We start from the raw sequence: 70,828 nt of genomic DNA on the forward strand, positions 1-70,828 counted from the left end.
GTTAGGAAAAAGCCTTAACATAGGAATGGACTTCACAGGGACAACAGAGGTCTGCTAAGGATTCTGTAGCCACTGTTGTCATTACCTAATGTGATGTCTATGTCAGTTGTCTCCAAAGCAGGGTGCACACACCCCAAGGAGTGTGCAAGACAATGCACTGGGGTGCAGGAAGAAAATATTTTTGTACCATTAATAAATAAAATAAAAATATATCATTTTAAAATAGTGTTTATTTAATCTTTACCTCATTCTTTTTAATTTCTATTTTTTGTAGGTTTTATAATGTACATAGTATATTAATACAGTAGTACATGTATATAACTTATTTATAAAGAAACACACATCTATTGAGGGAGGAGGTGCTCAAAAATTTTTCAGTGTTAGGGGTGCATGATCAAAGAAGTTTGGAGACCACTGCTCTGTGTCATATTGGAGCCACCTTGCACTGGACATCTGTGTGACCAGCTGCAGAGTATGAGTCTCAGTACAGTTTAGGACATCTTCATGTGGCTAATCTCAAATAAGTAGCACTATTGAAACAGGTTACCTATTTTTCCCACTATGGAAAATTAATCTTATGGGTGAATGACAGAGACAGATCAGGCTGGTAATATGGAGACAAACATATTGCTTCCCTCATACTTGTGTTCATCTTCTACTTGGATCACACTTAATATTTTAAGAAATTCTTTGCAGCTTTCCTTGCTTTAAAGAGAAGGTGGATATACATTGGAATGTCAGCATTGCAAAACTATGCGTCCATTCTGGAAAAATACCTCTGGTGGTGACTCCAGCATTTGTGATGCAAGGTGAGTGAAACAGCCATACAGTGCTCCATGAGTAATGGGTGCATCTTCCAAAAATAGATTTTTGAATTAGGGAAAAAATATGTATCCTTTTAGCAAATATTCTAAAATAGCTTTGTCAGTGATTAAAAGAAATTAAAAGAGGAAGTAGGTGTTACAGTATAACACGTGTTTTTATGGCATCCCACAGCTGAAATGCATTCAGTGAGAAAAGACTGAAGAAATTAAATGTGTGTTAAAAAATCAGGTAAGAAAATAATTTCTGTATTAAGAATTTATAAGACATTAGGAGCAGAGGTAACTCTTTTCACAGTTTGTTTGACTGACAGGCATGTTTGATTTGTGGTAGTATTTGTTCAGTCTGTAGTTTGAAGAGATTCAGTTTGTCTAGCCTGGAGAAGAAGAGTGTTCAGAGGGCTTATGTAGGAAGGAGCTCATTCTCTGTGTTCGGGGTGGGTACGACAGGAGTCCCAGGCTCCAGACTGAGTAAAGAAGAGTCACATCTGGAAGATTTTTTCTTTTTTCTAATTTAAGGGTGGCACTTGAACAAATTGCCTGAGGAAATTATACTCCTCATCATTCTTTCTGAGAATGTTAGATAAACATTTTATGTCAGAAATTGAAGTGATTCTGCCATAGGGAAATGATATGAACAAATAAGACCCCGAACAGCCCTATTTATTTGTTTTGTGAAACTGTGATTGCTTTTTCTTATATCGTATTTTGAGTTATACAAGGCTAAATCCAGGTTTTGGTCTACCTTTACTTTGTCTGTCAGTGACACAAATTCCAGAAGACTAAAAACCCCCAGACAAATATTTGATTTATAAATTCCCCAAAGTCCCATGGATTATAAGTGATGTGCTTTTATTTTGCTATATTAATTTTATAATTGTGTTAAACTGTGTTGAGCTGAGTACTACAACAAGCTACATTTTATTGAAAATGTCTGTATGGAGTTCAGGCCTGACCAAGGTTAAATAAAGGTAGGAAAAACTTCCCTGTTTAAGGCAACAGCTCTTTTCTGAAAAGAGGGGTTCAGTGTTATAGCTACTGATCTAGTTAATTTATTTAGCTAACTATGTATTTAGCTCTTGCTCAGTTGTATATTTCCACTCGTGTTTTATGATGCCACATACTTTACAAACATATATACATCTCAGGAAAAGGCGGAAGTTTTCAGAACTGCTTATGTAATTTAAGAGCCCAAGTCAGATTTTGCCTTCTGAAGTCACTTAGGCTTCATAAAGAAACATATTACTCAGCATCCCTTTCCAAAGACCTGCTGGTATGAAACGTGGGCAAGGTGCCCACGACAGCAGAAGTGAGTAGGACGGGGACTGTGTAACAACGAAAATCAAAAGTCAGATAGCTGCTCAGTTTATTTTACTTGTGCTTCACGGGTTTACTGCAGGGAGAGGGACTGTTCTTGTCTATCTGCATGCACGTGCATTCAAGGAGCTGCCTAAGAGGGGAAGTGAAAATGGTGTGGTGAGAGTGAGGGAAGGTGGGTGAGCTGTGGACACTGGAGGGCCAGTGTAGTGGAGCAAGGTGACCTGGTGTCGACGCACTGCAGCCAGCTGGTAAATGTGGGGAGAAAATGGACTTTTCTGCAGAAAGCTTTCACTGTCCTGGACAGACGTCTGTGACTTTAGACACTGTGAAGAGGCATCTGCACATTTGTGCAAAGCTGGTGAAGGTGTTATTGATGTTAGTGCATTCAGAGCTTATGAATACTCAGGTTGACAATATACAGAGCTTTTCAAGTACTTCAGGTAAAGCCAATCAATTATCATTAGGCAAAAGGTTCTTTCCACAGAGAAAAGCTATTACAGAAGTGGGTTTTTTGGTGGTTTTTTTTTCCTGTGGAACAGTTACTGTGAAAAAGTCTGGTTTCTGTCTTCCCTCCACTGTTCTCCTCACAGGGCAATTACTTGACAGCTTAGGATAAACCCCAGGGAGCCACTGGAAAATTACAATGGTTTTCACCAGTTTCTATATGACTTTTTTTCAGAAGGATGGCGTGTTATGTAAGGGAATTGGTATCTTCTGTAGAAAGTCCCATTAAAGGATTAAAGCAGAGCCTGAAGTCTTACGGCTTTTCCTCTCTACTTCTGTTTGATATGACGCCATAGCCAGGGAGTTCAACATCATAGCCTGATACCTGTACTTCTCTACTGAAAGGATAACTCCTAATGAGAAATGTCTAAAATACTTCCTTTTCCGTTCAGTTGTGCTCTTTTGATCTAGTGCTTGCATCTTCACACACACACACACAGTAGCTGTATTCTGATTTTTTTCTCAGTTTTGTGCCCTGACTTTTATTTAGGAAATAACTGGAGCCTGTAAAACCAAGTATGTACGCTAATTCGAGTCACTGAGAAGTGAGCAGAAGAGCACCCTTTTTGCTTTCACTCTCCTTTAAGGATGTCACAGGAGCTATGAGGGCGGACTGCCCCACGGGAGGCAGCTGGGAGCCAAGTGTGGCCATGAGGCCAGCAGGGCCATGCCCTCCCCGACCAGCGTCCATCCAGCAGCACCCAGCGAGGGAGCAGGGATGGGATGGGGATGGTGACCAGGGCCAGCCCCGAGCCCTGCAACTGCCCAGCCTGGCCCCAGCGATTTGTCTGTGCAGCAGGCAATGAGCATACTCAGTAAGTCAGTAAAATCCTTGAGGGTTTGCTGCACCAAATAAACATGAAACTTTCAGAAGCATCAACCTCCTGGAACAGGGGCAGCACCCAAGGTGTGTTTCATCTGAGGAAACACCATAATTTCTTGGAATCTTTTGTTTGTGAGAAATTTGGAAAAAGAAAAAAAAAAGTCTGTGTGTGTATAGTTTTGTTCTGACTCAGACCAAACCCAAATCTCGAAAGCGCCTGAACTTCCCAGAAACCTCAGAACTCTTTCTGATCATCTCTGGAAGGAAGCTCATTCTGTCACTCACCATTTTGTTCCTTAGAACAAAAAAAGTTGATTTCTTCACAAGTCTTTTTCAGGAAGAACATTGTTCTCTTGTGGCTATGGCTGAACTTTTCAGAACAGAACATTTAAAAAAGACTTTCAAAGTAGATGAGAGAGGAGTCTGCAGCTGTAATGAGGTAGGATAGATTGGAGCAGGTAGAAGCCTTGAATGTTGATAACATCAGCCTTATTTGCATTTACTTCATACAGCCACAAAGATAATGACTTTCTGTAGTGTGGTATGGACTTACTGCTCTCAGGAGAGGACAAAGGCAGGTAATTTTGAAATCTCTCTCTCTACAGGCAGTGGTTAGACCATAACAGAAATGTTAGTTGATAACAATGGGGCTTATTTGTATTTCAATAGGAAGTTTCAATGCACTACTTGATACTTCTGCACACTAAAAATATTGCTAAGGATATTACTGACATGAGCATGCAAATGAGCTTCATATCACTTGTTTTAGATATTAAAGTGTCTTTCCAGGCAGTGATGTAGCTCAAGTTACACACAGGTAAAAGGTCTAATCTGAACAATGTAGAACTTTTCCACTTCTCACCAGAGGAGATTTTTTCTTCTTTATTTATTTATTTATTACTACCTCACCATTCACAGACAAGTGTAGGGATGTGATCTGGACTAAATCTTCTGTGCAGTAACAGCTGCTTTGCCAAAACCATCTCAGTATAAGTCTTATGGAGCCAAGGAACTGGTCTGTATAGTCTCGCTGACTCCCTTTAAATGGCTTTTACTTTTGGCAGCTCTGCATAGGGAAATGGGTTTAGATTCAGCTGGGCACAACAAAGTAGAAATTAACAGTGTCTGGTTTCTGGTGAGATCCTATGGGGAGAAAACAGAGCTTTGTTGACAGCGTAAGTGCAGTTTCATTTATGGATTGAGAATGTGACCCAGCCATGCCATAAAATGAAAGCAAATAGACTTGGCTTTCTATTGCCTTGTGTATGTACGTGTGGTGGAAACTACCTTTTCTATGTACGCGGTAGGAAATAAGTCCTTCCTTAAATTGATTGAACATTCAGCTTGTCAAATTGTCATGTGTCCTTGCTTGAAACAGCTTGAAACTTGTTCTGTGTCAGTGAAGCTGCTCAGAGATAAGGATGGCTTGAAGTTTTTGACTATTGGATATTGAACCAACTTGGTAGTAAATCAAGGTCTGGGCTGTAATTTACAGACAAGTTTTGAGCTAGCTGTAGAAGTCAAGGACCCCATTGCTAAAACACCGGGAAGCGAAAAGGAAAGCGATGAATAATTTGCAATTCAATGCTTCTTTTTTTTCCTGCCTTCTCATGCAGGTGATGCAAAGTCAATTTTTCAAAATCTCTTTGTGAAACAGCTGAAAAACTGCTCATGGTCCTTACTAGTGAGGAACAGCTAGCAAAAGGAAATACAAAAGCTATTTTTTGCCTTATGTCGTATTTATGAGGTTAGTGTTCAACATAAAACCAGCATGAAGCTATGGCATTAAGATGAAAAGACTTATGGCACCTGGTCTGAGTCAGAGCAAAGAAAGTCCCTTTCTTCAGAGGTGTTTCAGGTGCTTTATTACTGTCATAAGAACAGTAATATGGGAATGAGCTTTCAGTTACAACCCTCCATTTGGGGGTCAGAAACTTATCATTTCAGTCATACATCAAAGCCATGGCATTAAACATGTTCTTCCTGCCCTGTTTCAGCAGCAATTCCCTGGAAATGAACAATGGGGGTTTTCAGCAGGTGCCGCTGCCCCAGCCTCGGGAATCCAAAACTGACTCAACAGCGTCTCTCTTGCTATAACCCCGCTCAACCCGAGGCAGCTCTCCATCTAGCTGAGAGGACGGCACTTGCCCCTCTGTCCTCAAGTCTCAGGCACCTTCATCCAAGGATCTCCTCTGACGTGAAGCCAAGCCATCTGCGCTGAGCCCCAGGTCTGGCAGCGAGTCCCAGGAGCTCTGAGGCAGGTGCAGGTGTTTTGCTTCCAACATCTGGAAACCCTGTCACCCCTAAGCTGGGCATTTTAGGATCCTACTTTGAAATGGCTATATTAATGTTATCCCAATGCCTTGCATGAGGACTGACTCCTTGTAGCATTTGCAGACAGGACTGGCTCACTTTGAAGTTGTTCATTGGACAGTACTGAACTTGGATAACTGTATTGTGGGCCATTGCTTCTTGGGCTTTAAGATTTTTCATATAATTTTTAAAAGCTTTTTGAATTATACTTCAGGGCTATTTGGGCAAAGCTATCAGGACTCAGCAATTTTTTCCAACTCTTCCTCTCACTTGCATCAAAGCACCAAACAGACCAAAGAGCCTCCCAAAAGTGGGATGTATAGAGAATCCCTTCTCACTTTCTGCCTATACCGCATTATTCATCTCCTGCCTCCAAAAGTGCCAGATTTTCCTGCTACTTGCAGCTGCTCAGCCCTGTGGATGAGCTCTGTCCAGAAGGGGAAGTCAGACACAGCAGATTCCTTGGCAGGAATGAGTCAAATGGAAAAGGGACAAAAGGAAGTCAAATGCTCAATATAGATGAGTAAACTGTCCTTAGGGAGTTCAGGAAGGAGATGGAAGGCCAAGGGAATAAGATAACCTTCTTTTCAGTTTCTTACTGTCTAAAAAATTTTGTTAAGATATGTGTGTGGGAAAGGGCATGCTAGTAAAAGTAACTGAGGACAACTGGAAGAAAGAGAGAGTATTACTGGATGTCAGAGCTCACCTCCCACCCTAGGACAGCACATATACGTATTTCTATCCCAGGCTGTGTGCTGTCAGTCTTGATATCTGCTGACCAAAATCCAAGACTTTTTCATTGTTATAACACTGGTTTTCCTGCTCATTGCTGATAAGCACAATCTTTTCAGCACTGAAACATCAACTGAAACTTTTATCTCAGGACTGAATACATGCTCTTCAACACTGAGGGACAGAAAAGTCAATGGAGATAGTGTCAAAAAATGTATGAATTGTATCAATAATTTCTTTCTTGTTCTTTCCTTCATGTTTCATTGTTTCTTGAAAAATAGAATACAACTCCAAAGAACAGGGTAGCAACACGGTTGCAAGAATTATCTCCTAGGGTTGATTGCTACTACAACAAAACCAGAGTGCTCATGTGGAGTAACTTAGATTTGTACAGAGTTTGGAGGAGTGCAAGGTCGTTGCTGGAAGTACCACTGTAAACCAGTGACGGTAACTCTTATGCTTGCAATGGCACCACCTGGTGGGTAGCTACACATTACTACAGCTTCCAAATCGTATGGATGATGGCAATTTCTGGACAAGTTTTTCCATTTTGTCTACGGTTGGACTTGCGTTTGAGCCCAGATGCACCCACACCCCACCCAGCCCATCGTCAGGCACAGCCACAGCCAAGTCCCCAAACCTTTATCCTAGTGTCCGTCCCTTCTCTGGGTTTCAGAAGGATGGGGCACAGGTGAGGTCAAGTGTACTCCAGGCTCACCCCCTTGCAAATGTTTAGGTCTGGTTATCCATAAATACTGAGCCAGAACTGTGGCTAGGCTAACACACATACAAAAGAAACAGGGTTGTGGGACTGGGAGTGCACAAACCCAGCTCCTGCTTCGATGAGCAGTAGCAACAAAACCTGGTTTTATAGCATGCATGGTTGACATTAGTAGTCCTTTACATCCATACAGCCAAGTAAAGCTGAGGTAGCCTAGCAATAGCCACCCTCCGACTGAGACAGATGCACAAGGGAAAAGGGGGAGTTTGGTTATGTAGTTAAAGACCAAACTTTCTCACAATGTTTGTGCAGAGGGAGAGTGATTTTCATGCTATTATCTCCTAGTTTCCACAAGTGTGACATTGTAAACTACTTTTTAAAATGTCATTTTACATTTAATAAATGCCCACCTTCCTTTTGGCTTTTCCTGTCAATCTGGAAACATTTAGCTATCAGCCTGTATCTCCATGCTGCAGCTACAACAATATCTTTCAGAGAAGGATTCACCTACGTCTTGCACCAGCAGCAGCATGACTCCTTCTGTGTCAGTGCAGCTGCCTGGGATTCTTCCACCTGGTCATATTTGAAATAGCTGATGATGCTGGATTTCTCTCTTTTCCCTGGAGGGATTTTTTTGGTGGATAAAAGGAACTGGTTTAGGTTCAACTCCAGATCACCTCAGATCCTTTTTAAATTGCATTAATTGGTTCCTTTTAATTATAGTTTGAACTTTCTTCTTCCCCTTTTTTTGCTCTCAAGAGAAAATTTTTCATCCCCGTAGTTGCAGAAAAAGGTTTGAAGTTATGAATCTCAGTGAGTGACAACCCATAAAGCAAGTATTTAAGAAATAATCTGATTTTTAAAACAATGTCTCAGTATTTCTCACATTTAGGATTTCTAGATGCATGAGGCCAGCAGTAGGACCTCCAGGTAAAAGTGTTAAGGAGTAAAAATTCAGTGTTACTTTCTGGTCCCATGCTCTAATTCTGCCACATTTAATTTGAAAGATCTGTAGGCATAGCTAGCAATACCCTAGACTTAATCTACTAGAGCATCAGTTGCACCAACTGCTACTAACTCGGACTCATGTTTTCAGTTGTTCTAACCTGTACACCCACAGAAACGAAATAGTTCTATCTCTTTATGAGAAATGGGGTGGAGAGGGGGGGAATCACTTTTATACTTATCTGTTATCAAGTTTCATCTAAGCTTCATTCTAAAATAATTTAGTTTCATATACTGAGTATACCAAGGCCAGTTTTTGGAAGCTACATGCTGAATATATGCTCAGCAATGACAGTAATGAGTTTAACTCATTAAAATATCCATGAGTTAAGACTTGCCTTTCTGGAGTAAGCCGCAAAGGATGGGATTCAGCTCATGTAAATTAAAAAGTCTAAAATGTAACTGTCTGGGTTAATCTTGTCAACTGGGGAGAGATGGGCACTTCTAGAAAGAGATTTCATTTTATTCCAGGACATGCGTTTCAGAGAGATGGGACAGACCGCCCTCCAGGCAATGCCTCTCTCTTCAAGGACAGAAATCTAGCCAACAAGGGTTGGCAGCTTTTACACAGCTAATGTGATTCTTATCCACAAAACTGTTGCACTATCAGTTGACTAACGCTTGAGCTTTAAGTTCACACTTATCTGGCCCAACAGGGTAGAGGAAGATGAAAAGGAAATGGTATTGTAGCTAACAAGACAAGAGTGAAGGTAGCTACAAGCTGTAGCTGAGCCTAAGAGAAATTGTTCATCACTCATCTGACCATTTTGTACAACTGGCCAAGTCCAAGTCAAGTAAAGTAACGGTGGCAGTGAAGAGGGGGCTGAGGGAAGCGTTTGGGTTGCCATTGCTTCTGCGCGTCCGCAGCTCAGTGCCAGCCTGTGGCTGGGCTTTGGCCAAGAGGTGGCAGGTCCCTGCTGGTGGTCAAACTCCCTAGTTTCTGTTGCATCGGACAGTCAAAGCAGAGGCCGGACAGGTCCTCGAAGACCTCTCAGGCCCCCCGGATCACAGTCTTGGCTGCCCTGGGAGCGGCACGCTTCAGTTTTGCACTGGGGCAGTGGGGCAGTGTGCGCCCTGCAGCAGTTCGAAAATGTATTTTGGGAGACAGAGCCCCGCACTGCATGCAGCCAGAGCCTGCTGAAGGGAAGGAGGCTGGGGAGGGGGGACAAGGAGCAAAGACTTTGAAATCAGCAAATTTGATTTTCCTGAAGCTGACCTGGCATAAGTTACAACAGAGGAGCGTTGCAGGCACTTGGAATAGGGGCCGGGTTGGCCGTCCCTCCTGCTGCTTCTCTTCCCTTCCCTGGGACAGCAATTGTTTGCTCCTGCCTTGTTCTGGCAGGAGCAGGAGGATGTTTGTGGTGCCAGCTGTTGCTGTTAGGGAAGGGACAGCACAGCTCGCCTCAAAAGGGGGGAGCCGGGGACTTTTGCAGTGAAGGAGGATCTTGCTGCATGTGGGAGCAAGGTTTCGGAGTTTCATGCTCATGAAGGTGCACGCCTTCATATGGGGAAGGAAGGTGGTGTCAGTCGAGGCTTCTACATGTGTGATGAAGACAATCGGCCTACCGAGCAATTAAATTTAAATGCATTCAATGTAGCTCAATGAGCTGCAGTTACTGACGTAGTAGCCTTAATTTTTATCCTGTTTGCTCAGATTCTTTCTCCCTTATAAGTTTTGGTGTTCCCTAGTGCTTCCTCATTAGCGAATGCAAACTAACTGTGTCATAAAATTGCTGATTTAGAAAACACATTTCATTTTTCCCCATTGTTACAAAAAACAATAGATGGAGTTGAAACCTGCAGGAAGTATCCCTTATCATCCCCAGCCACGGGCTCGTTAAACACTCAGCCTCTCACATTTGCAGCTACGTTTCTAGAATCAGAAATTAGAAACAGGTCACTACCGATCAATAAAAGCTGAGGCTGCCTCTCATCTCTGTGTGTGGGAGTCAACAAGGAAGGTGAATAATATCCCCCGTGTCTGAGGTGGAGCAGGAGGAATCTGTGGGATAGGAAATCCAGTACAAATTAGTTCATGCTGTGGGAACCAGGGAAACACAAAATATTTTGATCTTCTGGAGGCTTACATGTGCTCAGAGACTTGAAAATCTACCTGCTGCCTAGCCGCCACTGTAAATTTAAAATCAAAACCCTAAAATTTCCCACCAAGGCCTTAAAGTTCAGGTTAAAGATACTTCAACATTAGATGGGGAAAAAGAAATCAAACCCAGAGAAAAGTTTGCTTCAGGACCTGGCAGGGGCCTTTTCTTTCCACAAAGCCATAGTGCCAGACTACATAGGAAACAAAGAATTCCTGGAAATTAACTACTTTTTTTTTTTTTTTTAATTTTCCCTTTTCTCATTTGGCTTCTAGCTGCTTCTTAGGAGTTTGTTCAGTGTTGAATTGGTCAGTGAGGACCAAGGAAAATGCTGCTGCAGATGCATTTGGACTGAATTTTTACTCTCACTCAGCCAAACAGGCTTGTTTCTCTGCCACTGGATCCAGCTTTCCCAAAGGAGTCCAGGTCATGTTGGAGAAGAAGTGGCTCATCGCGGTCCAGCAGGTTGGCCACCTCAACTGGGACAGCTGCTGCTGCTTTCAGTGTCTCCATTAGAGCTACAAAAATATGCTGGGGCCTTCCTCCAAACGTCTTCAGATTCATTTGCTCACTCATGGGTGTATTTTACTGCAGCTAGAGTAAATGCTCCCACACTTGCCGCCGGCCAAGGAGCTGCAGGACCTGCTCGGTGGCATGCTCCCTTGCCTTCAGTGAAGGGGGAAGGGGGTTCAAGCTGCCATTTGGCTGCTGCCGTCAGGCCTGTAATATTTGCATCTTACAGCATACAACCTGCGGGAGGATTTCAGTGCCCGTCAAATAATTGAGGACACCTGTGGTCCTTGCTTCAGCACCTTGGCATCATGGCAGAAGTCACCAGCAGGCACTGTTACCTGTCTCTTCTCATGCTGGCCCGAGACTCGCTTCACACCTTACTAACTTTGGACCAGTAGGAGCCGTGGCAGGTGCAAAATTAGATTTTCTGAGGTGGCAAGTGGGAGGATGGACAAAAAAGTGAAGCCCCACATAACACACAGGGAGGAAACTCAGGGAGGGAGGGCAGGACCTTCCCTGTGTTGCGTTTCAGCCTCCAAATTCCTCCCACCCCTCTCCTCCGGTTGGTGTTGTGGCAGGCTGTGGGGTGGGGAGCAGCAAGCAGTGACCCCCCCACCTTCACGGGGGTGACGGGAATCAGTGAGGCTGAGCCACTCGCTGAAAACGAGCGGCTGGGTGGGCTAAAAGCGGAGGTTGTCTTTAGGCTGGTTGCCTACCTCTAGCATAAAGCAAGGTAGGTGCTGCAAAGGTATTCCTAGCAGCGGTGTTAGCAAGTGCTTCCCCACCAGCACATTAACTGGCAAGACCCCAGAATAGGCTGGTGTTGGGGCTGCGTGTTTTCCCCTGCCATCACTCCATTTTGCGAGCTGCAAAGCCGCAAATGGTGTGGCCACAGGTGGGAGAGAGGGGAAAAGGCACCTTGCAGTGCTGCCTGCAGCACTGGTGTCCGGTAATGCAAACCAGGACCGATGAAGCGCATCCCTTCCAGTGTAAACAACCAGGGGTTTACCCCCATTTGGGACAATATGCCTTATCCAAAAAAAAAAAAGGATGGGTTTAAATCCCGCTAAATTTAAGAAATCTGAACAGGTAGAGCACCTTCGAACCAGAATCCTGTTAGCAAGAACTGGACTGAATCTGGGGTGACAAGAGAAGATGGGACTGGGAGAACAGCAAGGAACAATAATTGAGTGGGCGTAAAAACATATGTTAATGGAAACATTTACTTGGAGGAACAGCTATTCAGAGTACCTAAGAGAACATCCTTCCTGATGCATTATGTACAAATGCCTAAATTGCTATTAAAACTGCAAGACATACTGAACACTGCAGAAAATAACTTAAAAAAATTATGGATGAAAATGCATAGTATTTACTGAGATGAAAATAAAGAAGTTAAAAGGTTTCTGACATGTAAGAGAACTTGCTGCTTAAATATATATAATATATAAACAAAAAAATAAATAAAATGGGTTTATTCTTTACCCATTTGGCCTTCTTTCATAAAAAAAAAAGGTCTATTCTTATCTAGAAGAGATAATTTCAGAAGAGATCACCAAATCCATCCTACCGCTGTGGCAGCATTAGCTAACAAAACAGGGGAGATGCCCGAGAGCAAATGCTGCACGCTGCCCTGCCAGCCCTCTGCTTGCTCGCTTCCCTGTCAGCCCAGGCTCCCGGCAGGTCCCCTGGAGCTGCCAGATGCCTCGGGCTCCTTCTGTCGCATTCCCCCTTCACCTGACCAGCAGCACTTCTCTGTAGACCACGAGAGCCTACGTTGGCTGCCATCTCCAGGAACAGCCGTCCCTTGGCCCAGTTTGCCGTCACGCTGCGGCTGTTGCCTTCTGCAGAAAGAGGCGATGCTCCGGGTCAGGCCACGCGCAGCGGCCTCGGGCGCTGCCCAGGAGCTGGTCGCTCCATCTTGCAAAAGTTTGAGATGTTCAGGACTGCTCCTCTGGCGTGTGTCTCCTTCAAATCTTTACTTCCACTTAGGAAGATACGCCACACTCTTCAGCACAGGAATGGCAGGCAGCAGCTCACTTTGATGTGTTTGTTGCCCTGAACTATCTTTTCCTTGAGAAACACTGCTTACGTTAGAGATGCTGCTTTGGCTCACAGGTCTTTTTGTGCTTTCTCTCCCCTCACTAGCGATGGCATCGCAATTATTCAAAAACTTCTTACTGAAAACTTCTTACTTCCCCTTGTACCCGATTTGGGGAAACCAAAAAGCACACTAGTGCTTTCAAGTTTGTTTTGTGTAAGATTTTTATGATGTGCTGTATGCTTGATACAGTGATAACAGTAATCCAGTTAGCCTATGTTGCCAAATTGAAGAGTTTGTTCGGGGTTATATAAGCTTTTGCTGGCATTAAACAGTCTCCACTTTGATCCCGTTGTTTATTATTGTGCTGCAAAGAGTTTCAACAAAAGGCACAAATGAAGATCTGCAGATGCATTCCTGAGACATGCAATGGAAATGAAGATATGTCAAGAACTTCCTGAGAGAACAACTGCAGAACTGAAAATATATTTAATCTGGAATAGATACACATCACAGTTTTATTTGGGACCTGAAAAGACTGCTATTTTAGAGCTCAGATTGCAAAAACCACAGAAGAGTGTACACTGCTCTTTGCCAGAACGTGATTGCAACTTCTTTGGGAGACAAGTATTGGCACTAAATACAGCCCAGTGTGAACAGCAAGAAAGGAACTGATCTTCCTTGGCATCAGAATACTTCAGCATATGAATATCTCTGAATTAGAAATGGAAGGTATACATTAGTGCAGGGGCCCTGCACCCCGCTGGACTACATTTCTTGGGCTTAAAAAAATTCTTCTAAACCTTCTTTCCTGTTCGCATAGTTAAAGGAAATGACTGAAGACAATACAATAAACATTCAGTCATGCAGCAAAGAAATATCTGGACTGAGAGCAAAATTCATTGTTGCCTGGGTCAAGGGTAAGTAGAGATGAGTTGACGGAGCCTGCAGTTAAAAATTGAATGGCAAAAAGACGCACAGCTCAGCTTTAATCTCTCTACGTAAATATGGTTTCCTCTTTGCAGTCAGTACTGGCATTGTTGATACATTCAGTGTTATCACATTGTATGTATGTCTTCTAACGGTGTCAGTGATTTTATCAGCCGTTTATGGGCTTGGCCCATCATGTTATGTAGCCGCTAGTATCTGAAGTATATGGCAAAGCACAGCGCAGCAGAAGATCAGCCTGGTGCTTTGCATCTCTCCTCCCTCCTGGTACTGGCCTTACAGCCTCACCGGCTGCCCGAAGTTTGGCCCTGGGTCCGTGTCCACTACCAAGGAGCATCAGCCGCGAAAGCAGCTCCGTGGGCCGCGGGAGCCCGAGTCACGCCGCAGCTGGAGCGCGGCAGGTCTGCATGGGAAGCTGCAGCTGAGGGGCCGCCTGCCGCAGCAAGCGCCCCGGACGGCTCTGCTCCTCAGCTGCCCGGGCACTCCTGGAAAGGCTTCCCGAGCCGTCCCGCTTCCTTCCTTGCTTCTTTCCCCTGCCCGCTGCCCTCGGTGCTCGCTGCACGGCCAGAGGTGCTGCACCCCTTGCACTCCCTCGGAGCTGGCTGCCTGCGCCCCGTGAGCATCCCAGGAGCCATGCGTGAGCGGGGTTCTTCCCTGAGTCACCCCGAAGTCCCGTCCCTGCCCCGAGTGGGAGCGTTTTGCAGGCACAGCTTTGCGAGCAAAAGCAACGAGGACGTAAGGAGCAGTGGCAGGACGCGTGGGATCGTTCCAGGAGCTGCAGTGGTTTTACTCCCACCTCAGCAGACCTGGGAACACAATTTGACCGTCACCTTTTTTTATTCGATGGTCTGCAGGGATAATTACAAGATTGAAAGCACTGACTGATGCTCGTATCATAGGAGTAGGATCCAGGTTTCTGACTTGAGCTGTAATGCAGAGCCCTTTGGAAATATGCACCACCTAACTTCTCTCTCTCTCTCTCTCTCTCACCCTATTTGCTTTCTGCAAGAAATAACACTAAATCTTTTTGTATCTTGCTGAAAGGATTTCTTAGCAAATGTGTGGCTGCAAAAATGCAAAAGCTTTTCTGGGTGTAACTGCTATACAATTAATAATTAATGAGCAGTAAGATCATCTGCTTTTTCCCCCCCTTCTCTTTTTCTTAAAAAGAAGGGGAAAAAACAAGATTTCTGTTGAGACATGGGTGACACCTTTCAGCAACGGTGCATGATAAATTAAGAAACTGGGTGGAGTGCTTCCTTCCTGTAATCCGTTTGTAATCAGTGAGAAGTTGAGACAAATACGATGTCTTACATAATGTCTGAAAAACAACATTTTTAGGGTAAAAAAAAAAAAGAAAGAGGGTCTCCCACCTTGCAGGTGGGCCTAATCCTGAGTCCTCTTAAAGGCCTGGATGACAGTCCTCCTGCCTCAGCAGGTGGAATTGCTGGTGCTGGCCAGCTGATAACTCTTTCACCTTTTGTTTTCCCTCCTTGTTCAGTAGGCAGGCTTGTTTCTTGCACACCTAGTGTTACAGGTAGAAGTAAATGTGTCTTCAAGGGGGTTTTGGTGGCAGTCAAGACTTGACAGTATCTGCTTACCCAAATATGGGTGAATATACTTTCCCAACAGCTGTGTGATGCAAGAAGGGGACAGAGGGAAAAAAAAACCAACAAAAAACTACAGGGATCCCACCGTCCTGTATGAGACAGCCACAGCCTCGTTTTTCAGTACCTGCTGCTTTAGAGCTAATGGCTGCTCCGAAACATCTACTCGGCGTATTCCAATTTGTCACATCCTACATGTGGGCAACAAAACCAAAAAACCCCACTTTCCAAATAGTGCAAAAGAAAACTGAAACACTTTAATTATTAAAAACAAAAAGCAAAAACAAACCTAAAGCATTAAAAAGCTATTATTTTTAACCACAGAAAAATACTTTGCTTCTGTAAGACAGGTGTATTGACTTTTGCAGGAGCTGGCCATTTTCCTGCCTGCTTTGTCCAAGAGTTAGACAGCACAGTTACAAGGAGCTAGGAAGCTGGGTGGCCTGAAGAAAGACTTTCTCACTTGCACATCCTTCGTTTGGGGTTGGACTAGATGACCTTTAAAGGTCCCTTCCAACCCAAACCATTCTGTGATATGTCCATGAGCTTGATTAATCAGGGAAGAGGCAGACAGGAAGCATTGGTTTCCTGCCAGTCTGCCCACCAGTCACTCAAGTGTCTGGGTTGGCTGAGATCTGGCAGGAAACAAGCCTTGCTTGTGGTTAAGGTAACAAAACAACCTTGATGACCACAAGGAAAAGTTTTGCTGGAACCTATATGACCTTAGTAACACAGTTTTTGACCAAAGCCTTGCCCCTTACTGACTTCAGTTAGTCACTCCCCAGGTGTTTCAAGGCATGCTCCCTGAAATTGAGACCCAAGAATATGTCCACTTTGGGAAAACTTTGGTTGAAGTGGTCTTACTAGCATCTCCTAGGAACTATGGGGCAGAGGACCAAGACAGTTCAGTTCTACGGCAACACTCAATTGCTTCAACCATAAGAGTGCAGAGGGACAACCAGACCACCACCTTCTGCAGAACCATAGAGATCTGTCTCTTAAGCTGACCCACTCTTTGGGAGGGCTTCAGAGAAATGGGTATGTGGGCATGTCAGCAGAGAGCACTGTGTCTGTATAATCTTGGGGACCCAGCTCAAGCAGGTGCCTGGAGAATGGCAACAAGTGAGTGCCTGTCCCTCCAACCCGAGTTACATGAGCTTCTGACCACTCTGCTTGTCTCTGTCTGGGACAAAGTTCCCTCTGCAAAGTGCAGTAACCCAATGGACTGAGGTCTGGATTCTGCCTCCTCCCAAGCCTTCTCCCACAGAAATCACACTTGAGGTGCTCAGTCCTAAGTCCAGTCCTTAGGCTGAAATTTAAATATATCTTTAACAAAGACAAATGACAAACAGAATTGGACTTTATATGACTAGTGGAAAAATACCTCCAATAACTAAATACAAAGGAAGAAATTCTAATCCCTGCTTTATTTCTTTTTTTGCCTATTTAATTGCCCCTTTACACTGTCTGGGAAAATTAAGGGAGACCCACTTGTGTGGGGATCATACCCTGAAACAGAAATAATAGCAAGGGGAAGCAACTTTTAAAGTCTGAGTGTTGGGATTATCAAACTGAAATCTGCCTAGCAGGGTTTAGTCAGACCAGCAATCAGTCAGCAAACACACAGTTTTCTAAATGATTTCAAAAGCAGTTACTAGTTTTCTTGAAGCTGAGTCAATTCAAACTAAGGGTCTAGCCACTTTGTGCTGTGCAGTTGGTTTTTTTCAGAGTGAGCTTGTGTACTGCTGCACTTCACTGCAATCTGCAATGGAGGCAGGGATCGAAACTGCAATGACAGAGTGGTCAAACCTTAAAACTCCTGACATACTGAGGATCAGGGATAAAAATGTCAAGAATTTTCAGTGAATCAAGAAATGTGTATTTTATTTTGTGCTGATGAAAATTTTATTTTCAGCCTAAATACTTCTTTTCGTTTGGGTTTTTTTTTTTTCTAAAAATGTCAGTGCTAGTGTGGTGACAGCCACAAACCTGGAAGCAGAGCTCTGGTGCTTCGCAAAGTGGGCTTTAGTTTCAGCTTCAGGAAACTGAGGCACCTCTTGGTTCTCAATCCAAGCATCACCTCCCTCCCAGGAACAGTCACCAGTCATCAGGCTGCAGATTCATTCTGCACAGAGTAGTTCATTATTTTATACAACATAGAACAGGAAATACAAATTCTGCATCCGAACTTGCACTTCGATGCATGCCACAGTGCATCTGATGAGCCTGGTTATTCCTGACTTGCAGGCTGTATTCACTCCCCTCTGCCATCTGTCATCACTCTCCCTCTCTCTTTTCCCAAACTTTTTCACATCCCTTGCTTGCAATAAGGTCTCACTCACCTGTTCCCACTTTGCCTCCACACAGCACAGGAACGCTTGCTCAGACTGCAAGAAAAACACATGCCAGTGGTCTCATTTGGAGAATGCCTCCAGTTTTGCCTAGAAACCAAGGGGCATGTGTGAGTGTGTTTGGAGAGGGAGGAGATGTTAAGAGTCTCAAAGACTTGAGACAGTTCAGTTCTGGGGTGTAATAAGGACATTCATCTCTATGTAAAAAGTAGGAAGTTTCCCTGGATGTGATAGAACAGATCTAGCTGGAGAGATCCTGACCCAAAACTGTGCTGCAGTCCAGTGACTGAAATGGTCCCCCATGAAATGGAAGGCCCATCTCAAGCAAAGCAAAGACCCATAATCATGTACTACTACCGTTGCCACCGATTTAGGCAGCACTCATTTCCTATGACAGAAATTTCCTATCGTGAAATGAAAATACGTCAGTTTGAAAACACCGAAATGAATCTTTTTGACTTTGAGGTTTTTTCCCTTCATTTTCTCTTGGGCAAAACTACATGAACCTGCAGTTTTGGGGATGAATAACTATCATTTGAAATGTTTTGACCCTAAGAAGGCCGTGCCGTTGGACAAGGAAGAAGGTCAAATGTCCTAGTGCAAGGAAAAACTGTTAGGTAGGTTTTCTTTCTCACCATACCACCCCTTCATGGGCCTAGGACATCTGGATACTGAATCTAACTTTAGAAGTAATTAGCCAAGATTGTCCATTTATCCCCTGGAGAGTTAAGAGGAATGCATTCTTTCTGGAGGACTCCACAGGTGGTTGCATGTTAGCATTGAAATGGATAATTAGTCATAACCAAGGTATGGAGTTTCATCAGATGTGTAACAGCATCATAGCACAACCAGCTCAACAGCATGGGCAAAAATGAGTTTTGCCACCTGGATGACAAGTGCCCAAGTAATATGTTCTGTCTGTCCTTGTCACTGGTGGCATCGCAACTCAGCTCTGAGCTCTGGAGGTGGGTGGGTGTTAGGGAGCTTGAAGATATCAGGTTGACTGTGAGGCGGGGGGTCTTCTTTTTCTTTTCACTGGTTTCCTGCCTTTCCTCCGTCCTTCCACAAAGCTCACCTTGCTGTGGGACACTTCATGCCACAGTGATCTTGCCTGCCTAGGATGGACCAAGTGCCTGAGCCCTGGAGACCTGCCCAAGACCTCCTGGTGCTGAATGACAGAGAAGCAGAAGTCTCCCAGAATACTCTTCTCCTTTCCTTCTCCTCTGCTGTGGTACAGGATAGAAGTCTCCAGACCCTCTTTCTTCCCCTCCATTCTGCTTGCTCTCCTTCCACAGTTCTGGGACTCGTTCTCTCAGCCTCCTTCGCTTCTACCACCTTCCCTCACTTCTCCAACCCTCCCAGCTCCTTCTTCTTTCCATACAGATTTACCCTTCCATCTTCTCACTCCCAGACTACAGGACTTCTTTCTTGAGGTTGCCCATCCTCCACCACCCTGTTCACACTCCCATATCACTGTGCTTACAGACCCCTCCACCGCCCCCACCACCTGTGCAAGCTCTCTTTGCCTCCCAATGCCCCTCAAGCTGAGATGAAGAACTGTTTAGGAAGAGCGCAACGAGAGCTTGCCTCTCTTGCTTGTTTTCATGTCACAGCTAACGTCGTGCCATGCCCTCCAGTGGTTAGACCTTCTGCTGTTCGTTGACTGCCAGGCTGGGTCCACCATCGGGACCCAAAGCAGGTCCTGCAGTTGTGCATTACCCCAGACCCTCCTCAGCTGTAGAAGAGAAGCTAGTGTTTGCTTCCCTGGGAATAACACTGCTGCTAATAAATAACTACGTGTAGCCTTAGTGCAGCTCCCCAAGACCATTTATTTTTTCTCTATTTTTATGCAAGGGGTTGGTATGTCCTGAGGCTGGGGAGCCCTCAGGGCCTTGTGCAAATCAGATCCTCGTCTGCATCTGCTTCTTTCAGGCACCAGGAGCCAGAGCCACATTCAGGTCGCCCGCATGGTTGGTGCAGATTCACCCCAGAGGACGATCTCTGCACTGGAGATATACTGAGGAGCTTTCTAACATCACTTAAAAAAAAAAAAAAAAAAAAGTCTAAAAAATTACCAGAGTAGTCTAAAATGTTTTACACAAAAGTCATGTCCTTGTCTCCCAGGAGAACATAGTCAAAATGCAGATTCTTGCCATCAAAGGGGGGAAACCAAATACTGATAGACTGCTTGAGACGGCTCCAGGGAGGCCTCGCAAGATGAACTCCTGACCCTACTGAGCTCAGTAAGAATCTGACTATGGACTCACAGAGGACTAGAACTTCACCCAGAGGAAACTGGTCTATAAAAATTCACAGACTTGCTCATAATCATTCTGAAAGACATGATTAGTCTTCAGAGTGATGCTTTCTTAGCACTTAATTGTTTTCTAAGGAAATTTTAACATGGGCAAATGAGTCCCATCAAACTGATTACCTTGTAATAATAATAATTATTATTTATTTTCATTATATTATGTTACGATATACAATAGTATATTGTACAGCAGCATTAATTACTGCTTATACTCATTATATCATATAATACTTCAGGACTGTCAAATTTCATATTTTTTTTACCAAAAGTAAATGCCAGGGTTTTGTTCTGAAAGTTCCTTTCCCCAGTTTTAGAGGGGGAAGGTTCTTTAAAAATGGTAGTGAATAAAAGTTGTAAAATTTTAAATACTTGTAGCCTTAAGGATCAAAAAGTGGAAAAAAGCTCTATTTCTAACCTGCTATATTTGAACTGAAAGAAGATTGTTGTTAAAAAAATAACGACCTAGGAAGCAAACCAGATCTCATTAGTTTTTAGGAGGTCCGATTCAATATATTTTGCATGCTTTGAGGTTGTGAGACTGAAACTCCTTCCTGTTTACCTGTACGCTGATGATGAGAAGCAAATCTGGCAGCTGAGAAAGACTGACAGTTGATTCAGTTCTTGTATGTGAAAGTGAGAGAAGCCAAGGCAAGAAGAACTTGAGTCTCTGTCCTGCAACCGCATTTAAAGTAAAACCACCCAATGCTTCTGCATATGAAGCTATATAATAAATAGCCCTAGCTTGAGGAATCACCAGAATGTTTTGGCCTCTATTGAAACAAAGCAACTAAGCACCTGCTTACACCGAGGATTCTGAGTATCCCCATTGTTTTTGTGGTAGACTGTGAGAGGATGAACATCAAGTGCAGATCACACTCCTCAGTGTCTCGCAGGAGCATGCTCGGGAGTCATTATTACTGCAAATAATCCCTAGGAAGTCAACGGAAGAACTTAACTTCAAGAGGATAAGGATTTTATCTGTTGTTTTTAAAAATCTTGATTGCATTAAAAATTATACAAGCGTATATATGTGTAGCAAAAGGAACCCTTACTTGGCTGTTAAAACTCCCAGATAAAAAACCGTGCACAGGTCTGTTTCTCTCCATTGCCTGTATCCAAGACTGCCTTGAGTGACTAGCATCTGCAGTGCAAACGCCCAGAGCTAGGTGAGACACCCCCTCCCCTGTGTCAGATACCCCAAACCCACGGTCTCTCGGCAGGCTCAGAAGCTCTGCCGGCGGCGGCACCAGCTCTGCCGTCGTCCGGGGGAAGGAGGAAGCACCCCGTGGGATCTGCCCGCCCGGAGGAGCCCGCACCCCGTCCAGCACGGGCGCAGCAGTGCTCCCCGCACGAGGCAGGGTGCTGGGGAAGGCGGTCTTGGCCACCCTTGGTGCAGTAATCCGGAATACTGGCCCAGGCAGTGGGAGACCCTTCAGTATGGACAGGTTCAGGCTCCCTGTTCCCACTTTCTGGGATAATCCCCCCTAAGGACATGGCTGGGGTGTGTACCCTTTCCAGTCCTCTCGGTGAAGCTGGTCCACTCTGCTGAGAGGAATCCGAGATCTGAGTGACCAGGTCTTGTAAGTAGTAATAATCTAAGAATAAACCTCTTTCTGAAACCCACTGTCCACCGATGCTGAGCTCTGGTCCTTGTTACTAAAGTAATTTATGTAGTTCATACAAAGCCTCTCCCAAGGAAGAGTCTGCAGGGCACTGGCTCACTGACACATCAAGTCCTGCTTTGTCAGCTCAGCTTGCCTGAAAAGAATGGACTAGATCTCTACCTCTTCTAGCTTCTGTAGACTTTTGACATGCTTTATGCCCAAAACATGGATTTAGCTCTTCTCAGAAGACTAAAGCCAAGCCATCATAGCTGGGTGCTTGAACTATGAAACTGTTGTATAAAAGTGCATGTTGGCACATTTCTATTCTCTCTTCCTCTACCAACATCCCAAATGCAGGGAGTGATGCTTCCCTCCCCCATAAGGTTTTTAAAATAAAACACACACATGCCTAGGCAAAGAGACTTCAAGGCTGTGGAAAGGACACGTATGCACATATGTCCAGGGCTTGTTTTCTAAACCATAAAAAAGGAGAAGGGTGCAAAACAAAGGTCTGTCTTTAGTGTTACAGTCTGCATTGTTGGAAGTGTTTTCTTTCTCAGCCTCGTGTTTTGGTGGGGGGAATCCACTTTGGGGTGCCGATCCCCCCTGCAACTGCATGCAGAGAGCCCAGGTGCCACCTTGGGTTCAGCATGGAGGTGCCCGCTCCCCAAAGGCAGCCTGTGCTCCTGCCCGTCCTCGTGTGTAGAACTGGCCTTTACTAGCTAATGGTTTGCTAGGCTCATGGTTTTATATAGCGCTCAGGCTCAGAAATGCCCTTCAGTCAAACAAGTATGTTCAGCCAAGCGAAACAGGCTTTTAGGGGCAGGAGCGTTTTTATGTGCAGAGGACCTAACTCCTGATGTTTCAGCATGCCTGACTTTCACCTAGGGACCTCCCGTGGGTAAAAGTATCATACACCATGTGTACATCAAATGCCTGCCCAGACTGCAATGGATGCTGCTCCTTTAAATAACGTGGGTTTTTTTTCTCTGTTGGGTACCACAACACTGAAGTCATGTTGAGAATGTTGCTCCAAGCCTCTTGTAAAAATGAGAGTTAGGTGCTCAAGCCGTTATTTAGTCATTTCTACACTTCATCACATAAGCTTCACTCAACAGTAAAATGTACTTGGTCACAGTTATGCAGAAGACACTGCAAATTCTCTCTTCCGTGGAGGTGATCAGGGTCATCTCCTCTGGCGACCTGCATAATCTCAGTGTGAAACAAAAATCATGTGTAGGGCATGGCATTAGTTACCAAACTGCAGTGGAAGGGTAAGATGGATTTTTATCCTGTACTTGAAAAAGCAAAGACATTAGAAGTGAGGAAGGAGTTAATCGTTGCAAAATACACGGTCATTTCCTGTGGTTGGATGAATACGAACTTTCAACTATTTCTAATTCTCTGTCATTTAAGGGGCTTTCAAGGTGCACTGTACATCCCAGACCAGGTAAGGAGTACAGCTTTTCACTTCTTGATTGTTTATTCAAAATTGTTTTTCAGTGGAGTCAGACTCAGTCAAGACTGATTTGTTCTCCCTCTTATTATTTACATCTGAAGGGAGAACAAAGTTCATTACAGTCCAAGAAGTACATGTGTGTCTTTGTGCCAGATGACTGTGAGCTGTAGAAAAGAACTGTATGGGTTAATAATAGAGCAATGATAAGGAAGAAGTTATGTTACACATAGTCAGAAGACAGAATTATTACAGCAAATACTGCAGTAAAAGAGAAAGAAAACTCTTACCACCAGTTTTAAGGAGTTCACGCTGCACAAACCACTATCAAAATAAGGGGTTCTCAGGTGTACAGTTTGCTGTAGTAAGGAGAGTAGTAAAAATTATAGCATGTCTTCAATGGTATTTTTAAAAGGAGGAAGAATGAGCTTCTACATATTGGGGGAGGAAAAAACCCAATCAGATAATTTTGGACCAGTGTTATTTGTAAATCTGGACCTGATATCTATCTTTAACTATTGCAGAGTCACGTATTGTAGTCATCCTGAGACTGTTCCTGAGGTTTGCAGCAACTGAACATACACACAGAAGTGACTGTGGAACCATATCATAAAATGATATAATTTCACTCGGGTCTTTTGATGCATAAAAACTGAACTCAGACAGACAGGCGCCAGAAGGAAGTCTCGTAACACAGTGCACTCTTGCATACTGCATTTGTTGTCTCTTAACAGACAGGGAGAGAGACTATTTGTGTTAAGGGTTTTTTTAATAGTTCAGAAACAAGCACAAAATAGCCATCTGTAGGGCAGTTATTGTAATAATGTCCTGTCACCAGGTCGCCCTACAAAAAGTAAAATTGTACATGTTGTGAGGATCCCTGGGAGAAGTCATACACTGGAGATTCAGGTTTTTGGCATTTGGGTTTTTTTAAGTCTTTGCTTGTAATCAGTTTTAATATTTGGACATTAGCTCCTTGACTGTGCTCAGTGTTTGGTATAAACACTTTCTAGATTTTATACATAGTGGTCGGGAGAATCTAGCTAGGGTTTTCAGAAGCATTCGTTTGATTCAGACATGTAAGTCCCATCAATGTTTGGACTTCCCAAATCACCTCCACCTTACTTGTGAGATTGCTACTACGGTAGCACTCGAACCTCTGTAATGAATTTCACCCTTAAAAGACTCCATGAGCCGCACAAGTTTTGTCACTGTCATCTACAGATGGAGAATTCGGATGAATCCCAGTTGATGCCAGACTTGTGCCCTGGTTTTTGCAGCTCCCCAGGGTAGGTGGTCTGATCAAGAATCCAAGGACTTCCCTTGCAAACAGCTGTACGTCAGTTTAGACACAGCCAGGGAGCATGTCAGCGTTCTGCTAGGGAAAAGCCTACGGTATGGGTAGAAGCATTTGCATCAGCCTCAGTCTTCTCAGTTTGAGTATTGATGCTAAGCAATTTGTTGTTCCTTACAGCTCTGTGTGGCCTTAGCTGCTAAATACTTGCAGCCTATGCTACAGCTTCCTAGATGAAAGCTGGCTGAGGTGTGCCTACCCATCCCGCAGTCACATTTCCCAGTTACTGCATAGGCACAGCTCAAGGAAAAGTACTCAGCACCTTTGTGCGGGAAGAGCAACCTGAACCCAGGCCTCCCCTGTCGCCAACCAGCAGCTTACCCACTGCTTTTGCCTTCGGTTTTTAGCGTCCCTTCAGGTACATTTATTGACAATGTGTATTCACCTTCTGTCTTTCAGGGTGGGTTTGGGTTCAACTCAGATGCACCTGCTTGTGCAGAAAATTTTGCTCTCACTGATGACTGTAAGCGCAGAAAAGGCCAGCGTAGGTGATTTAAAATGTTTGCTCTCAGTGCTCTCTTTCAGCATGAGTATCTTTGTTTGGTGTGTACTCCTCAGCTCGCAGTCAGAGGGAGGTGCACGTTATATGTAGTGGTATAACAGCATAGAAAATAAACAAACCCTAGAAAGGCCATTCCTTGTATGGTAAATGTGGTCTCCCCCAACAACTGCTGTGTTCTGGTGGAGTGGCTAGAGGGCAGAAACCCAGAAGCCCACAATCCAACCTCAAGAAGTTATCCTGTGGTGGGGTCCCTCCGTCCTGCTCAAAAATGAAGCGACACCAAGACTATTTCTCAATGTGTTTAAAAGATGGAGTGGTGTTTTGCACACGTATTGCAGCCTAACAACTTTACTTCATATTTGCATAGTTTTCAGAAAAAAGTTGTTTTGAAGCAGAAGTCCAGGGGGCTTCACCACTGGCAACTGATGTTTGTGAAGCCTCCAAATGGACAGAAGGATGTTTTTCATATCAAGCGTATTTATTGACACTGTTCTCATGTTTTTCACAGTATGCAAAATAAGCTTGAAAATGGAGCTTTCCTCTGAAAAATTACTTTATAGAAATGGGAGCATTTGGGCCTTGACTACTGCCTCAAAAATTCCTGGATGAAGGGAGCTCATTTTATAAGTAAATGTCTTTGGGACTCTTGTTTGGGCTTGTTTACTCTTGAATGGGAAGGTCTTTTTGGTGTTTATCCTGGGCTTCCTATTTATACTCAGGAAACCTGAGAGGGACTCAGCCTGAGAGTTAGGGTTGTTATTTTAAAATAGGTTTAAAATGGGTGACATAATCCAATTATTGTCTAAATTTAGGTGCTAATCAATGAGAAACATCCCACAGGGTTCATTTTCTACAGCTTTTGAATCTGGTAATGTCAATTTGCTCTGGTCTCTTTTCACGTATTTTTGATCGGAAGCCTTCTGTCCTTACTGAAATTTTCCATTGGTAGTCTTATTTTTCAGTGTTGTTGGGTGTTTAACTAAAGCTAAATACTCAGACAGAGAAAGAGAGAGATGTGTACACACTCAATGCAACAGCTCAATTTTTAAAATGCTGGATTTTAGCTCTCATTTATATCGTAACAGAGAGATTCTGCCTTTTTGCGCACAGACTGATGAGGGCCCAAGAGTCGTTCAGGCTGGGGTAAGGCATCTATAAGCTTGTTGATCAAGAGCTGCACATTTTTGTCACATTTTCATACTACTGCATAAGGAATTCAGGCTCAGCAGCTGGTGAATTGAAAATAGTTTTACCCTCACATCCTCACTCTTCCAACTGCTCGTTAAGTCTTGAAATAACAACAGAAATTATGCACCAGTACAGTCATGATGAAGCAGCTGGGGTTACTTACTACCAGATACACTGCACCTGATTGAGATCTGCAAAAATAAGAAGGGAAAATATCAAGTCACAAAAAAGCATGTTCTCTTTTATCTTCTCTTCATCTTCAGATCTGGATATTATGCATCTTTAGTAATCCTGCACAGGTACGCTTTACAGCTAGTGAGCTGTGTTTTAATGCTATGAAAGGCAGTGTTATCAGTGCTTGTCACTGTTTGGTATTATCTTTAGATGTGCCTCTTGTAAAAAATTTTTTTTTTGAAACAACTGATTCTTAAAAGATTTTTTCTTTGGTCTTTTCTGCAGCTCTTACTCATAGAGGAAATCTGATCTGCTGCAGCACGGAAACATCAGCGGTGACCACGGCGAGACAAATTCCTCAGGGAGCTGCCTGTAAGTCTGATCAACATTTAAGATGAAAAGTTTTGCATTTTCTTTGGCAGGATGTTACACGCAGAGTTTAGCTGTATGAGGCAATTGCTGAGGCAATAAGGGAATATTCAGGAACACAAGCCTCTGCTTTGAGTAGGTGGTTAATCACAAAGAGAGGAATCATCTTCGTAAATACTTTTCCTTTCTTTTTTTTCCCTCCATAACTTCTTAAAAATAGGATTCGTCTTTGAGACTCTCTAAATCATGCCCAATTGAAATCCTGTTCTCCCAGGATCCTGGGTACACTGAGTAGACGCCACTTCTGGGCTACAATGGTTCAGCAGCTGAAGGCTGGGAAAATAAGGCTTTTGTACTTTTGTTACTTCACCTTGTGACAGTCAAGCAGTGCAGGGACCAAATGGAAATCCTCCTGGAGCACAGGGGGTGGTGAGAGGTAGGGTAGGAAACTGTGGATAAGAAGGAACAGAAATGGTGAGGGAAAGAAAAGAGAAGCAGAAAACTGGTAGTAAGAAATCGAGGTAGACGCGGACAGAGGGTGGTGTCTGGACAGCAGTTAACAGGACAAAGACAGACTTTGGGTTACGTGCTACAGACGACATAAGTGGCTTTGTACAGGACAGCAAGGCATGATCCTTTCAGCTTTTTTCCTCAAACACTCTGGAGGAAAACCTGAAATATCCAGGTCTCAGTAACCTAAAAACAAATCTTCAGGGCAAAGTAGGTTTCTCTGCACCCTCTAGTGGTCTACGCAGAAAACAGGTTTTTAACCCACCAGCAATTTTTCTCTGCGTCCATTTGCTGGGACAAGTCATACCCTGGTCTTTAGCTTACTTGACACATCTGTAATAACTGTTCTCAGCCTCTGAAACATGATGGCTGCATCCAAACTCCTTTTTGGGAATGGCCTTTGGTCTATGATAACTCCTAAACTACACAAGATGGTTGTGTGGGGCCCAGAGCTGTTTGAGGGAGCATTAGTTGGTGTGAAGCAAAACTGTGCCAGAACAGTACAGCCCAAGGAACTGAATTTCATGGCCTGAGCCCAGGTTCTGACAGCCTTTAATTTACTAATGTTGACATACCCTTCATGTAGTAACGTCTCCCTCGTGCATGTGGTATAGTCCTTAGTCACCTAAGTGTAAAAGTTACAGAAGAATACTTCAGCACAAAAAATCAATGAATCAAAAGCCCATTCGGAAGGACACCGTTGCCTACCTCCTTGATCAGCTCTCATCTACTTGCTGCTGGAAGACACATGCAGACTGAGAGGTAGGACTACAGGAAAAGGCAAAGCAGCCTTCTGATTTTAGTGACTGAATCATGTCCTGGGAAATGAGATTCTGCCACTGATTCTGCCTGAAAGTCTTGTGTGATGCTGAGAAAAGGGCACCTCCATAATAAAAGGATACATGAGAAATGCCTGAAATGGAGCTGAGGTGGAACTTCAGAGCTTCAGCTCCAAGTGGGGACAATTCTCATACAGCCTCTGACTTCTGGGGAATTATACCCTCGTAGGTGCTTCTCATAACATAAGATAGCAGTACTTAAGATAGCAGCACTTAAGGACAAGTATAAAGCAGATATCTGTAGGCAATTATAGAACAATTGGATTTTGACAGGACTGAGAGAGCTGGCCAGGTGCCAGTAAGGAGCATGCTTAAAGCTCATCAGTAAGACTATATTTCTTTAGAAATACAAGTACTTTCTTTTCAAATAAAGTCAAGGAGTAGGAAATAGTGTAACTCCTTCACTAGGGCACTCTCCTAGGAGAAAGAGCATGCACCTTCAACACTCTCTTTTGACCACCTTTCTTCTTTTTTTACCTCCTTCCTTTCTAGCTAGGTAGTATGCTAGCTGCCACAGTCTGGGCTGATTTGCACCCGGGCAGTTGAAGCTGGAAGGGCAAGCAGTGGTCATTGGGCAAAAGAGGAGCAGATGCCTGAAATATCGTTCATCTAGAAGGCAAAAGACCTCATCTCTAGTCTTGTCTTCAAAGACACTATTTCATGTTAAGTAGTCTCTGGATAACCCCAAAGGCCAACCTAAAAAGCAGATACCAGGCCATGACCACTCCCTTACAGTTGATGACTGCCCCTGTCACTAGGCTAGAGAATCTCTTGCCCTCCTGCATGGCATTTTCATCTTTCCCTGAGTTGTTGTATCAATTTTTTATTGCACATCTTTGATGTCAAATATGGGCAGTACCCAGCAGATCTGTGGTTAAAACAATCTCCTGCTCAGATAATTAGTCCTATGATCAGACTTGGGAGGCAACTTGAAGCATCTATTTCCTGACCTTAATCGCTACTCTATCATTTAGACAGGGAAAGGAAGTGTTTCTCTTCTATCAACCATCTTAAAAGATTGTAGCAAATCATATTCAGTCCCTAGAAAGAAAAGGCAATGGAATTTTCATAAGAGGAACCTTCACAAAGAGGTTCAAGGCTCAGGTCTCCCAGTAGTTTTCCTGTGAGAGAGAAGATGTTCTGTGAGACTCACTAAGATATTTTTTTTCCAAGTTTTCATGTTTCCAAGGCTCATCCATAGTCTCCTCCAGATGACCTATGTGTGTGGCTTGTGAAGAGTGCTGACTTCCCAGTGTTCCTCATCATTTTGCTGACTATTTCAGATCCCATTCTGAGACACCGAAGTCTTCATTGGTGCCTTAATCCTTCTACCCATGTGATGCTCATTTACAGAGCCTGAAACCCTGTTTCAGATCTGGCTTCAAGGGGTTAAGCTTTCAGAAACTGGCACCAACTCTGAGCTCCTCATTTTCAAATGCTTATTAAAAGACACCTGTGTCTGAATTGCAGAAGTATTGAGTACTCACAGATTCAGATATAGTCAATAGAAATGTGGCTTTGAAACAGTAACATTTTATGTAATGCCAAATGCTCTTAGAAATCAGGTCCTAGACAACTCAGGACCTCCATTCCTCACTTTCCTGTTTGTAATATGGGGTTCAATAATCTTCATACTAGAGGAAGGCTGCAAAGAAGAAATTTGCAGGTCTTTTTGAAGCACTTTGATGCTACAACACTGGATGCCACAAAAATGCCCACAATTAAATTATTTATTTGGTATTGAGGACAAGAGTTTGAACAGTGCACTGTACATAGGGCATAGTGTCACTCACTGAACAATGAGAAAAAAAAAGTCCAAATCTTTCTGATGGGGTATTTTGCCTTAGGAAAATTGCTGGGAGGGCATTGGTTCCAACAAAGATCTGGGCAGGCTTCAACTCTTCCATTTTCCAGCCAGCTGACTTGTAAAGTTTCTTGACATCTGGGTTGATTGGGTCCCTTCAGCTTGTTGACTTCCAGCTTTTCACTAGTAGAATCATTAAACTGTAAAGCAACCAGGGGAACCTGATGATGAAATTCTGGCTCCCAGGCTTTTTAGCTGTTGTTTTTGTTCAGGCTGCTAGAGCAGTAACCTTCCTGAGGTATATAAGCAGTGCAAGTACTGTGACAAAGAAGGAAAAGACAAGACATTTTCATAAGGGACACCCTCCCCTCCTCTCAATCCCAGGACTCTGCAAAGCTGATGATCTCAGTTACACAGTGCTTAAGAAGTAATCAGTGCATTGATCAGAACTGTTGTGGTCATTAGAAATACATAGTTAGTGAAAAAGTTTGCAGCTTATCCATGATTGCAGCTAACAGAAGTTGGCTGCTAGTACAAGAATGTAAGATGGAGTTAAGCAGGAGCAAGATCAAGCCCTTAAGTCGAACTAAATACTGCTTTGCACATTGCGTACAACTTCTCTTTATCAGCCCAATTCGTGACTGTCCTGGTTTCAGCTGGGATGTAGTTAACTGTCTTCCTAGTAGCTGGTACCGTGCTGTGTTTTGAGTTCAGTATGTGAAGAATGTTGATAACACTGATGTTTTCAGTTGTTGCTCAGTAGCGTTTAGACTATAGTCAAGGATTTTTCAGCTTCTCATGCCCAGCCAGGGCACCTGACCCAAACTGGCCAACAGTGTATTCCATACCATGGGACGTCCCATCTAGTTTAGGAACTGGGAAGTGGGGGCAGGGAATCGCCGCTGGGGAACTGGCTGGGTGTCGGTCGGCGGGTGGTGAGCAATTGCCCTGCGCATCATTTGTACATTCCAATCCTTTTATTACTACTGTTGGCATTTTATTAGTGTTATCATTATCATTATTAGTTTCTTCTTTTCTGTTCTATTAAACCGTTCTTATCTCAACCCAGGAGTTTTACTTCTTTTCCTGATTTTCTCCCCCATCCCACTGGATGGGGGGGGAGTGAGTGAGCGGCTGCGTGGTGCTTAGTTGCTGGCTGGGGTTAAACCACGACAGACTTAAATCTGTATGTGCTTGTCAGAGAAAGTACCTGGAACCCACTCTTTCACATGAAGACGTGCCTTCTCAGTCACACATTTCTCCCGTGGAGCATGAGGATATTGTTAATACCTGTAAGAGGATGAAAAATGAAGTTGCCTGCTAGGTGTCTGGCTTTCATGAACTCAGCAGTTCTCTGCTGTGTAGATATATAACCTTAAAATCTGGTCTTAGTGGATAAAATAGCCTCACAAACTCATCACTGAGATGTTTCAGGTTCAGCACATGTTAAACGTTTGTGATTTTAAATCATATATACTTGTGAAAGCTTTTTTTCAGCTTTTTAAATGAAAAGTTTTCCATCAACAACACTACTCAGAGAAACTAACAGGACATGGCGCAGTTTTACATGTTATAGTAGGCTGATAGGTTTGCTTGACTCACATGTCTATTCCTGCTGATGTCCGTGGGCTGTCTTACATGAGAATATGATTACCGCCACATGAGAGAGGCAGAGATCATAACCAATCTGGATATCAATTACATAGATGGTTGGTCTACGCTCGGCTTGAAAATGTTTACACTGAGTGGGGTGGATTCTCAGCACCTCCCAGTTTTTGCTGTTGCAGTACTGCAAGAATCAACTTTGAAGGCTCTCACAGCAGTGCCTGGGAATCACTTTGTTACACAGGGAACACCAGCATGTGGAATGATTATTCCTATGCCAGGTAGCAGTAGGAGAGCAGAGAGACACAAATATCAGCTCCTGTGGTTATGCCTAACTTGTCTCTGGGACTAGCGTAGTCATGAGTATAGAAGGAAAAATAAGTGGTCAGAAACATCTTTGCCTACTTCTAAAGAGCATCGGGGCACCTGGGGATTTGTTTGAAACAAAAAATGTAGTGTTACAGCTTGCCATTGCCAGCAATTTCACAGTTCAGACTAACATGCTACAGGAGCTGTAAATGCTCCTTTACCTGCACCTGCCTCAGCAAAGGAAAAAGTTTTCACCTTCCATATATCATCAGCTTAAACTTTTCTAGTAAATCTGAAAAAAAGAAATGAATAAGCAGGGGTTTGTTCACAAAAGACTGCCCAAAAATTCAAAGTGTGCCAGGTGCTAGAAATAAAGTAATGCTTCCATATCAAAGATATTTTTGTGTCCAGCTGTGGGCCCAAGAGAGCTGAATGCTAAATGCTCTTGCTTCCCGTTGCTTTCAATGGAACTTAAATGTATTCACTGGGTCTTGGCCCATTCATAAATTGGGTCTGTCATGTGTTGAGTCAAGCAGATTTGGTGTAGGATTTGCAGACTGGTTTTTGTAACCACATGAAATACTCTGTCAGTTATTCTGAGCTGCAATTTTATTGCTTTGATCCCAGGCTGAAAAAGGGATGGGTGAGAGGCATTTTGAGCAGTTAGCAGGAGACTCACAGTGACACTCCCAAAAGGGGAGATAACACCAACAAGCTCTCCAGTGGCTCTGTGGGCAGTAGAAAACATTAGCTTACTTTCTTCCTACAATTCTGTAATTTATGGTGGATTACTATATAGTTTAGATTGTCATTATTGCCATTGCACATGTCTACAACCTTCTCCTGAGTTATTATGGCCATGACACACAGAAAACCATATGCAGCTGCGGAAATCAGGGAAAGGAACTAAAAACCACTGGGTGGAATTTTAAATGTCTGAATCCCAGGCTTTCATCCAATTGGCCAAATATTTTAATGCAACGCACTGAAACTTAGTTAATCTTGGGACCTACAATTTGGCCAGAATTAACCAACACGTTCATTTATTGAGGGAGAGAGGGGAAATACAGACCTGTGAATATAGACCAAAGATCCTTTTCAAACAAAGCTGAACAGCAGCTGGGCTCAGTAGTTGTTTGGGTTTTGTTTATATTTTTGCTTCTAAATTAATGATAAAGTGAACAAGTGGAAGCGTTTGATGCGTGCTCTGGCTGACAGTCACTCAGGACTCCCACATCTCCTTCTGGATTCTCCCACATCACATCCTTCCCCTACAGATGAGGCCACATGCCCACCCACAAACCTCATTCATCAGGTAAGAAGGTGTACTGAAAAACCAGAGTCTTTCACTTTTAAGTCGAAGCAGCCCACGCTGTTTCTGTGAACAGTATTTATTGACTGGCTCATAGAAAGCATTGCCTGGCCCAGCATCTTGGTGCACGTTATCCCCATGGTGGTCCACAGAGTCCTGGCCCTCGCCTTCCATTTCTGCAGCCCAGTGCCGTTGGGCCCTTTTACTTTCTTCTGGGAAGCAGACAAACATTCTAGCCTCCCCTGAAATAGATTCAGTCTGCGCTTTCTGGGTCAATATTGATGCCTCAGTGCTCTCCAGAGGAGGAGGAGAAATGTGCTGTAGAGACTAACCTGTGGGTGCTTATTTCCTTTTTCGAGATCTGAGCTGAAGCTTAATTCTCTTCATGTGTAGCCATCAAAGGCAGTGAAGATAGACAACTCGCAGTGATGGTGGTAAATAAAAATCTTACAGACTGTTATGTGCTGTCTTATGGCTTCATGCACAAGTGTTAAATGGAATTATACAGAAGCAGAAAGTTAAGCTTGCAGCAATTAAACTACTAAATAGCTCTGAAGATCAAGATGAAGTATTTTCAATTTTATCTATTTATTAATTTTATGTTAATTTTATTCACATTTATTTCACTTATGAAATAAATTAATCCTAAACCATCCCTAATCTAAGTCCTTTCCCACAACCACTCACAGTGGTGAAACACAGTGCCGTAGATTATGGCAATGCCCTACGTACAGACAGCTGCAAATGACAGCAGTTTTTTGAACACACATCTGCAAGTGACTTTAGCGTTAGAACTTTTTTTCTATGTTAGGGCTACAAAGATTTTACTGCTGCTGAATCACTACTGTTGATGACAAATGACAAGAGTATTTCCCCAGTGGAGAGACAGCCAAATACAGTATAACTTTTAAAGAGCCAGCATAGCATTCTTAGATCAGAATTCTAGAGTATGTAAATGTTCTTTGCAAATCAGTTTGTATTTGTCTTTTTGACACTGACAGTCCAGCTGTCCCTAGTGGCAAACCCCAAGATAAAGTATTTTACTGCACTTGCTCTGTTTTATGTACTTTTCATCTAATAGATCTCAAATTAAATAATTGGGCAGAAAAAAAATGGTGCTACCCTACGCTGGAAGGATTTGGAAACCAACCTCTCTTCTCATTATTAGAAATAGTCCCTTCACTTCATGTTTCAGTCTGGGTGGGTGAGAAACCTGTGCTTGTTCTTTGGCTAAAAGTGCAGAGTTTCCATTTCTGAAGTTCCCGTTATACTTTCCACTAGTTCTGAACACCCCCACCCCCCAGAAAAAAAACACCTAGTTTGGGGCTCTTCTGTGTTGTTTATACACTCTGTTTAAAATGTTATCAAGTCTTTTTTAACTTTTTGTATGCTTAAAAGCAGATTGTTCAACCACTACTTCCTTATTTCTCCTCCCTTCCTCTTAACTCTTTAATATACAAGCTCTTAGATACTTGTGCTTTTCTTTTTCAGTTACAGTCTATGAATAAGTTGATCTATGCATCTTCCCAACCAACTGGAAGTATGAAAGCCAAGCAAATTTTCAGGTAGCTTCTCATTAGAAAAGCAAGACAGGGTTGAAGAGGTGACAACAGTTTGTTAGGAGTGGGGTTTTGTCAGGCTTTTATCACTAAGAATCTTATGGTCTTCTCATTCATCCTTCTAATTGTGTTTTATTTTGACAAGCCTACATCACACAATGCATCAGAAGTATCAGGATTACTTGCTATCTGCCACCACACAACACTGAAAAGTAGGAAAAGCAAGTATTTTTACTTGACTGCCACTGAGGCTTACAATAGACAGTGCAGGCAATCCATCCAGGGTGGGACTATGCTCACCAAGGGATGATTTGGCTGCACAAAACAAGGAGATTCTTCTGCAAAAGGTGCACAATCCCAGAAGGCAGAGCAAGGCAAATGCGCATTTGCAGCTCACATTATATGCCCAACATCAGGCCTCTGCATGTTCTTATGCCTGACCTACTTGTTGGCATTCACCCCAACCTCACGCTAAGGAAGAAAAGATTTCTCCACAGGTAGATTTTCCAGTATCTGACCTTAATGCTAGCATTGAAAAAATGCTTTAGGAGCCTAAATACTCTTTTGTCGTCACTGTAAGTGCTAAAACTGAAGGCTGGGGTCTTCAACTGCTCAGCTTTTGCTAAGGGTGCCCAACAGCAAAATTATAAAGCCCAGTCACTAAGTGCTCGGAAGCACATATATCCTGATACCCAAATCAGACTGAAGGCCTGAAATGCTCCACAGTTGTGGAGTGGGGAAAGACTGTTTCTTGCACTGTATCATTTTGAGGACCCAGTATACCATAAATAGTCAAAACACTTACTGGAGACTTACTGGAGTAGATCCTGCATGGAATACAGCCAGAAGAAAGGTGGCAATGCCATGTGCCCTTTAATCCTGTGGATGCTCAGAGCACTTTCTACAGACTAGGGATGTTTACCTAATCTGATTGGAACCAACCATTCTTGCAGAAATGCATTAAGCACCATGTTAAAGTTATTTATCTACCACTTATCTTTACTCTTGCACCTGAATTTGTTCCAGATTGCATGGTGCAACTGGGACATAAAATCCATGGGTGAGAAAAAAAAGACTGTAGTGTTTTGTTCAGTACCTGAGAGAAGAACACATCCAAACTGCACTTCCTATTTCAATGTAATTTATATGTTTTATATGAAGTGACTAATTGACAGTCATTGCTTGGTGGGAGGTGTAGATTCAAATGTCATCACACTGAAGAGATAAATTAATTCATATCTGCCACATCCCCATTTAGTGATATTTGGGAAATATGAACAGTACTGTTGTTGCTGGTTTGGATCCTTCCATTTTTTGTGAGATAAGACTGATGCAAGCATCTCGCTCCAGGAGAAATTTCAGTTGTAATACATGGTTGTAGCTAGCGGTCTCCTTGAAACACTCAGCAAAGTGCCAAAAGCTGCAGCTTTCTCGGGGACCAAGGCGTTTCCTGTTGTCTAGGTTGCTTGCTGCTCCATGTCCTGGTTTTCTGGATCTTATTCTAAAATGTCTAATTGTGAGCCGATGAGGTATGGGACATCTCAGCTGGGGCCAGGGAGACTTCTGGGCAGATAGGTGCCTTGGTCTACTTATGTTTCTACAACCTGGGGTAGAGGAGGTGTGGATGGTGGGTGCTCTAGGCTTGCTCTGTGGATTTGCGTTCTGTATTAACTGCTTCTAGGTACTTGTTGCTTTCCTGTGTCTCTGTCTTTCTGATTGAGCAAAACTAACCACAATATCTTTTTACACCCAGTTTCTAAAGAAACCCTTTTAACTGGTTTTCAGCTGAACTGTGGCTTGCTTAAGCTTGACTAGCGACAAGAACAAGACATCAGAAATCCAGTGTACAAAGTCATACCCTGTCTTTTGTAATATGAGGTATTCAGTCATCTGAGAACCAGAAAATCCTGTTGTACCCTGCAGCTTGTGGAGATTTTTCCCCTTAGGATATTATTGCATTATTATAATTTAGGCAGAAAAACCCCACTACCCTGTCGTGGTTTAACCCCAGCCAGCAGCTAAGCACCATGCAGTCGCTCACTCACTTCCCCCCACCCAGTGGGATGGGGGAGAGAATCGGAAGGAAAAAAGTGAAACTCATGGGTTGAGATAAGAACAGTTTAAGAGAACACAAAAGAAGAAACTAATAATGATAATGATAACACTAATAAAATGACAATAGCAGTAATAAAAGGGTTGGAATATACAAGTGATGCACAATGCAATTGCTCACCACTTGCCGACTGATGTCCAGTTAGTCCCCGAGCAGCGATTCCCCCACCCCCACTCCCCCCAGTTTATATACTGGGCATGATGTCACATGGTATGGAATACCCCTTTGGCCAGTTGGGGTCAGCTGTCCCGGCTGTGTCCCCTCCCAACTTCTTGTGCCCCTCCAGCCTTCTTGCTGGCTGGGCAGGAGAAGCTGAAAAATCCTTGACTTTAGACTAAATATTACTTAGCAACAGCTGAAAACATCAGTGTACTATCAACATTCTTCTCATACTGAACTCAAAAACATAGCACTATGGCAGCTACTAGGAAGACAATTAACTCTATCCCAGCTGAAACCAGGACATACCTGTAAAGAAAGAATCTTTTATTTTGATAATTGATTTGGGAAGTCTCATTATTTGGGTATCACAATTTAAGATACAAGGAAGTGCTCAATTTAAAAAGAAAAATATCTGAACAAAGTTTTGACAAATGCAGTCCCTTGAATATGGCTTGAACTGGACATTCAAAAAGATGGCACAAAACCCCACTCATTCAAGAGCTTTCTGTCATAACTTTTAAATTATTTCATCAAGCTTACTGCATTACAAGTCATTGAAAGGTTTGCAAAGATTATAGCATAAGAGATCTTGATGCCTTGTCTGGGAAAAATGTAGTTATAAACCATGAGAACAAGTCCACTGATTCCAGTAAATTAATGTTAATTAATTGGATAAATACTTTCATAAAACTGGATACATCTGACTTCTAGAGGCATTCTAGAAAAGAATGGAAAATCTTCTAAGTACATGGGTAGCGTATTACAGCAACAATTTTCATCTTGGAGCAAGCATGCAAATATGTTTTTTACAGATTGCTTCTTCAGTTCAATAAAAGCAGGTGTTATGCCATCAATTTCAAAAGCCGCTTCTTCTCCTTGTAACTCTTGGAGCATTTACAAAGCAAGACACTAATATTTCATAAACCATCATCAGCGGCGTAACTGAGCAGTGCAAATAAATTAGTATTTTAAAAAAAAATCCAAATTAAATCAGAGTAGGAAAGTGACTTTTTAAAAGACATCGAGCAAGTGAAAGAGAGCGCGCTGGAACTGAAGACGATCTGATTATCATACTCAAGGACACACCTATAGTCTTGTCAACTCTCAGAAGGGTTCTGCTTCTTAATCATCTACCTTTGGTTATTGCAAGGAGGCTTTTTCACAAAAAGGTACAGAGAAGTCAATAACAGTTTCATCTCCTTACTGACATGGCTTTCTGCAGGAGTGATAATGAGGAAGCTTGTTGTGGATGTTGTCCTCAGCCCACTTCACCCCAGCACTTCGGAAGCGCTCTTGGAGTGCCAGAGCCATCCTTTTACACAGGCATGTTCAATAAGGTGGATCCTTACACTAATCTAGAAAGTCATAGTGTTTTGGTTATCGTGCCATTGAAGAGAGGTCACTGACATACTGGTCTCCTGGTCAAAGTAGCATTGCTACTTCATTGACTGTTTTGGCAGCAGGAGACAAGCTTGGTTTTGCTTTTGCTTTTGCAGGAAGGAGCGTGGAAACCAGTCAGGAATGCTACTGCTAAGGACTGATTCCTCAAAAATATTTGGATACCTAATTCCTTTTGAGGACTTAGGCCAAAATTAGCATCTTTCCCAAATATTGTTTTGCTGCAGATGCATAAAGAAACAACAAAAAAAGGGCAATAACTACGAGGCAAACAAAAGCCAGACATTTATTCAAATGTAAACTAGCTAGTTCTCCCTCTTTGCTTCTGTCAGATTATGAATTTGAGTATTGCAGGTAAGAACAAAGCAAGAATGAAGTATGATCCTATTATTATTGAAGACTGCAAAAGTTATTATCTCATCTGTAATTAAAATACAAATGGCAATGGCACAGAGTTGGCATGTGATGTGACCTAAAAATAGGAAAGTAGTATAAAAAAATGCTCAGACTAAAAAGTTTGTCTTGTGATTAGTGTGACCATTTCAAAATATTTCCTGTTGTGACTGTATAACCTTTAAAAAGAAAGGATAGGTTTTAGCTGATGAATTGCTAGGTGTCTTTTCTTTCTACTAGTCTTGGTAAAAAAAGGATAAATTTCTTTTATATTAAAGAAACAGGTAAACAAAACTAAATAATAAGCCTCGTTTTTTTGTGTAAGGTAGTTTATAACATGAAGTAACAGAATGCTCTAAAAACTATCAGTCTATGCAGTGCAAACACAAGTAACTTTTATGTATAGTTTACAGTTCATCTTAGAGGTAACAACTATAGAAATGGTGTGGGAGTGGTGGGAGGTCTGAACTGAGGAAACCGTGTTTGAAATTTGTTTTTGTGTGTGTGTGTGTAATTTTTTTTAAAAAGTCTCAACGAATTGAAAGAGGAACCTGCACTGAGCAGCTAGCCCTAGCTTCTACAAAACTTTCCACACATAGTGTGATGAAATGTCTTTTTATCACTGCACTCTTATCTTTGGTATCTGAGATGTTAGAGCACTATGGCTTTGCTCACCTGCGTGGCTGGCTGGCTGGCTGGTGCTAGAAGGCATTGTGAGAATTTATTTTGCTTTTCCAGGCTCTTTTATGCACAACCTTTACTAGACCCCAATCCTCAAGAAAACAGATTCATTTTAAAGCTTAAAACTCTTCTTTCCCTTTTTTCCTCTCTCCTCCTCTGTATATGTGTATGACAATGCAGCAGAGCAAGAGACAGAGAAACACACACAGAAAAAGAGAGGATACTAAAGCTGTTCTCCTGGAATTTACATTGCCTTTATGTTTTTACAAAAGACTTGCTGAGATGGACTTGGACCTGTTTCCTTCAGTTCCCTGAATGAGTTTCAAATCACGAGCTTTTTCCGTCATTTGCTTGACGAACCACTTTAACCCCGCCGTGGGCTGTAATGCGAAGTGACTATCACAGGCGTCGGTGGGTGACTCCCATCTCGCACACCCCGCCGGCCCTCTCCACCGCCCGGCTGCTGCCGCACGGCGGGGCAGGCTGGCCACCACACGTAGGTGCAGAAACCGTGCCCCAGCCCCGGGTGATTTCAGCAGGGCTGGGGAGAGCATAGGCTTGGCACGTCTGTGGGAAACCCCTGAGACGGTCCCGAGCTCCTGAACTTGCCATGGGCAAGCATGAACCATGAGTCCCGAAACAAATCTGGGAACTAAGTAGAAGCAAAAATTAAATGACCTCTACTATTCTGAGAAAGAGAAGCGAGAAAGTAGTTGGTGCTGATCTTCCTTCACAGCGGGCAGGGGGGTGGGTTGTGTTTTTAAAAGAACCATCCCATCTCTACTCCCAGGAAGCTGAGGGCATCCTTGGGGTTTCAGAAGAGAAGGTGGCTGCTGCGGGGGCTGTGATCACATTTCAGCCACTGCCAAAGCATCAGGTGCCTGCAATTCTCCTTCAAGATCTATGGCACTACAAGAGAGTGAAAAAGGGAACCAAAACTTTTCGATAGGGAAGCCCTCACGAGAGCCCAGGTTTCAAGCTTGCCGTTTTCTACCAAGTCTCATTTCTCATCAGATATTTCCATGTATTATGCATTTCTTTGGGGCCAACAAGTTGTATTTTTATGTTGTATCGATGCTAATAGAATAGTCAGCTCCACAGAAAGTTTCTGGTCACTGGAACGTGCTTCTCTGCACCATTAGCTCACAAGAAGGCTCCCTGGTGCAGGTTTGCTTTGTGCTAGCTGACTTCCCACTGGTTCCCAAGCACAGTTCAGCAGCCAGGACTGTTGCGAGTAGGCAGGCTGCATGCCATCGACCTGCTGGAGAAGCCTGATAGCGTGGGCAGAGGCTGTCCCTGGCCAGCCGACCTCCACTGCAGAGAACAGCCCAAGGGCATGTGGTTTATTGGGGCCGTCTCTACCTTCAGTCAGAGCAGCTGCTCTTCTGGGGACAAGAGAAGGTGTTTTTATGAAGAAAAGGGATTCTTCAGTGATATTAGGATTTCCTTTGGTATTTCTCCAATTCTGTACCTGTGTAGCAAAGGGCCAGGCTCACCAGTAGGCTCCCCTCTCTGCTGGGCTTTGCCATTATCCAGTGCTGCTTGTGTCAACGGCCCAAAGCAATAGCTGGGACAACTTGGTGTGTATCTTCCAGCCGAGCACTCTAAGGATCCAGAAAAAAAAGCAGAGAAGCTCTGCCTCCTTAGGTGTATCTGCTAAACACAGTAGGGTCAAACCTCACACACAGACAAAGAATTTTATTTTTTTTAATTAAGCAGCTGAAGTTGTAGAAATTTATTTGCAATAGGCTACAGGCCAAAGCTCTTGGATGTCCTGATGGGGGAGCAGGAGACCCCAGGTCGGTGCTGCTGCTGCTGCAGAGGCTCAGGATGACAGAGGCCTGAGTCAAGAGCTGCTTCTACTCATCTTGCAAGGAGTTCCCCTCTGCATCTTGAACAGGTGGTTTCCATGAGGAGTCACATTTCTGGTGCCTGAACACACACATCACACCTCAGTGCATTTGGTCAGTTTGTTTAGGGGTACTTGAAGGGTTTTGTTATTTCCGTATTGATTGCTCTCACAGATGTGCCTCACCACCCTCACAGTGAAGAATTTCTTCCTAATATCTAATCTAAATCTACCATCTCTCAGTTTAAAACCGTTACCCCTTGTCCTATCACTAGACTCGTGATAAAGACCCCCTTCTCATCTTTCCTGCAGCCCCCCTTTTAAGTACTGCAAGGCCGCTATAAGGTCTCCCCGGAGCCTTCTCTTCTCCAGGCTAAACAACCTCAACTCTCTCAGCCTGTCCCCACAGGAGGGGTGTTCCAGTCCCCTGACCATCTTCGTGGCCCTCCGCTAGACCCGCTTGAGCAGGTCCCTGTCTTTCTTGTGCTGAGGACCCCAGAGCTGAACACAGTACTGCAGGTGGGGTCTCACCAGAGCGGAGTAGAGGGGGAGAATCACCTCCCTCGACCTGCTGGTCACACTGCTTTTGATGCAGCCCAGGATGCCATTGGCTTTCTGGGCTGCAAGCGCACATTGCCGGGTCATGTTGAGCTTCTTGTCAACCAACTCCCCCAAGTCCTTCTCCTCAGGGCTGCTCTCAATCCATTCTCTGCCCAGCCTGTATTTGTGCTTGGGGTTGCCCGACCCACATCACTGCCACATTTACCATCCTTGTTATATGATTGATGATGCAGTCCCGCAGTTACAGCCTTCAGCCCATGGAAATTCTGTATCACTTGTTGATGCAGCTGAATTGTTTACTGGATGTGACACAAAGCTCCCTGTAATACAATAGTACTGATCCTTCAGTGACATGGCCTATTTTGGCAGGGCTGTGTCAGCGTGTGCCCTGGCCATACAATTTCCAACAGTTATTTTCTTTCATCAGACTTCTCAGATGCCTAAATTAGGTCAGATTCCCAGCTGAAAACCAGGGCAATCATCCTCAGCATTTTTATGCTTTTTACAGATCTGTAGAGACAGAAGTATCTGCGATTTTTCTGGCTGACGTTTTACGTGATCTGCTTCATACACTTCACACATAGAAACTGTTTGTCCAGTTCCTTCCTGGACTTCATTAATAGCTTTTCCTGTCCTTTTTTCTAAGAATACAGAGGATTTAATAACATTCCCACCCCTAAGTGTGTGTCATCCTGAACTATATGCTTTTCTGTGCCAGTTGGCTTTCTCTAGTCTTTAGTTTAAAAACTATGACCTTAACTTTTAGTAACAGAAGCCTTGCCCTGTTTTGGTTTAGGTCAAACCATATTTTCCTGAATAGGTGCCATCTGCACCAAACATTTCCTTTATTCTTAGTACATTTATATCATTTTCCTATGCGTCTATTTTCAAGTTACATGCTGAAGCTGAAGGAAAGCAGTAATATTTCAGAGCACATCACTTAGAGCTCTCTAGGGCTCCTAACAACCCAAATTTTGCCTCCAAAGAACTGTCTCCTGCTACTCTATTGTTATTAGTACCTTATTGGAGCATAATTGTACCAGTCTTCAAAACTACCTTAGAGTTTGTCTTTGTGTATCTCATGAGTTTCAGAGTCTTCATCTCCAATGGGCAGTTTTCATACAAACTAAAATATCTATAAAGCCCATAATCAGCTCCCCAAGGTCTACAATTTCTATCAGGTGATATTTTAATCTGTGCCACTGAAGGTCCTCCCATCCGTAGGAGCTTCTTCTCTGACTTGCCGTTCCTCTGTCAGTAAATGTCTGTTCTCCTCAGAAAGGCAGGGGCTGCTCGTCTGTGGTGGGGCTGCTCCTTTATGGTGTGCTTGCAAGTTTCTTCAGCATATTTCTTTTCTGCTGGATTGTTGCATTCAGTTTATTGTGTTAGTAGGTTTTAGCTGAACAGGAGGAGTTTAATTTCCTTTTCCTTTTAAAATATTCAGGTGATGGGAAGAGTGTTTGTTTTGTCATTTTCAAGTGCTAGAGGGTAAGAATATTGTGTTTTCTTTTCCCACACCTGAATTCTCACCACAGTCAAGTTCTTATCTGTCCTGTAGACTCACTTTGAGAGCTCATGCCACCCCAGGACCCCCTTCTTGCTCTGACAAAGCCAGATATTTTGCTTGAAGTTAGACCCCGGCCTCAGCTAGACCTCAGCTAAACCCCAACAGTTTGATCCACAGCCAGGAGATGATTAATTAAGGGCAATTAATTAGCTGCCACAGTGTGTGCCACCTCACTGAAGATGGAGTCACACAAGACCTTATGTATATAGCTATGTTTGGAGTCACCTAAGTCTTGCATTTAAAATACATGGAATTGTTTTTTGATGAAACTTTAAAAGTTCTATGTTCTCCAGTCTAGGGGTTAAGCTAAGCAGATTTTTAAAAAAACTAATGCAGTTTTGTGTATTTGTCTATGTCACTGCATTTCACAGACTTAGTGTACTTTTCCAGGTGGCTGAATTTTAGGTGTTACCTTAAAAGGAAATTCTCTTTAAGACTGGCTGAGCTCTGGACCCCACATTTTTCTCTACAGTGTTTTGGACCTAGTGAAACGCAAACTTTAAATTTAGTCTGAGCACCTTTTACATTAGGAATTGGAGCTCCTCTACTGCAGGATTGCTTTCCTTTCATTTAAAGGTTTCTCCTACTAACACTTAATATCCAAACAGATGAAATTCCACTTGTAGTCATGAAAAAAAGTTTAAAAACAGAAGAATGTTATCAATTGTAGCTATACTATGAAACAAGAAAATAATATCATATATTATATATTATTATGTATGTTCATACACTATAATATCGTAAGATATATGATATCATGTACATATATATGTACACACACACATATAGATGATGAATCAGTAACACAGGCTAAAACATCATCCAATAAAAAGAGATAAATTCTAGCACTTGGGGTGTTGATTATGGGGTTTATAGGTATTTCAGTTTGTGGTACCAGTGAAAAAAATATTTATAGCACACATATATCATACAAATGATGTTTAATATATAACATTTCATATTATATCAATACATTATCATAACAACATCTCAAGCATAATATTCATTTTATAAATTGGATAAATAAGAATGCTTACCTGTCCTCATGATGGCTTCCCACCTCTCCTTTACTTTGCTGGTGTACCCTGTCCTGAGGAGCTGCCTGTATCAGAATCACGCTAAGGCTGCTCTCACCTCATACCAGCCTGTGCTGCTTGCATGTGGTCACTATTTAAAATATCTTGGCTGTGTTTATTTACTTTAAGCATGTGGGCAAGCAGACAACTCCCGGCAGAGAGAAAAAGTAGGGCGTAAGGTGGTAGTATATTTGTTGTAGTGTGGTACGTCCTATGGTATAGTAATGAATACACTTTCTCACATGGTAACCTGGAGCTGTTTTGCAAAACTTTATCCCAGAGGTGTAAGCAATCTCATTTGTCTGTATAAGTAAGATCAAATACATAGAGTGGCTTATCAGATAGGGATTCATGCCTTTGCTTACATTGCAAGAATGTGTTTGCTTGCTCTTAAAAATAACAGACCACAGATACATGTAGTAGAAGAGATTGTGAGATACAAACTGTTTACAAATGGAATACCCAGAATTAACTCTATTAAGTTGGAGCTAAATGCCAAGGTCATAAAAATTATAGTTAAGACACTAATTTTTAGTGCACAGGTCAATAAATAACACCCTTCAAAGCACAGCATCTTCACTTTCATTATTTTTTCTCAAAATGGCAAGACTCCAGTAACGACTTGCAGAGCAGCGATGATCCAGATACCTCAGGGCATTTTGCTAGCAATGGAGAGGAACTCAAGTACAGCCAATAACAAGCTGTTGCAATATATTGTCTGTTAATAAAAGCAGAGACTAGCTCCCCCAACAAAACCAGCTGCAGAACACTTTTGACTTCTGCCTGTGATTATTTCATAGGTAACATTCATATAATGATATATCAGCATACATCTTGACTATAATTAGGGCACTTCTATACTTCTCAATGCAGAAAGAGTATGTCAGACAAGGACAGAATCCAATTTTTGTCTTATTTATGCATTTAAATTACCTAAGTGCAGTGAGGACTTGAGAGGAAGACCAAAGCCTGAATACGAGGGCACTTGCAGTTTGGTTCAGCTGAAAAGCTGAACTTTGACCTGCTGTCTCACCTGCACTCGAGGACTTTCAGAAGAATGAAACTATAGCAGATGTGGTTTCAGGTTGCTATTCCTGTTGTATCTCTGTATTAGTGTGATAGCTCAAGTAGTCACAAAGAAACCTAACAAGACGTGAAGCTTTTGTTAGAAATATTTTTCTTTTTTTCCCATTTTATAATCTCCACTTCTTGTATGTTACCAGTCACACCTCTAACTGGTATCAAATTGCCAAACTGAAGATAAGTCAGGAAAAAAGTGTTAAGTGGTAAGTCAGGGAAAATAATTATATTGGCTCTTTCTTTTTCCTTTGTGTGCATATGTAACATTGCTTTTAAAACTAGGTCACAGAGTGTATCTGCTCCTGTAGTTAGCTATTTCTGAGGTTCCTGTTACCTGTGCACTGTGCCTTTGGGTACATCTGCTCAGCATTATTCAGGCACGTGTGATTTATACTGTGCCCTGTGCCAGCCACAGGCAGCGCAGCTGCAGTTACCGATGCTCAACATAAGCCATGAGCTTTTGCAGCGAAGCCAACTTTCGGTTCTTTCAGCGTGTGAATGAAGTGAGTTTGCATGAGCTCGGATAGGGTGAGCTGGCTTCTCCTGCCGAGCAAATTGCTCTGAGGTGCTGTGCACCCAGAGCTGCCTCAGACCTCACTGGGAGTTGCATGAATACCAGACCTACCTCAGGACTGGTCCTGACATATGTGAATCCTGGTCATGCCATCTGGGCTCCACAGAGGCACTGCATGTGCCTTAAGTCGCTCCTCTCAAGATAGATGCAGGTGATACATGGCTGTCCTAGTGACACATGCCCTGATCATGATATGACCATAATTAAAAGGCAGAATCGGCCAGGGTACCCCATGATTGTAGCTTGAATACTATTGACTGTTGATGGCAACGTTGAAAAAATGAAAAGACTTTCTCTAGCAGAGAATCACAGCCACTTGTAGGACGATATACATGGGCAACTGACCATCACTCAGGAAAAATACAGCGATACATAGCTCAGTAGCACAGATATGATTCAGTGTTCACACTCCGAGCCGTGACAATAAGCAGTAAGAGAAGCTGTGCAAAGGAAAGAGTTGTGACAGTGCAAGATTTCCGACGGAGATCACCCGAGGTGAGCCCCAACCGCTCCTCCCTTCAGGCAAGGCTGGGAAGCATCGTCTGACGTGCTAGGGAACGAGGAGACAACCACAGAGCTCCCACATTTGCCGCTGCCTTGGCTGGCACACATCACGGCCTGCTGGCCGTTCCTCAGCCCGGGCACACCGCTCCTGCTGAAATACACCTGGTCACCTATCTTCAGTGGGTATTGACGGGGGTCCAGGAGAATGAGGGGACACAATATCAGTTCCAGCCATACAAAAGAGCTTCCAGCAGCCCATTTTTTGTATCAAAGCCTTCCAGTAAGAGGCACAGTTTGACAGGGAGCCAGGCTCATTCTTTTTGTACATCTAGCTCTTCTTGCCCTTTCAGGAGCAGAAAACCAAATATACAAGAAAGCTGTCAAGTGCATGTCAATTTAGCTCCTTCAGAGCCCCTGGTCTCATGTATTTTTCAGCCAAGACTGTTTTCACTAGTGCTGATGTGAAAATCACTTCTAACTGATGTGTGAGCCGGGAGAAAGCCCGGTTTGCCAGGAGTTCACTGCCAGTCCATTGCAGAAGGCATCTGGGGAGAGAGCAGAGTGCTTGGTCCTGTAGGTGGGCTGTCAATCCGGGCTAAAAGATATGTGCTGGGCAAGTACAGCAGAAGGACCAACAGAAGACAAAATAATCTTTATTCTGAGTTCCAGCTGCGGAATCTTTGCTACACCAACAGTTTTACGATCATGTGGGTTTTGACACACAGGTGGAAGAAGTTGGGTACAGGTGAAATCATGCATTTGGTCCTACTCCATGCCAATTCATTTTCACAAAGAAGCTGGCCTTGTCATTTTAAAGTGGCAGCTGAGCGGTCCAAGTGTGAAAGGGGACGATTGTGTTTTAGTGGACTAGTTCAGATTTTGACGGAATCTAGGCAAGTACAGGCCTCCAGGAAACCAGGATCTGAATCAACGGGATGTTTAAAATCAGCTGGATTCAGCTTCAAACACCTGCATTTACCATGGAAGTGACCACATATGAGCCTGTTATGGTCGCTGGAGATCTGCCCAGTACAGTCAGTGGCATCCACACTTTCCAACTCACCCTGAAATAGGCACTTAGATTTCTATGGATGCTAAATCCATGACTGTAGCAAAGACCAGGCAAGAAAGGTGCCAGCTATACCAAAATCCTGCTACTTAATGCTACTGCTCTGGAAAAAAAGTTGCATATTCATATAGATCTTACTTAACAAGAGGAACAATAATTCAGCTTGTATTTACAAGTCACATGTTGCTATGGTTCCAGCATGGGATTTTTAGGACATGTCTATTTATCTAGGAGGTAGTAAGAGGTTTTGTACATACTGGGACCAACTAGTGGAAGTATGGAAGAAGGCCTATCTGAAGACAGCCGACGTGCTCAGCCAAGTTCTTTGATTCACCCCTGACAATACTGTTTGCAATTTCTGGCCCCACTACATTACATGAATGTTAGAATTACCCTACATTCTTTGCTCAAAACATTTCCCAAATACCATGCCAAATTATCCTTTCAGCTACACCCGCAAAACTTGGTTGACTGTCCCGTTTATGGACTCCATCACATATTAAATTGATCAACAGCTACAGACTGTCATATCCTTAGTGCAAGTTCAAGAAACTGCAATGTGTGAACTCTTTTTTTTTTTTTTATCTCTAAAGATAATCTTCAAAAACACGCCTGCAGCCCTACCTCAATTCTTTTGTGGACTGAAGAAGAGGGGAAACATTCAAAAAGAGTTTCACAGAAAAGAGAGATGAAAAGATAAAAAATTCAGATTTCAAATAGAATATATATATATACACACATATGTTTATATGTGTGTGTGTGTGTATGTATGTGTTTGCATTATTTCACCAAGAGGCATGTTACCTTGTGCTGTTGGAAAATAAGAGCATGCACATGGGCAGTGACTGCAGAGGAGTGTAAGTCCTGTAGAATGAATTCCTGAGCTGTTATGGTGAATTCTTAAAAGCAGTTGCCTTAGCTTTGCTAATCCTTTTAAAAATAACAGGCTTGAAAAAATTAAGCTTACAAAGTCTGGGCATGTAGGAAAGACCAACATATATATAATATTCTAGCTATTAGCCCATAAACTGGAACCTCTTTAAATCTTTAGGATGCTTACTCTGACTGAAATTTAAACCAGCCTAGAAAATCTATCAGTGGAGTTACACAAGTTGGGTTTCAATTGACCCAACAAGGTTTTGCTCACAGAATTTTCAAAAGCTGACTATCTTGCACACCAATAAAGAAAACTGCAAACTGCTTCATTTTGTAGTGTAACTAGCACTTAAAGTCATAGAATCATGCTTCAGATGCTCAGAGGTTTTTGTCAATACTGGCCACAACCTTACTATTTTCATAATCCTGACTATTGCAGGAATGAACTTTTTAAAGACCATATTGATTAGTTTCACTCTGAACAGGGTTGTTGACATGGATGACAGTGGCTGTGTTTATGCAAACCTTATCTAAATTAGGGTGGACATTGCTAACACCAGCACAGAATCTTGACTTTGCTAATTTATCGTTAGCAAAGGTGAAGGTTCAAGTGAACTAAAATTCAACTATCAGCAAAACTGCATAGTCCAGGACAGACACAGGAAATATAAAGGTAGCTATGTACAGTTAATTTTACTACTTAGCTGTTGTGGTTTAACCCCAGCCAGCAACTAAGCACCACACAGCCGCTCACTCACTCCCCCCCCATCCAGTGGGATGGGGGAGAAAATCAGGAAAAGAAGTAAAACTCCTGGGTTGAGATAAGAACAATTTAATAGAACAGAAAAGAAGAAGCTAATAATGATAATGATAACACTAATAAAATGCCAACAGTAGTAATAAAAGGATTGAAATGTACAAATGATGCGCAGGGCAATTGCTCACCACCCACCGACCGACACCCAGCCAGTCCCCCAGCAGCGAATCCCTGCCCCCCGCTTCCCAGTTCCTAAACTAGATGGGACGTCCCATGGTATGGAATACACTGTTGGCCAGTTTGGGTCAGGTGCCCTGGCTGGGCATGAGAAGCTGAAAAATCCTTGACTATAGTCTAAACGCTACTGAGCAACAACTGAAAACATCAGTGTTATCAACATTCTTCACATACGGAACTCAAAACATAGCACCGTACCAGCTACTAGGAAGACAGTTAACTATATCCCAGCTGAAACCAGGACATTAGCTAATTCTGAAGAATCAGTACAGTATTTGCTTGTGATGTTTCTTTGCCTCTCACCTGTATATTTAGATTTCACACTTAGTAAGACTCCTTTGGTTGAATCTTGGAAACTGCCTACTTTAATAGGCAGAAACGATAGGATTATTTTTCTTCACTTTTAAACAAAGCTGCTTTCTTCCAGATTGATAAAGCTAACAAGCTCAACAGGCATGTACCACTCCACTACACTAAAGCTGGCAATGCTTCTACAGTTTCTTACTGAAAAAATTGAGGGTTTTTTTACCTCTCAATGTGAAATCCTTGTGGAGAGAAGACACTCTTGTTTTACCTTGCCCTAACTATTTGAGGTCAGAGCTATAAACACGATAGGGTTTTCTTTGACTAGGTGTACTAAGATAAAGACTGAAGTTTGTCTCCGCAAGAGTTTTTGATTAATACAGTGATTATAATGCAACTCTTTCACTGTAAAAAAATACGCTGTCTTTTGCAGTGAAGGCATACATATGGTTTTCTTATGTCCCTTATCTGAATAATCTATGGTGAAAAATAAGAAATACGGAACAGTTTTATTTTTCTAAAGCTAAATGACATAGAAGGTTGTGAATATTGCAGCTAGTTAGATATTTTCAGATTTGGTTTATTTGCTCAGAAATACTTGTACACACAAGTGCACAGAGAGTAGAATTCTCATTTCCCAAATGTATTCTTAAAAGAAGATAAGCTAAACCCTACTGTGAAATAATGCCTTTGTGATAACATAACTACAGGCTCAGCAACAATTTCTGATCTTTGCAATAATGCTGCTCAGAACAAAACAACACATAGACACACAAAAAAGACATTAGCAAAAAGATCAGGGAAGGCCCTGTAATACAAAGAAGTTTCTTAGAAGAGTTAAGTTCAGATCTTGACTGAGTGAACCAAACCCTTGGCTTTTAGAGATGTAGAGATGTAACCCTACAAGCTAAAATTTGCATGAAAATCTATTGCAAGGGTGAGAAAGAACCATCCAGACAAAACCTGCAGCCTCTTTTGGTAAAGCCCGTATTCATTTTAAGGAACACACAATCAGAGATGTACTCATTTACATTCCTCAGTTTGGTGAACTTGAACATTTGCAGAAGTGTTTCTCTGAATCGCATCAATGATGCTTTAGCAACAATAACTGAGATGTGTTACAAAAGGGTACTTTTTTGTCTTGTTCCTCATATTAAAACCCCTTACTCTATTTAAATACCAAAGTATTTGTCACTTTTCCCACAACTCAAGATGACTGGCTCCTGGCTCCTGGCCTTCCTGGCTCCTTCTTCTCCTCATACGCAGTCTACAATAGAAATTGTCAGTTTTCTGTGCTTGTCTAATATTCTTTCATATCACTAGCAATTCAGACAGTCCAGGAGGGCTTGAATCCCCAGCAGACATACTGCACACTAAGTTTTCACCAGTTTTAGCTACATTTAGGTAGACACAAACTATCCTAACCCTCTCGCTCTTGTTACTGCTTTGTAGTAGTATTAAACTGAGAAAGTAAAAAAAAAAAAAAGAAAAACTATTTTCAAAAAATGCAGTCTTTTGAGAAAAAACAAAATACATTCTTCAGCCACATTTGCGTTGATTAAAAACCATTAATATGTTTTCTCTAAGTGCTTACAATAAATTCATTTTGCTTCATTCTGAATCTGTTTGCAATTGAGTTGAAATTGCATTAGTTTGTTTTTCCTGTAATCTCAAATATGCCATCCCACATTCTTCAGCTGGAAGGGTGTCTTTCCAAAAGTGTAACAATACTAAAGAGTTTATGAAGTAAGACCCTTTTATTCTACACAACAGTGCTTTGACAGGCAGTGAACAAAAAATTATGAAATAGAATAGGTTTTGGAAGGCTTTGTGCTGCATGATATGTTTTGAGATTCATTTTTTCCATCTGAAATCACAAAACAAATCACAAAAATTTTTATGAAATGGTAATTCTGGTTTTGATTTGGCTTACAGGCTTTTCAGTCTTTTTCACAGGTGCACTTGACATTGACAACAGGAAGAGAATAGATGTAAGAGAGGAAACACATCAGCTTTATTTAGTAGACCCCTAAAAAGAAAGTAGACACATCTCTATTGTTACTTTTCCATGGCAAAGAAATAACATCGTCCTCTTCTGATTTTTTACTGTTTGATTTTCAGTATACCCTTTAATGTTTTATTTGTCATCTTTTGTCAGTTGAAGGGAAAGGCAGCACCATTCCTGTCAAAAAGGCACTAAGCAGCTGTCACCTTTGCTTATGGTTACAGCTTGGATGAAAACCTGGCATTACTGAATTTCCAAGTGAGTTTTCTGTGCAGAGTGCCATGAGCCAGTGAGTACGAAGAGAAGCAAAAAAATCCTACCTGGAATTAGCGAGCGTTATTCCAAAGGCTGTAAGTGCTCTTAGTACCTAATACATTCATCCACTAAATGTTTCAGAAATGAGGCAAGCAGAAAAGCTTAACATTTCTCTTTCTGTGTCAGAAGCTTGAGGACTGATATAAATGGCAGTAAGACTGGATCTTCTCACTTGAAGAATCCTTACTGAGGTTTTGTTTCAGTCGACCCGTATGTTCATTTTTCTGTCGTAGTTTAAATATAGCTCTCCCCCAAAATAAAAACAAACCCATGCCTTTCTAACAGGGATATTTATGTAACAGAGTTATATTTTTACAGATTATGCATAAGATTCTGCATATGAAAACTTAGCTGAGGGTCGATGTTTTAAAATTATCCTGCAGCAAAGTTTCTCTTGCAGAGAATCTATGCAAGCTCCACTGATTTGAATTGTGTTGGAAACCTGAAATTGAAAAGAAGAAACTCATAAAATGTAAGGGCAATCTAATTCTAATCCTCATAAAGATTACTTTCTCACTTGATTTATGACATTTTCAAGTTAAACCACAAGAGACAGATAGAGACTGTGGTTGCAGTGGGGGAAAGACATAAAGTTACCCTGAACAAGATGGAAATATATATACAGTGTTAACTAAACCCAAATAGAAGCAATAATGGGAGAGGTAAAGTATGTTGAAAAACTACATTGTGGTCCCAGCAGCTTAACCTGGGCATTTAAAAAGCAAAGCATCACAAGTAAGGGTGACTCAGAGCAGGAATTTCTGCTAGCCCAGGCTTTCCTGAACAAGGAATTCAGGATTAGAGCCCCAGAAGGATTTGGCAAAAGGGAAAGCAAAGTTGGAAGGAGGATTTTCTGTACTGCACATTTCCCCAAGAGGCTGTTTGCCCTTGAGAATGACTTGCAGCAACATTCTTGTGTGCTTTGCATGTCCCCTCTTCCCCCGCATTATTCTTTTGCTCCTTGTGATGGACACCTTTCTTACTGAAAACCATGCCAAGGGGACCTACCCTTTTTGGAGAGCTCTTGTAGGCACCTAACCACAAAGTCTGGTGCCTTTCAACCCCTATTCAAGAGGTGCCTAAATTTGGGAGACACCTGTGTTTTACTGACAGTGGTGTTCCACAAGTGCATAAAATTTGCCTGTAGTCAGGCCACAAATCCTGACACTGTTTTGTGTATTGCAGCATCTCTGCGTGCATTTTTTTATCTCCTTCCTATCAGGTTGTGCTCTCAGAAAAAGCAAGTTTAGAAGAAAATACGTTTGTGATTAGCGCTAACAAAAACACAAATGTAAGAGGTATTCAATAGCTTTATGACCAGTGTGACAGATTTAATGGAAACTACTACCTCCCAAGTACATATAATTTCTATAGGAATAGTATCTAGGGGTGAGATCCCTTAGCCTGTGAGACCAAATACCTTTCACTTGCAAAGGCTTATAATTAGAGCTCTGTAGATACTTTGATATAGATAAAAAATTTCTGTTTGTTTTGGGAAGCTTAGTGTTGTTAGGCACACAGGGGTGCCACTTGGGAAGGATTTTTGAGGCAATGGAGTTCATGAATAGGTATTTAATATGGTAAATCATAGACAGAAGAGTTGAAATAGATAACATTAAGGTTTTTTTCCAAGAGCTTTGTGTCAGTAAGTGATTTTTCCAGTTCCCCGAAAACTGAAGAGTTAATTTCATTCTTGATATAGGTCTACTGGCAAGAACAGAGTTTAATTTGCAATGGATTTGGCTCAAAGAGGTTTTTGCAGTTGTGATCATGTGATGTGCTCATTACTTGGAACATGTTTGCTCTGTGACATGTGCATGATATATTAGGAACACATATCTGACTTCTTTGCAGTTCCTATTTTCTTGTGCCTTTTTCTGGGCTTCCCACTGCTCAGCTAGAAGCACCTGAAAGACTGGCAACATTAGGTAACATCAGTTGTTTGATACTGACTCTCACTACTTCTGAATATTTTTAGCTGACATTTGAAGCACTATGTCAAATTGATCAGATCAAGAAACAACAGAAATAAGCCCCCTCTGAGCTTCTTGTTGCTGTATCTGTGCTTTTTCTGGATCTGCACTCAGTTTATTTTTAAAGTTGAGTATCTCTCTATGGCACTACAGCCTTCAGAAGAGACTTCACCTTTGCTAGGTCTCAGGAACCATCAACAGCTATTTTGTGAAAGATCCGGCAAGTTATTCAGTAAGACCCTCTGTCAGAAATCACAGTTTTTGTCAGAATGGTTATTTCCAGCTAGAGTTAGACAGCACCGAGGACTGGTCCCTCTCTGAGGGACTGACCTGTTACACTGCTCATGGGCTATGACCACACACTTAAAGGTCTTATTTAACTAGACCTGAGGTTAAGTGACACCAACTGTCTGGCACCTACATTTTTTAATCTCACCTCCTACAGCAGGTGTGTCTTGCAAAGAGATGCTTGGATTAAACAGTGCAGGTGATCAGAGTCCACAAGTAGGAGCATGTGACTGAGCCCACCCTCTGCCCCTCTTCCATTAAACAGCACAGATGTGCCCACAGTCACCGGCTGGCTTGGCCTGGCACCCTTTTCAGGCCCCTGTGGCCACTCGTCACGGAATTTACTGTTGCTCCCATGCTCTGCCTTTCTGGTCATTCATTGCCATTTCTTCACTTTTTCAACCCTGTAATTTCGTGAAACTGCATCCCTGCACTTGCAGCTTAATGAAAGTAAGCACACGTGCATGTAGCACATTGAGGCGTGAGTTCTTGCTTGCAGCTGCTAAATGCTGCTACACTGTTTAAAATAAATAAGCTAAACGATAAGCTATTGTGTCTGCCAAGAAAGATCTATATAGGCCAGAGAGTGAAAGCATGGTTTTGCTTTGCAGACTGCAAAACTGAAACCAATTTTGCAGAATTACAGGTGATGGCAATAAGACAGCTGCAAACAGAACATTTTTTAATAACTTACATCTTGCAGAAATTGAAACTCAATAGCTTTTCTTTTTGTTAGAAGAGGGCTTGTTACTTTTGCCTGGTCCCTTCAGCCTGTTAGCCAGTTCAAGCAACTGCAATCTGTCCCTGGTTCTCAATTATACATGGTGCTTTCCTTATATTCTGTTTATCATGAATATACCAAGAATAATTGGTTGCATGTTCTCCTTTCCTCAATTAAAAAAAAAAAAAAAATCCAGCACTTACTTGGAATGGATCACTGTTTAGTTGGGGGAAAAAAAAGTCAGAAAATCTTGTGTATTATAAGAAGCAAAGTTATGACATCTAGAGTAGATAGGACGGATTTAGCTCATGGAGATCCTATGGCATGGTGTTCTCATGCAGACATCAATTTAATTTTGTGATATGTGATTTTCTTTATGTTACAATAACATAAGACGTGTGATAATGTATAGACTGCAAAAAGCATCAGAAAGCCATTCAGCAGGTAAAAAGTAGCTGTTCAAAGCTAGGAAGAAGTGAGACTGGTAAAACGTTACCATGATTCAGAAGGCGAAGAGAATTTTCAGAAGATAATTTTAATGGATTCAGTTCATTCAGAGATAATCTGTCAAACTACATAGGGGTTTTTCTTAGTTTGATTAATAGAAGTATGTTCTTAATTTCTGTTTTGACATATTGCTTTTCTCTCTTGACATTTGTCCTCTAGGTTTTTAAGCCAAGTGTTCATGATATGATCCAGCTGGCTTATAGGGATCAACAACCCCCTTGTGAATAATGGTTAAAAACGGATCCCACCTGGACGTTGAAACGCTGGCAATGCTCCAGAATAAAGCTATCTCCATCACCCTCCCAGTTGTGTATACACTCGTGGCTATGATCAGTATCCCTGGCAACTTGTTCTCCCTTTGGGTGCTCTGCTGGCACATCAAACCCAAAACACCTTCTGTTATCTTTATGATCAACCTAAGCATCACGGATCTCATGCTGGCCAGCTGCTTTCCCTTCCAGATTTCTTATCACATCCAAAACAATCACTGGAGCTTTGGCAAGACTCTTTGCAGCCTCGTGACCGTGATGTTCTACTCCAACATGTATTCTTCCATACTGACCATGACCTGTATCAGCATCGAGCGGTACATGGGTGTGGTATATCCCATGAAGTTGATCAAGTGGAGAAGAAAAAGATATGCCCTGGCTGCCTGCCTAGGTATGTGGTTTTTCTTGCTACTAGCCTTCTACCCACTAGAAAGCACAGATCTGACCTACGAAGTGAAAGAATTGGGGATTATAACCTGTTTTGATGTCCTCAAATGGGATATGCTGCCCAACTTCGCAGCCTGGGTAGCCTTTCTCCTCACGTTATTCGTCGTGCTTTTCCTGATCCCTTTTGTTGTCACAGTTGGATGCTACATAGGCACCATTCGGAAGCTTATTCAGACATCAAACAGATATGGTAACAAGCAGAAGACTAGATCCATATACCTGGCGATGATAGTCCTTCTGGTATTCATCACTTGCTTCGCCCCCAATAACTTTATCCTACTTGTGCATATGATCATCCGCCTATTTTATGACAGGAGTTTGTACCCTGCCTACAAGCTCACCTTGTGCCTCAGTTGCCTCAACAACTGCATAGATCCCTTCATTTATTATTTTGCATCCAAAGAATTTTACCAGAAATTCATGCAAGTCTTCCGCCCTAAGGTAATTCTCAGCGACAGTTTGGAAAACAGAAGGGAAAGCTTATTCTCTGGCAGGACCATGTCAGCCAGGTCGATGTCAAGTGGACCTATGGATGGGTTAGAGGGAGTAAAGGTCTATTTGCAAAGGCAGGAAAGTGTTTTTTAGCCTTAGCCATTCCCAGAAGAAAGGCACCTGTGAGATCCATGAGTAGACACAGAAAACATTTCTTTTTGAATGGCTATCCCCGAAATCCCTTGCTCCAGTGACAGAACTCAAGCCATACTTATATTGCATCTCCTATTTCAGTATTTTCTGGCCAGAAATGGAAGTGTTAAAGGAACTGAGTTTATTCAAGAAGGCACTGAAGCAAACCCAATATTGATAATTATGGGTTGGCCTGGAATTAGTCCTACTTTATGAAACCATGGGATAAGTTTAGAACAAAAATTTCTTTCAGCTTGTATGACCTCAGTGTTTAACCAAAGGCTTGTGATTGTCTGTGAATGTGAAATATTTCTGTATATGAATTAGAGCATACACTGAAGTTGGATTTGGGGTAGGGGGGGTATTTTTCTAAGCAATGTGCTGTGTTTTTTGTTTGTTGTCTTTTTTTTTAATGTATTGCTTTCTCTCCTGTTGTATTTCTATAAAAGAATGAGTAAAAATAGCTTGTCATTTTGCCATTAATGTATAATGCATACCCACTGTGAATTCACCACAACACTCACCCAACTGTTTATCAGAACCAAACCATATTAACCTTTGAAAAGGTTAGGTTGACTCACTATTTCAATTTTATGTATCAAAATTATCTCATACAATGAAAGGAAAGCTAGAACTAACAATGTTTGAGACTATTTCAGCTGCTGAGTGGATTATATTTTCATTTCTTGAAGTTATTAATTTCTCAGGACGGTGGGGAGCAGTTGGTTTAAGAAAACAGATTTTCTCTCATTGACCTACTACAGTACTAATGCTGCTGCTCATATATGATTGGTATCAGCAAGTCATTTTCACCAATTCACTATAGGCTATATGCAGAGGCACCATCCCCCTCAGCAGAGAATTTAGATTTGTATAGTGCACAGGCAATGAGTTTATCTTCCTTATGGTGATGGTGTGGATGTTTAACCAGATTTTCAGCTGGATATATGAGAATTCAACCACAGACTGCAGTGAGTCTGTGCCAGCAGAAACCAGCTGAAAACCTGTCCCTATGGGCAGATGTCAGAAATGTACTTCTTTCAAGAGGACAAACAGAAAGAAGAAAAACTGAAAGCAAGTCTTGAGAATGGGAGATGTACTAGATACCCTGGAAATAGGTTTCAGCAGGTTGATTATGCGGTCGTGTGTTTGGGACTCCGCTCTGAAATATCCTTCTCTAACTTCTTTGCATATACTGTGTCATGTTTTAATTCTTCCCACATCTCAACAACTGCCTCTGTGCTTGGAAAGACAACTGCTACAGAATATGCACCAGGGACAGACAAAGGCAAAGTTCTTCCTGTAGTATGTACAGCTTTTTATCTACCTTTCACCCTCATTGACAGTGAAGAGACAAAAACCACCTGACAGAGCCAGACAAGTGTCCCCTCCCAAGTGAGACAAAGCTATATGGTACCCTTCTGCTGCACTGCGACGCCATCCACTGCTGAGTAGGAGGCTGTCTTCAACATCGTGGATAGCTGGTTCAGACACCACATGCTCAAAGCAGACCTATATTGATTTCTGACCTCCTCTACCTAAGACAACACCCAAGGCCCTTAAAATCTGCCTTTTTTCTTTGTGTATGACATGATTAAAACACAATTTTCCACCACTAATCACCACAAATTTCTTCATGATAGAGGCTAGATAACCACAAAATCAGCTGTGAGATATTTGTATGTCCTATCTTCTGCTAAAGTATCATCAGTTATTGGAGCAGGATAAATGTGAGTGGACCTAGTATTACCATCTCAAGTGTTTTGTGGCATTTCACAGTGTTAGTTTTAACTGATCTGCGTATTTTCTGCCCACAAGGACAACCTTAGTGATACGTAACCCGTCCAAACCTTCCCATCAATTTGCCTGGAAGCTACCCTGCGCTACCAGCCCGTGTGCTGGGTGCATATAAGCGGTGAGATGGGCTGGCTACTTTAAATCACCTCACATGTCCTGAAAGAGAGGAACCCACTGAATATGTTCTTGTGTGAGTCTGGGGCTCTGAGCTCCTGTGTTAGCTCTAGCACATGCTCCAAAACACCTGCTTGCACCAGGACCTCCAAAGAAAGAACGATGGCTCTTCCTAAGCTGTTCCACATACATCAGGCAGAAATTTAGTTAGTTTACTTATGTTTTGCAAACCTAAGTATTAATTTAGCAGTGCATGGTTTCACCTTGCTGTTCAAGTCCCATCACCATCCACTTTCACAGAATTCCATCTTTCTCACTACCAAAACTGTTTTCAGCATTTTGCTGTGGCAGAAACTTTTCTGCAAGTTATGCTGAAATCTCTCTCTTTTTTTTTAACATGTAAGTATTTTTACAATATAAACCGTCACTTCTCCTAGCTCTAATGCAGATTTTAAACTCTGTTTTATCTTGAACCTGATCCTCAAGTGCTTAGTGCCTCCTGAAATGTGCTGCAGTGTGCCTGAACTGTAACTGACACCAAATAGAGTCAAAAGGGCAGAAACTTTGCACTTTGGACATCAACTGCTAAATTTTGAAAAATACTGAATTGTTCCTTTTGCAAGAGAAAAAAGATGCTCACAACTGACTGAAAATGTTCTTCTCTCCAGCCTTGCACAGCTCTTCATAGTCCTTCATCCCTCTTCTGATATTGTCTAAAAAGGAACAGGAAGGATGCCTCATTCAGGTACCTCTTCATGCCATTTTACTAACTAGCCTCTAGGTAGCTCAGATTAGGCAGAATTCCCATTTGGGTCAGTGGGATTGTTCCTCGAGAAAGGAATATAAAAATGAAACCAATGACAGCAATCTTTTGAGTCTGATGGTGTATACTGTGAAGTATTGGAGGGTTTTTTTAGAGAGGAGGAGAAGGAATTCTTTTTAAAAGAGGCCTAACATACTGTTCTTTAACACTGGAAACATGTCCTTCTGGGCACCATAAGGTAGCAAGACTTCTACCCTCTTTGGTCAGTGGGTGTGAGTTGACATGCATATATATACATATAAATATATACATGTAAATGTAGATTGCCATTGGAGAGGTTATTGAGGAGTTCATGTCTGTATTGCCTTTGGTTTGGGGAATATGAGTCCTGAGCAACATGCTTACTTGATTGCCTCTCTGGTTAATGTAATTTTACTGAGAAGACATGAATGTATAGGCTTCCGTTTGGTTTTGGGTTTTGTGTTTTTTGTGGTTTTATTTTTAATTATTGTTTAGCAATTAAATCTATGAATGTGCTTGGACTTTTTTGTATATATAATAAAAAACCCCTAAAACATAAAAAGGACATGATTTAAGATTCTTTCCTTTGTTTGCACCTGCCATGTGTGAGAAACTTCCAAGCTTAGAAGAGGACAGGGAAACCAAGTTATGAAATAAAATTAATCCGTTTCCCATTGCTGTTGTGCTTTTTAGATTTCTGTATACTTTCAAGTCTCTTATTTTTCCCATGCATTTTGCAGATAGAGTTGGGTTTTTTTTGCACACCTCTTCATTTTTTTCCTTTTATATATACATCTCTCTCTCTTAGAAGCTGGCATTGGCATACCTTCTTTAAACAGATTTTAAAAGCAGCAATACTTGAATGAGACGTTGGCTAACTTGGAATCCTTCTCCTTGCCGAACAGGTGCACCAAATAGATATATTTTTGAATTTTAATGCATTTCTGAAGGGGCCTGGCAGCCAGGGCCCGTCCCACCCCCCAGGAGCCAGGGGCACCGGGGCAGCCCCAGCCCCGGGCATCGGGCACCTCCATGGGGATGGGGACAGGCCGAGGCCGGGCTGGGGCCTGCGTGTAGGCCCGGCTCGGAGGGGCCCATGGCCGGGCAGGGCAGGGCTGTGGGGAGCCGGAGTGTTGGTGGGGCAGGGGCTGGCGGCCCCTGACATGGGGTCCTGGGCCCGGGGCAGGGTGGGGGGAGCCCCGGGGGGCTGGCAGGGACAGTCAGCATTGGTAGTGCCTTGATGAATGTTCCCTAGATTGACTATGCTCCATTTTGGGTTCAGCATCTGTTTGGCTACATCTATGCTTATACATGAGAGGGTCAGAGATCATCCTAAAGTCACTCGATCATTTTTTGCTGTTTTTTTCCAGTTCAAAGTGTTTATAATAACATGAGGTCCACATTGATACCCACCAGAGTGGTGTTTCTCTAAGGAGATGCTTAGTGTATATGCTACATACCCAAAGGTGTGCATGATAGCATGAATGTCTGAGGGTGAAATTCAGCGTTGGTAAGTGTGAAGTCATGCACATGGGGAAATCCAGTCATAGCTTTGTGTCAAAATGATGTTGCTCAGCAGTGAGCACTATGAATCATAATACATAATTCCATGCATCAGCTCAGCATTGTAGAAATCCATGGTTCACCCACACTTTGTTTACTTTGTGCACTTCTGGTCTCTTCATCACAGATAGGATACACAAGAGCAGGAAAAGGTCAAGAGAAGGTCATGTGGGATGATCTAAGGTATGAATTTAAAACCTTAAGAGTTCAATAGTTTAGGACTCTTCAGCTTAGAAAAGAGACAATGTAAACTAGGTAGGAAAGAGGTCTACAAAATCCTCAATGGAGTGCAGAAGCTGACTGGGATGAGTTTCACTGCCTTTGCCCAGGCAAGAACTGGGGAATAACATATTAAGCTAATGAGATCCAGGCTCAAAACCAGGAAAAGTTAGTATCTCTTCTCATAACACATAGTATAATTGGGGAACACCTTGCCAAGGATGTTGTGGATGCACATAGCACATGGGTCCACAGAGAGACTGGAAAAGCACTTGGAAAAAGAAATCCATTGTAGGTTACTAAATAGGCAAAGCGCAACAGACTCAGGAAAACCCCTAAGATTAAAATTGTCAGAGGTTGGAGGCGTATTAAGGGGAAGTGACTTTAGGTGATTGCCCTGTTCTTCCTTTTCTTTAAATCCCAGTGCTTGAGGCAGGACACCGTAAGCTAGGCAGCCCCGTGCCCCGCTCGAGCCAGTCTCATGCTTTCACATGAGGCCTGCCAGAGCTGCCCTGGAGCCCACCCTCTCCCACCCTGCCGGCTGGGGTGCTGCCAGCGGGGATCCAGCGGGGAGCTTTGCCTGCTGCTGTCCCAGAAGAGGCTACCCCAGAGTCAGGGAGGGAGCTGAGGGGGTCTCGGGGGGAGGCCCTCTGTTATGTAGCCCTGTTGACAAGTCACAGAATCACAGGGTGGTTGAGGTTGGAAGAGACCTCTGGAGGTCACCTTGGCTGACCCCCCCCTCATCAAGCAGTCCCTCACGTTCAGGTAAAGATGAACTCGTGTACCGCCCTTCAACAGACCCCTCTGGCTGCTGGTAACAGTTAACCCATTTTGCTTCAAAGCATATCATTAATTCAATTTCTAACATATTTTCTCACCTCTGTTCTCATTTTTTCCAACACCCTACCCTCTTGAAGGCTGCTGCTGTTGGAGCTGACTAGCAGCAGACCTCATTGTCCTCTTGAAGCAGGGCCACTCACGGTTGCTGGCTCTCTTTCAACTTCTCACGCAGCAGCAGCCTGGTCTACTCTTAAAAGCTGTCATCACTGCATTACTGAAGAGTATGATTCCCTGGCCTAAACTGTCTCAAGCACACTGGCAAATACACTCTAGTGCTTCCCTTTGCTGAAAGAGCATGTAACAAGGTCTTTTTTAATGACCTGACAAGTTCCTCTAGAGAAGCTGATTCGGACAGTATCTTGTCCTGGCAAAATCCATTAGGAGAATCAGTTTTATTGGCAAAACTTTTAGATGCATCTAAAGCCGCAGTTCTTTTAAGTGCCCAAAATAAAAATTTTAATATAAAATGACTCTCAGCAGAATGATTAGGATATAAGCCTTGGTTATTGTACTTAGTAATTAAATCCATCCTGGAAAAAAGAGGGACTTGTTATTAGAATAAATCTTGTACTGTCTTTCCTCATTTATGCTGCAGTTCATAGTCTTAAAAGGAGTCACTGAGAGCAAAACTTCAGTTGTACTTTTCATCTTGATATATTTGGATTACTTTGATTCTGGATTAAATTTTTGCAAGTAAGTGTTCTCTTGTCAAATCTATAAAGTGTAATTATGGAGCGCATAATAGAGTAGAGCATAATGCTTAGTTGAAATATCTTTTTTAAAGCTTGCTTTTTTATTTGACAAAAAGACCCTGCCTGTCTGAAGTCTGGACTCCTACTGAACTCCTTGTCTTTCATTACTTGGTTGCAAGTCTTATGACTTCTAGTATTTTTCCTTAAAGTCTAAACAGCTGGAGTATGTTATCAAATGAGGAGACTCTCAGGCCTCTTTAATTATAAAGCAAGAAGTTCAGAGCTGCCAGGCAGAATACCTTTCTAGCTTTTAGCATAAATAAATACCTCAACCGCCTGCTTGACTGTCTTGATTCATGCTGATGTCCTGCAGACAGTCTTTTTCTTTTCCTTCTGCAGAAATTTTCAGCACTGGGACACTGATGGTTCTCCTTCCCCAGTTTCCACACCACTGCCCACATGACCCGGCTCTGGCATGCCACAATTACTCAGATGCAGAAAGTAATGTGCGCGTGTTGTCCTGCTGGGAGCTACCTAGGCTAATTGTCCTTTGAAGCTTTTCTCAATATCTTCCACACCCTTAACTGCTGTTGTTGGATACAGTGAGGTACAAGAAAAATGTGGAAGAGTTTAGTTGAGTGCCTTAAATCTGAGGAAACGTAAAGGTTTGGCTCCTCTGCTGAGCCAGGCTTTTCAAAGAAGAAAGGACAACAGACTTAAGGGAGGTATAAACAAATTCAAGCTAGAGATGGGAGAGGGTTGAAGAAGTAACCTCTGTGGCAGCTGTGGGGAGAAATACAGTAAGTGAGAGTTTGGAGAAAGATCCAGAAAGTTAGTCTCTGCAAGAGGCCATCTGCAGTTAGAGAATGTCTGTAAATAGTTTTCTTCATAAACACCCAGTTTCATTTTAGAAACATGGAGCCTTTTCAGCGTGAAAGCTGGAAGCAGCAGCAAATCTCCAGATCTCTGCTGTAAGGAAAGGAATGTGATTAACAGACAAATAAACCACTACCTAGATACAGGGCAAACATCTCACAGAGGGACTTAGATCTCTGGAAATGTGGGCTTGCACAAAAGGTGCAACTTATCTGATCAAAAGTAGATACTAAGTGTTGCTCTAAGCATCTTATTGCTTGGCAACATTCATGTTGACTGCCTCCTCTGTTTCCAAAACCTACATGATAGCTGCTTTGGCTATTGGTTGTATTCAGAAATCCAGATGTTGGTAGACGTCTGTGTTACCATGGACCCACACCACAAAAGCAATGTTGGTATCCTGGGACTGTTACCACCTTCTTCTTGACAGCTGTCTTCAGATTTTGCCATCTTAATGCTTGTAACAGCAGTTTGTTGATCTGATGGAAAGCCATGTAGGGTCATGACCTGGGAAATAATATTCCTGGGGACCTCAGAAAACAAATAGGCTGCAGGTCTTTCTCACCTCTCCAAACTCCCATGGCTTCAGAAAATAAAGGAAAACATATAAGTTAAATGGCTGGAGGCCTCTTCCCATCATTTACCTCTACAAAGAGTCTGTCCACTTCTCAATTAGAAACTCTCTATGTAGGTGCAATGGCTTTTTCTCATTCAAAAAGTTTCAGCTGTGCAACACTGATGGTTTGGTGTCCCCAGCTCCTCATTATTGTCCACAGGCTGACATTTTTCCTTTCCCTATTTCACCTTGCATTCCACAGTATATGCAGAATGCATCAGTATCTCACCCCATTCTGATGAATAATGCAAACTACTCTGTACACTTTCACATAAAATGTCCATATATTTGAGCTTTTTTAACAAGGCAAGTGTTCCCACATATTGCTGCTAAAACTAAACCTTGAAAGGAGTACAAAAATAAGACAAAATACAACAGATAGCTTTTCTTCAATTGATAAATCTGATCAGACAGAGAAGGTAGAAGACAAAAATAAAGCCTTTAGTCTGACAGTATTTAAGTTTTTATTTTCATATTCAACAAAGGTATTTGGGTCACAGGGTGGAATTATTCCTGTTCTTACAACCATGCAAATTTGCTGGATGGGCCTTAAGCTCTGTTACAAACATATCTTAGCACCTGTTAATGAGTTTATGATTCTTTATAGCTCCAATGTCAATGCAGCTCTTTCAAGATATTGCTAGACCTACTGACATTAACTTTGATTGTCCCTATATGTACATAGATACATGCATACCCAGTTATATTAAGTAATCCTTATACTTAAAACTAGGACTCCGAATGTCTGTGGTGCGTCGTCTTTAGTCCTTAAAAGTTACAGTTCTCTACAGCTACTTGAAAGTTGAAGTCCGCTAGCAAATACGTAGAAAAATTATGGGATGCACTGCCCTCTTGTGGAGATTTAAATAATGAACAGAAGAGCTCCACGGATGGTCTTGACCTTGGAGCCGCGGAAGTCATTCTCTGGAAGAGCTGGGGTCCCAGCTGAGCCAATAAACCTTATCTTCTCTGCTTATCTTCATTTTCTCTAACTTTATACCGTTGTGTCTGCACTAATCATTATACTGTACAAGTAGAAGGAAGACTTGTTTTTCATACTTAGGCAAATATTATTTGTATCTTACATTATATACATGTACACGTGTTTTATATAAATACACACACGTATATAGCATGTGCATGTTGTGTGGATAATATACACATTATGTAAATACACACACATTTTCTGAACTTGTTTATGTGTTTTTCAAATATAAACAATTCAGGAACAGTGGTCTGTATAGTCCAATAACACTATTTTTCTCTAGAGATTATGTAAGTGTTAACAGGAGTGAGACTGGGGCGATGCTGAGATTAGAGGTGGAACTACCTGTGCAGCACAAGACAGCCATGTGACTTTAAGGGAGGCTTGGGGATTCGATATAATCCACTGCCCCTCAAAAACACAAACACACAGATAACTAGTGGTGTTGTCAGCAAACACTTACCCTCCTGTCCCAGTCATTACAGGGTTATTAAGCACTGACCGGTCTTCTCTTCTGAGGCTGATTGTTGGCAAGCTGCAGATTGGAAGTTGCTTTCAGCAGGAGACACTGGGCTGTGGCAACAGCTGGGAAAGACAGCACTGGAACCACATGTAACTGTGATGCTGCTTCTGTATCATGTAAATTGGGATGTGCTTGCAGCACATTTCATCCCAGAAAGGGCTATAGCACACATTTGATATCAGGTGGAAACTAGCAGGAAGGAAGAATTCCTTTCTTTTTTCTGCCCTCTGTTGCTGCCGTGGACCTGGCAGCTCATCCTTTTGGAAAATGCAGGGACAAAACCTGTCATTCTGTGCTCCTCTCACTAGGATTTAGTTGTGTTCACAGTGAGGTTTTTTTTCAAGGCTCGAGGCTTCTCCACCTTGCAATACATTCTCTGTGGCAGAGGCCAAAAGCAAATCCCTGACATCCCTTCTTTAATTATTCTTGGAAGGAAACTCTTTGCACTATATACGCTGGCCAAGGATGCTTCACCGGGGCTCAGATAATGATTTCTCTGTTGCTAAAAGATGTTTTGTGAATGGCCACGGTCTCCTCCTGGGCCTTGCTACATCCATGTTTAATGTAGCTGCTTCTCCTTGTGCCATGAGATGGACATGGATGGAGCTGCCCGAGAGGCAGGCTGATATTCCTCTGGTACTAGATATACTGCACTCCCTCAGCAGTTGTGAATTTTCCTTACAGGCAAGGTATAATTTCATTTGATAGCTATGTGGGATAAACATCTTCAAATTAAGTATATGTAAAAACATTTACAGGGACTTTACATATGATGCAGCCCACATATTTAACTTAAAATGACTTCCTGTGGTTTCCCCAAATACCTCTATACGGTTGTAAGACCGCTCTACTTCACATAGAAAGGAAATTCTGGGAAGTGATCATGCAGACACACTGAGCTATCGCAGGCCTTCCAAGTTGGGTAGAAGGGGAGGAAGGAGCATTTAGATCTGAGCTGAAGAAAACTGAATTGATTGGAGTTCTTAAAAATGGGCTATGAGAACACAGAGCTAAACAAGACTGGTGAAAAAAATCTAGGGTACCCGCTCTGAAAGCACTCCCTGAGTCTGGAAAAATGGTTCTTGAAAGTCTTATTTTCCAGAAAAACTTCAGCAGTACTGTGCAAGAAGCAATGACAAAATAATTTGAGAGCCAACATGTACTTCTGTTTTATACACCTTGAAATTTATTAAAACATCTGGAATACCCCTTTATAACCCACAAATCTAGTTGAACATGTAAAGCAATCTTAAAAGATCAAGGAGATAGAGCGTTACATGAAGCAGGTAACTCTTTGCTCAAAAGACTGCTAGTGAAATACCAGTTGTACATAAAAGAGAAAAATAAAACATAGCACAGGTAATGTTAAATGACACAATGATGTTTTTAAACAGAGGAGGGTTCCTGATGATCAGCTGGTGAAATAGAATCCATGTGTAAACCACTAATGCTCTTTTCCCTATAGTAATAAAACCAAGAGATATTAATTACTTCATGAACTGTGCAGACACGTTGGACTATGGCAAGGGTTTCAATGGCAGAAAGAGGTGCCTTGAAAAATGTAAGTCTGAGCTCTTGGAATTAATGACATCATCCTAGAAAAGCCAAGCTGCCTTGTGAAAAGTGAAACGTTCATTCCTTTCATAGCAATGTCGTTGGAATTCACTAACTTCTTTGCAATGGAAATGCATTGTTCCCCAAAGAATTTGATCTTGCGCTTGCACAGGTGACTCAGCCAAATAATACATGCAGGTTGAAATACATACACTCATTGTGATATACATAAAAGTAGGCACAAGAATTTGATTATCATAGTGCTCTTTACAAGTTTGAAGGCATTACTGTGATGGCCATAGCGTAATTACATAGACAGAAAAGCAGAGAAGTCCAGAACAAAAATATCAAGGAAAGGTCTCTGCAGTTCAGAGCTCTAACTGCTATTTTGCTTTTGTTCAAAATACCTTGGATATTTGAAAAAGTCAACAGTTTCACAACCAACCTTGGACAAGCTAATCTTTGACTAGCACAGTCAGCCAAGACAGAAACTTTTCTGATAACTGCTGGTGTCATTGATCTTCACCTCGGTCAGCTTGCTGCAGCCTCACACTTGTTCTGTCTGACTCTTGCAAGGCTGCTATGGAGCAGTTAATAATGATTACTTGTCAAACCTCTCCCAACTGTGGTAGCTTATGTGACGTGGTTTAGCTTTTCTCATAGGGTTCTTTGGATTGGCATTTAGACCAGCATAAATAAGATAAAGGTAAATGAAAACATGTATTTCAACAGCTTCATGGCTTTATCTTTTAAATAAACTGAATCACTCTTTGTCACGCAAGTTTATCAGAATAACAGATTTAGTAATTACCACTCCTTAAAAATAATAATCAGAAAGCCACATCTCATTTTCTTCTAAAGAATTCTTTTAGTGACCTCCATTTTTGGACATTGTCTGAACTTTCATGGGAAAAAATCTATAGAAATACCACATACTTCTTCTATTTATTTATTTATTTTACCTTGAAGAAGTCTGTTGTGCAAATCAGAGTAGTATACAAGCAGAATTCAGCCAAGGGAGGTAAGTCATGCTTGTCTTACTCTGAAGTTAATGGGATGCCACATGTAAGAAAGATGAGTTATGTTGCATGCATCTCTACAGGCTCTACAGATGACTAGAGACAGATCTGTGTTCTGTTATTGTCTGTCAAAACAAGCTGGCTGGAACAGAAGGTTTCTTTCTTGTCAGATCTGCTCTTTATACATATACACACATTGGGTTGGAGTCACAACTTCATTGCTTTGTTTCTATGCCAGTGAAACTATACTGGAAGACTGAATAAAATGAGACTAAGAAGAAAATCAGGCCCGTTGGTTTGAGATGGAAAACTTTGCATTATCATCTTATTCCTCTGGAGTATCTGAATTTAGTTTATCAAGCTTGCTTACATCCCACACAAAGCAAGGCATAGCATAGAAAGATGACTCTGGGTAAGAAGTGTGTCCCAAATTCTAGGAGCATCCATACAATTGCAGTTTACTTTTCTTTGGTTAGTATTGCAGTCATGTTGAAGATGTACATGTATTAGGATTTACAACTGTGTCAAACTTGCAGGCATTAGAGGTAGGGATACAATATTCTTCCAAGAGGAATAACTCCGTATCTTTGTCTTATGTGTGCCAGGAAACATATGTTTCTGTTGGTTGTCCTTTTATTCGGTCAAAATTATATTAGTATCATATGAAAGATACTCTGGTTTCCATTTCTGTAGTATCTTTCAAACCTCCTTGTTTGCCAGGAGCAGTGTCAGTGCACAGCCCTGAAAAAAGAGCAGTGAATTTGTTCTGACAAGCTCTATGACAAGCACAGACTCTTCCTCGCTCTGTTTCACACAGGCCCTTTTTTCCTAGTTGGCTCTCCAGCTATCGCAGAACTATTTTCAGCAGTATGGATTTGCAGAGGACAGCTGTCTACATTCACAGTTGTATTTTATCTAAGCATGTTATTTCCATTTTCAATTCAGTATAATTTCCCTAGGTTCTTAGTATTTTTTAATTATTTGAGCAAAAATGTCTTCAAATTCTCAATTCTGCTCTCAAGTCACTGCCACCCATAAAAAAATCTAGCTTCAAAACTTAAATTCTGATACTTAGGATGGTGTACAACCTGTTAGGTTATGGTGCCAAAAGGCTGATTGATCCCCGTGCACTGACAGAAGCAGGAGGCTCAGGGGTGGGGGGAGACCCCGGAGCCCCACAGGGGCAACAGAGCCCCTGCCCCAGCCCCTCCTGGTGCCACTGGAGCCCTCTCCAAGCTCTGCTCCTGGAGGGGTCCACACTACAGATAGGTAGGTATCTCTGTGTGTGTGTCTATTTTCCACCAACAGACCTTCATCCTGATCAGCCAGCAAGGGCAACAGCAAGAGACCTTCGGCGCCGTTTGTGGTTGCGTGAGCGCTGAGCGTGCCTGCCCGTGTTGCTCGCCATGTGTCCACGTACACACGTTGCATCATGTGTGCACGCGTGCCAGTTGCATCGTGCCTGCTGGCAATACACGCTTGGCCCCACTGCGGGCCGCTGCAGGTTTGACACAGTTGTAAATCCTAATACATGTATATCTTCAACATGACTGCAATACTAACCAAAGAGAAGTAAACTGCAATTGTATGGATGCTCCTGGGGGCATTGAGCTGCGGCAGGTTGCCCTCCATGGGGCTGCCAGGTTCGGCAATCCCTAACTCAACCCGCCCGACACGCAGTCCATGAGATAGGTGTCCGGAGAGCCGACTGTTCAATGTGAACTGCTATTTTAATGACTGGATATATCTTTCAATGCGAGAGTACCTATTTCACTTTCTTCCTAGCCAACTGAGAGAACGCATAGCGTGACACTAGTTGCAAGTTATTGGGAATAAATTTGAGTTTTTATGTTGAACTTTTTCTGCTTGAAGGCCAATATCTAGGATTTGCATCAAGTCAGGTGACGGTAACAGTTCCTTCTGACCAAAAACCAGAGACTGATACGGGCTCTTTTCCAAATACTTCGTTCCAGAACGACTGGCGCAGGGCAGGCGCGGTGTTAAACGTGGCTCCCAGGACGACCACCTGCCGGCGGTGCGCAGTCCCCCTCACTCAAGCCCGCCCTCAGGCTGATTTCTGGTACAGCTGCCCCTCCCCAGACGCCAGCTTCCCCGCTCCTCACCCGCCGGGCCCGTTGGCGGCGGGGGCCCGTTGGCGGCGGGGGCCCGTTACCGGCGGGGGCCCGTTGGCGGCGGGGGC

At 42.5% G+C, this 70,828-nt stretch overlaps 1 protein-coding gene across 1 annotated transcript; it reads left to right on the forward strand.

Annotated features, from left to right (window-relative positions):
• Positions 1-23,124: 23,124 nt before the first annotated feature.
• P2RY8 (purinergic receptor P2Y, G-protein coupled, 8) lies at positions 23,125-57,430 on the forward strand. The gene is made up of 3 exons (XM_010580447.1): positions 23,125-23,166; positions 26,676-26,762; positions 55,866-57,430. The coding sequence occupies exon 3, from the start codon at positions 55,934-55,936 to the stop codon at positions 57,005-57,007; it is 1,074 nt and encodes a 357-aa protein (XP_010578749.1). The 5' UTR covers positions 23,125-23,166; positions 26,676-26,762; positions 55,866-55,933; the 3' UTR covers positions 57,008-57,430.
• The last annotated feature ends 13,398 nt before the right edge of the window (positions 57,431-70,828 follow it).

Source organism: Haliaeetus leucocephalus, unplaced genomic scaffold (assembly GCF_000737465.1).
Source record: "Haliaeetus leucocephalus isolate CR32 unplaced genomic scaffold, Haliaeetus_leucocephalus-4.0 Scaffold712, whole genome shotgun sequence".
Taxonomy (NCBI): Eukaryota; Metazoa; Chordata; class Aves; order Accipitriformes; family Accipitridae; genus Haliaeetus; species Haliaeetus leucocephalus.

Excerpts from the sequence above, each read along its gene's own strand:
- P2RY8 (XM_010580447.1), top strand. The coding sequence starts at position 55,934 with ATGGTTAAAAACGGATCCCACCTGGACGTTGAAACGCTGGCAATGCTC.